General features: G+C 40.5%; 1 protein-coding gene across 1 annotated transcript; it reads right to left on the bottom strand.

Moving 5' to 3' along the window:
• Positions 1-13,282: 13,282 nt before the first annotated feature.
• LOC104081383 (unconventional myosin-X-like) lies at positions 13,283-45,503 on the bottom strand (the record flags this gene model as incomplete). The annotated part of the gene is given in 23 exon segments (XM_009584116.1): positions 13,283-13,831; positions 14,115-14,306; positions 14,706-15,158; positions 17,670-17,790; positions 18,717-18,853; positions 19,451-19,658; positions 21,261-21,558; positions 23,320-23,443; positions 24,693-24,850; positions 26,003-26,197; positions 26,651-26,793; positions 29,242-29,297; positions 30,082-30,175; positions 33,558-33,653; positions 35,950-36,193; positions 37,457-37,580; positions 38,862-39,158; positions 39,161-39,742; positions 40,174-40,213; positions 40,506-40,715; positions 41,726-41,832; positions 45,106-45,220; positions 45,379-45,503. Coding segments are annotated over 23 exon segments (4,230 nt in total), but the record flags the coding sequence as incomplete, so codon positions are not given.
• Positions 45,504-55,968: the final 10,465 nt, after the last annotated feature.

The following is a 55,968-nucleotide window of genomic DNA, read 5'->3' as shown; positions in this document are numbered from 1 at the left end:
TGGAAGTCTCCGCCACCTTGTCCTGCCATCCACACTGCTTGGTGTCCGGTCAGCCCCGGGCGCAAGGTGGCGGCTTGACACAATCTTCACGGTGATGGTGCGCATCACAGCTAATGGGGTTACGGGGGAGCTGAATTCTGGAGAGCATGCCTGGTGAGAAACCTCACTCGAGCGCCTCTTGCTGAAGAGAAACAGCCAAAAACTGGAATCAAACAACACGTCTCTCAATGTAAACTGCGTAAAATTAAATAATTTTTATTGCAAGAGCAAAGTCACCAAAATAGAAGAAGGATTTTGGGTTGGGAGTTGACATCTAGCCTAATTGAGTACCCCCTGCTAGCTTTTTTTTTTTTTTTTCCGAGGAAAAGGAGTTGTACTCGCTTCAAGGTCAACATGCCTTTTTTTCTCTGAGGTAAAAGAAGACAAAATAAGATCACAAAAGTAACTAAGTTGCACCGTTAACTGTGGGTTGCAGATCTGCTGTGTATTTTGACCCGATGACCTTGGGAAGGAGTTACGTTACTTCTCTGACTCCACATTCCAGTAGATGAATTGTACCCGAGAGGAAGCGTACAGAACGTTATTCTACATAAGCAATTAAAATTTTTCAAAAGGACCTTTTAGTTTTATGCTAATTTGTTACTACTATGCTCGCACCTCTAAGAACCTAGGGCCAGGAGACCTGCTTGAATAATTAGCCCAGCTAAAAAGCGATTGATTAGGTGTTGTCTATGAAGGTCTCAGAGAGCAAAAGGAGGGAGATGGGCTCCTCTAGTAACCCGAAACACATGGCTGGAAAAGAAAAGCTCTGGGAAGTAGTTGCAGCAAGCCTGGAGAAACACCTTGTTGTTTTGCATCAGTTTTATGCTGATGGATAAAACTTTGCCCTAAGAAGACTTGTTCACAACAGGGTATCCTTCCCACGCTGGGAAACGGGCAGCTGCCTCACACATGTGCCAGCAGCTGCTTACAGTGACCGAGCTCTCCTCCTGGTGTCGCTTGAGCATCTGATGCCTTTCCAGGGTGCGTGCAGTGGTTGCCTGCAGATGCTGATTCCCTCTTTTTGGGAGAGGGAGCGGATGGAATCTTATCAGTCTGTGGGAGTAAAAATAGGGTCTTCTCACAAGGAAAAAGAGGTGGGGAGAGGCGCACAAGGAGGAGAGTTTCTCCTGTACTTACCCTTTTTTCAGGCCATTGTAGGATGCTGTGTTGCCTATGCCAAGCTGCTGTTCTAGTGAACACTGTCCATAACTTGCCAAAACCATCCCCAGCTTAGCCAGCAGCAGCCGGCTTTCCCTTGCCAGCATTCAGTTATTTCAGTAACGTGGGCTGTCCTATCCAGCATCTAAGTCTAGCTAACTCCAAGCAGTTACTAGATAAGCCTGGAAAGAAGTTAGGTGTTCCTTACGCACTTTTAAAGTGACCATGGGATGGTTAGTCCCAGAAAGCACACTGGGATTAAAATGTTTAAATTTGGGTTTAACCAATATTAGGTCTTGATTTGTACTGAGCTTGTGCAATGTGGATAATGGCAATATAATCCTATGGCCCTAAGGATTAAAACCATGGCAGGTTTTAGGCCATCCACCCTTACCGATACTCCACTTTTTTTTTAAACATTGGGGTATGATTGTATGTGTCCCCCCCCGCAGTGTATACTCTATACTATACTCCCTTCAGTCACAGGAGTTCAAGAATCCTCTCTCTCCTCAGAAAAGGAGGGATGGAATCCGTGAGCAGAGGATGAGGTGGGGTGTCCGTGGGCAGGGTAGACTATAGATATGGGAACTGTTTCCGACTTTAAACTTGCATCCATTCTAGATTACTGGCCTCTGCTTTCCTGACCTATACCATGAATAGAAATTAGTGAAAAGTTCTTCCAGAATAGGTTTGTAATTTAGCTAATGGAAAAGATGTTTCACATATTCTTGGGCACCAGCTCTTCTTTTTCACTGTTGATAGTTATTGGGCTGGGTTTATATGAATGAGCTTACTGAAAGCATTCTGGTATAGACATCAGTGTGAGAGAAGAGGTGGAACGTTCATTCCCAGCCATTGAAAGTTTAGATGTCTTTTTCAGAAAAAAAATAGTAGTAAATATGATCTCTGGCTTTGATCTTTCTGTACTTTGATATTTTGCCTGCCAGGGTTTAAAAGGTTTGTGTGCAGTTTGTGAATTTGAGCTGGGAAAAACTAAGACTAGCACCCCGTGCACAGTTGCTCGCACATTACAGCGTGAGCTGTAATGCACAGAATTAGGTTAGGGACTGCAGTTCTGGTGTCAGGGACTACAGTGTAAATGATGGATGAAAACTGAGGAGAAAGCTTTCTAAATGGTTGTATCAAAGAAGCTTATAAATATCAAAGCATTCCTATGCTTCTGAAGTATGTTTGAAAATGCTGATGGCAGCATAGAGTAACATTGTTGAATTCGTTTGAGGATTCCAGCTCAAAATGGTATGATTTTTCTTCTTTTTTTTTTAAATGTCTTTCATTTGCTTCATTTCATCACAGAATAAGTTACTGTGCTGGTTTTGGCTGGGATAGAGTTAATTTTCTTCATAGTAGCTAGTATGGGGCTATGTTTTGCGTTTGTGCTGAAAACAGTGTTGATAACACAGGGATGTTTTAGTTAATGCTGAGCAGTGCTTACACAGAGTCAAGGCCTTTTCTGCTTCTCACCCCACCCCAACAGTGAGTAGGCTGGGGGTGCACAAGAAGTTGGGACAGCTGACCCAGCTGACCAATGGGGTATTCCATACCATATGACGTCATGCTCAGCATATAAGGCTGGGGGAAGAAGAAGGAAGGGGGGGACGTTTGGAGTGATGGCGTTTGTCTTCCCAAGTAACCGCTACGTGTGATGGAGCCCTGTTTTCCTGGAGATGGCTGAACACCTGCCTGCCGATGGGAAGTAGTGAATGAATTCCTTGTTTTGCTTTGCTTGCGTGCGTGGCTTTTGCTTTACCTGTTAAACTGTCTTTATCTCAACCCCTGAGTTTTCTCACTTATACCCTTCTGATTCTCTCCCCCATCCCACCGGGGGGGAGGGAGTGAGCGGCTGTGTGGGGCTTAGTTGCCGGCTGGGGTTAAACCACGACAGTTAGTTTGGAAGGAACATCTGGAACACGTTTGGTCTGACCTTTCTCCCCACATACACACTCACTCAAAGCACCTTGGTAGTTGGATATGACAGGTTGCTCCATGTCCTGCCCAGCTGAGTTGTGAACGTCTCTGAGGACTCGAGATTCTACAGCACACTATGGGCAACCTGTTGCAACGTTTGACCATGTTCATTGTAAAGAATATTTTCTTATTATCTATTAAAAATTTCTTGTTCTGCAAGTTTTGCCCATTTCCTCTAATTTGTTTGGTCTGCACCTCGCAGGGGAGGACTCTGGCCCTGTCTGCTCTATAACCACACATTAGGTGCTTAGCAAGTGGATCCCATTAACCTTCCATCCTCCAGAGTGAGCGAACCCAGCTCTCTCAGCCTCTCCTTCTACATCAGGTGCTGTACGCCACTGACCTTCCGGGGGCCCTCTGGACTCCTTCCAGTATGTCAGCGTGTATCTTGTATTGGGTGGGCCAAAACTGGACAAAGTATTCCATATGTGGTCTCACAAATGGTAGAAGGGGAAGAATTACTTCCCTTGTCCTGCTAATGACCCATAGTTAGTGTATGATTACTGACTCTGTGTCTCCAGTCATGCCCATGGCACTTCCTAACTTGTCTCTGCTTTGAGGCTGAAGAGTCGCCTCTGTGACTTTGATCGTCATCATCCTTGTTCCCCTTCCCTGAAGCTTTTCCAATTCTAAGATAACCTTCTTGTGCAGTTCTGGTCACATCATTGCTGTGTTCGAAGCGGGAGTAGGTCATGGATTTAAATAGTTTCATAACAATGCTCTGTGGTTTGCTTTATGCCTTTTGTAATTATTTCTAATGTCTGCTTTCCTTTTTTTTTTCCTTTTCTGTTTTTTTTTTCTTCCTAACTGGTGAAAAACATTGAATTGGTAATTTCCTGGAACCATTAAAACGTCACAATTTTGTCCCTTAGTGATAATGATCAGTTCAGTGCTTGCTGTTGTACAGTTAAATCTGGGATTGAGTTTCCCCCCTCCACCTCACCTGCCTCACTTTATCTACTTGGAATTTATTCTAATATTTTACTGGACAGCTATTCAATTTCCTAAAGTCATGCAGTTCTTTAGTCTGCCCTTGTTCTCATTTTCCTGAATAACTTGATGTCATCACTAAACTTTGAGCTTGCTGTTTGTCCTTTTTCCAGTTCACTATTGAATAGTTGAAGAGCACAGAGCTCCTGCAGAACTTCAGTGGTGGTTTCCTTCCTTGGTTGAGAATGGACCATTTGCTCTTATTGTCTGTTCCCTATCTTCTAGCCAGTTATTTCTCCACATCAGGACTTCCCTTCTTATGTGGCTACATAGCTTCCTTAAAAACCTTAGGTGGTGAATTTTGCCGAAAGCCTTTTGAAGATCCAGGTAAACCAAATTGCCCTCATTCAGAGGTCATTGAGCCTGTCAAAGAACTTCAGCAAATTTCTTGGGCAGAGCTTTATTTTACAGAACCTGTGCTGCTTCTCCCCAGTAGATCATATCTCTCCAGGTGTGCACTGATTGTATTCTTTATTATAATATTTACTAATTAACATTTAAAGTCTTTAGTTGCCTAGATCCCTCAAACTCTTTAAAGACTGGTGTCATATATGACATACATACCATGCACCTTTCTTTAATCCTGTTTCTGCTTGAAGCTTCATGCGTGCTTTTGTTTACTTTCTCACAGGTCTCTTTACCAAACTGTGCTCTCTTCTGTAGTTACTGTTTAAGTGTAGAATAACTTTCCAATTAATAATTGGCAAACAGTTTTCTCCTTTGATGCACACCCTCTTAGCCTTTCAGCATCCAAAAGGTCTCTATTGTGGAGCATTGTTGAAACTACATCCCAAACTGTTTATTCTTTTATTTAATTGTAATATGTCATAAACTTAAACTATGGAGCAGGAACGTGTTAAGTGTTGTCCTATGTTATGCAAAATGCAGTTAGGACTGTGACATACCTTTTAAAGTATTTTACATACAAGTTTGTGTATCAGTTAAAATGGCAGGCACTAACAGTCCTATTCTACTTCCGTCCCCTGCCACATGCTTCAAAAACAGAGCATTCCAGTTTTTGGGCTTCAGTACAGCCATGTGGGTTGTTGCAACTAGATAACTAACTAATTGTAGTTCAAGGAAATGCAGGGAAATTCAGAGGCGTAATTGCCAGTCTGAGGGAACATCAATCCAGAAACACTCTATTTTAGAGGCTGCCCTCTGCTGTTTCTCTCAGCCATCAGCCTTGCTTCTTGCTTTTTTTTTTTCACATTCTTGATGTAAACATAGGATAGCAAAATGAGCATATTTTTAAGTTTTGTGTGTCAAATCTAGCAAAGTACATCTCGTCCCAAATTATGTTTTACAAAAAGAACTTTAGTCACTAAGGTCTTGTTTGGTACTGTATGAGGGTCGTGTGTTGTTTTTTCTTACTGTCTCTTTATTTTTACTTCTCATGTGTTCATAAATTTGTGTTTTCCTGTTTTTTATCTAAAAAGGAAGGACAATTTATGGGACAACTTAATTAAAAAAAAGAAAAACTAACACCTTGTCATCAGCAGGATGATGCTGGTTAGAATGCTTGCACTGCCTCTGCTGGCTTTTTAAAGTTACACTAATCTGGAAAACAGCACTGGCCGAGAGTGAAGAGACCTGCGTTCTCCTTCAGTGCTCCCACTGTCCGCTGCATGAGAGGGGGAAAATTGCTTGTATCTTCCTGACCTATTCTTTGTCTTCTCTGTTTGACTGAAGTCTTTACAGATGGGGGTGTTTGTACAGTGCCTAAGCAGGGTGCAATCTCAAACAGAATTCCCAGGTACTTTCCCAATATAAATAATGAAAAAAACATGAGCACTTGTAATTTACTAATCAAAACTGTGGTTGATATATAAAACAAATCTTAAGAAAGGTCTGTGCTTGCAAAAGCTTATAAGTGACCTTAAAATTAAATACTTAGTTGCCTGAGGTTATGAGACTGCTTAGCATATACATAATTATGCTGGATTGTGGTAGACAGTATTAGTTGGTAGGACAAAATTAAAACTTGGTGCTTTTAACACTGGGTCTGCAAAGATGTATATTTAGAGGAAAAATACATTAATGAGCACAGCATGCTAATCAAAATTAAAGTTTCCCAATTCGGACTTTCCAAAATGCTCATATGCTACACTGAAATGTTTATATATTGGGAAGCTGGAACTCATGAGACCTATTAGTCTAATGAGCTAAAACTACCAGGTGGTACAAGATGAAAAAATGTAACAAAGAGTGACAAAATTATAGGAATGTTGATGCTGCTTCTTATCCAGAAATGTTAATCTTTGGGGTTTTTTTTCCCTCTCTGCTAGGTTATGCTTCTTCTTAATGCCTGTGAACTCAAAGCTTTAAGAGTAGAACCCAACAATGAAGTAATGTATGGAAGAATCATACTTATTGTTCTGTTTTAGTTTTTCTGTAATACAGATCATGATCAGGATGCCCTGATACCCCTGCATCAGATATACCTTTTTGTATGGTTAATGTATGTGAGAACAGTAGTAAATGTTCCGTTGTCAAATGCAGTGTTGTTCTATTCTGAATCCAGGTTTTATAGAATTGAGCTAGTTTAACAATATAAATTTCTAATTTTTGAGTTGTGTGTGTGGCATTAGATGGATAATAAAGACAGATTAGCTTTAAATTAGAAAGGACGATACCACTGATATAACTGCTTAGGGCGTGAGACAAAGGAATTTGCAGAAGAAAATATATGTTTACAGGGTCAACAGCTATGGTCAAAGCCGGTTAAGAAACCACATAAAACAAGTGGTTTTAGTCCAGAAACCTTATTGTACGGCAGTCTCATAAAATATTTATACAACAATTTATAGGTGTTCAAGAGCAAGCTATGTTGCTGTTCTTGTCTGTTTAATCGTGCCATGTGGAAGATCAGTAAGAATAATTGATTTTCATGAATCTAATTTTGGACCTAATTATTGTAATCTCTTAGCATTATCTGTTTGAATATATGTGACAGAGAGTCAATAATGACATTATAGGTTTAGCTCCACTCTTTGGTCAACTCCGCCTGAGAGCAGGCCAAGCAGGCCAGTAACCTTTCTGAATCTAGCAATTCTTTAGAGTTTATGAAACAGGTAAGCTCATACGGGAGTTGTCATTGACAAGGAAGAATCAAAATCACTGGGAATCAGGAAACTTGTACATTAGTCTTTTGGCTTTATTTGTAGTGAGAGTGATTTAAGCACAAACATTAGTATTGTGGTAAAACTATACAATGCTTTAAGTATTGTGGAGAGGAAAGTAATTTGATGCATTTGATTATTACTTTGACTTCTGTGTCTTCATGGACTGACTTTTTAGATGCACACTCTGTGGGTGATCTGCTCTATCGAGAGATGATGTCTGATGCTGTGCTTTGTTTTAAATCTGAAGTTCAAGATCTCAAAGTGGGAAGAAGTGTGGGACACCCAAAACTGGGAGCAGTTGAGAATGGAGAGAAGAGTACGTTTGCTGCCCAGGTAGCCAGAACTGCACCCCCAGCTGCTGCCAGGGAAAGTGCTACAGATTGTGGCCTGTACCGCTAAGGCCGCGTGAGGGCAGTGGATGTACCGGTGTGCTCCGGCGAGGGATAGTAGCAAACAGGTAATTTCACTTGAGGGTAAAAGGTAGAAATTCCTGGTGGCAATCTGTGGAGAGGACACTTGGGTGTAATGTTGGGTTTAGTAAACCGATAAGCTCCTAGGGAGGAGAAGGCTAAGGTAATGCCTAGCTAGAGAATACTGGATTGTGGCACTGTACCTGGAAGACTGACTGTGGTAGCATGGGTGGGGAAATTTTCTCTCAGAAAGGGCATAGAAGAAAAAAGTTAGGGAAATGTCCTTCAGAATGCAAACCAGATACAGTCCCCCTTATATGGAATTTCCCAAAGTGCACTCAAGATTCTTCCTTAAAACTGAGTAAAGAGATCTTGAAGATGGGATTTCAAAATAAAATTACTTTTGGCACCTACCATTGTTTAATTCTGACACAGTCAAATGAGAGCATGTTTGTGATCTTATCGTTGGCCAGTTAGTAAATATCAGGACTGTGATTCAGGTGTGCCAAGGAGATACGTGTGTGTATGTGACTAGCAGCAAAGGAAAAATAAATTCTTATGGGACAAAAAGGAAGCGATCTAAAAAGTTTGAGAATTGCTGTTTTAAGATATAGAAGATAGCAATTTTTACAAAAAATGGGTGGGAAGGTGGTAAAAAGGGGATTTTTTTTTTTTTTTAATACAAATCACTAAAGTTAATATTTGTGTTACCAGGGATGGGCTGGAGATCCTTTTAAATGTTTTCATTAGTGGCATGATTGTCAGAACAGTGTTTTGATGTGGATGGAGCAAAACTAGGTAGGATAATCATAAAGGAAGGACTGGATGCTTTTATGGATAGGAGTAAGAGAAATGAGATGTAACAACGGAGAATGAAAAATCTCATACTTGGGAACTACTTTCAAAAATTAGTTGAAGTCTTGTCAGTTGATTAAATTTGGCCCTTTGTCCCCTCCTTTCATCTTTATCAGTCTGGAATTCCCATGCAGAATTAAAGGGATATCACTATGAACAGGACTAGTGAGATTGTGAGATATGGGTGAAGTACTTTCAGTAGATGACAGTATTAGTACTGTTGTTACAAAGCAACAGTAAGGTGTTTAGAACACTGTACCATTCCCACCTCCTTTGTTTTTAAAGAACGTAAACTGTAATAAATGCTGAAAGATGCTATGAGGCTGATAAGGGAGAATGGAAAACTTGCTTTTGAGAAAAGTTTATTTAAAAAAAAAAGTTTTAGTTCGAGTAGTCTTGCAAAATGAAGGCTGGAAGATGATGCAACTACTCCTTACAAAATGTATTGGGAGGGAGAAGTGAGTAAAAATATATGCATGGAAGAAAAATTATTAAAATCAAACGACTGTGCTGGAACAGGAACAAATAATTTGGTCGTGAATCAACTTTAGACAAGATATTTTGGAAAAATGTTTACAGAGAAGTTCAGGAACAGCCTTCTGAACAGGGTAATGTGGGCAAGTAAGCAGAACTAAACAAAGCAGCCCTCTCCTCCCCCCATGTATCAATAAAAAGGAGTGACTGTTCAGTTAGAAACCTGGAACTTTGGCCTTTGATGTTTCAGTCTTTGCTTTGTGTCCCCTTTCTCCAGCCCCTCTGATGCTTAATGTATTTTTCACTTTATGACTGCCCAAAGCTAGAGTTGGATGGGGCTGTTGGCATGTCTGAGAAGCAGCCTGAGTAAGCCATTGCCCTAATCACACATCTGGTGGTAGACAGCAAGAATGATGAGAGGACTCCATCTTCCTTCCCCTACCCCAGCCTGTTGTGTTTTGATAAAGACCAGGTAAAATCATACTACAGATGGAACCACTCTCCTTATAGTTCACTTCTTTGGATTGCTGCTGCCCTCTTCTGCTTGCTTCCCATGACTGTTGTAGCATGTGTAGTTTTTGATGGGTTGCACCAAAGGCCTTGTGTCTGTTGTGGTGTGTTGTGGGAGATATCCTCAGTGGATTCCTTCAAGATTAAACTTTATTAGATGTCTGCTTGTGATGTGAGTTTAACTTAACATTAATAACTCTGTAGTTTGAAAGAAATAGGGGTAGATGGAAAGTCCCACCAACCAATTGCAAATGGTCCACAATCTCACCCACCTTGCAGCCGTCTGCGCGCGTGCGCGTGTGTGTACATAAGTACGGTTGTGCCACAGCATATCTGGTAGCTGTATTCCTGTATCTGATGGAGTGAAATGCCGCGGGTTTCTAGGGCTGGGCTCCATGCACCATTAGTTATATTCAGGACAGTGCTGTCGTATTGGGTTGGTACTCTTCTGTATTTACTTCAAAGAGCTGTAAATGATCTGGAGTGCATGTGCTGTGAGAAATAGTCTGTCAGCATTGAAGAAGCTGCCACTGTTCTGCCCGAGTTGCCTTAGAATGGACTTAGGCCAGCATGGCTTGCAGTGCTGTAGCATGTCTGTGTTAGGTGTTTGTGCTGGTGCAAACCTGTGTGTACCTGTTACAGCTGTATGCCTCAGAAATGTGGGGCTTGAAACCTAGGTTTCTGATGCAACACTTCTTGGGTGAAGCAATTTCCTGTGCATAACTTGTGTAATTAAGTTTATTAAGAATTCTGGCACCCTGACAAATGGCTGTATGTGTATTATGAGGCACAGGGAAAGTGCTAGACTGAAGCCTGAGGACATCGTTGGAATTGAGGCATGGCCAGCTTTAAGGCGTGCTAAGATGATGATACACAATTTTATTTCCGTTGCAGCTGCCACTCTGTTCCTTGGTCAGACTGTGCAGTTTCTGCCCAGCCTGTGCTCTCGCAGCATGTCCAGCCCGGGACATGGGTCCCGGGCCTTTTCTCGCCATGGCTGTATTCGATCAGGCGCAGTCAGTGGGCGCGGGAAGCCGCTGTGCCCACCCCAGAGGATTTTCGTCAGGGTCAGTGTAACTGCCCAGGAGTGGCAGATCTCCGCAGGTGCCCCGGAGCGGAGCGAGCAGCAGCGCCGCGATGGGGGCTGGTGTCCGGCAGGCAGGGACGGGCAGCGGGCGGCTCCACAACCGTCAGGTGTTGGGGCTGTGTCAGCCGAGCAGCCCGGTGGTGGGGCAGGAATGACTGCTCTTCATTCTCTCAGAAAATACATGATAGTTTCAAGTCCTGAAGACCACACCCTTCTCTCTAGAGGGACTGGACAAGGCATGGTGCTTCTCCTAGAACCCTTTAACTTCTAATACTCAGTTCTTAGTGATTTCTGATGCACTCAACCTACAGAGTGTAGCAGTTGCCATACAGTGGCTTGTGCAGAAGTACAGATCTACTCTTTCTTTTGTAAGCAGTGGTAAGCTTCTACAATGTTTGTTCTTTTGAAAACATAAACCTTTACTTCAAAACAAGAATAAAAGTAAAAATGTGTTGTGATTTGTGATGGAAGTTCCTCTCCCCTCTTGATACACTCAACTGCTACTGTAACAGAAGAGATCATAGGCAGGAGAGAATTTCTGGCTCTAGCAATTTCATGTATTCTTGGAATAAACTTTTACGGAAGCAAAATAATTTTCAAGAATAGATCATCTCCTCAATCAATTTTAAAATATTTTATAATTTAAGGAAGACTGTTCTCACTTTCTATTATGCAGTATTTATTTTGATAAACTGTGTGTTCTTTCTTTTGAGTATCAACAATTATGAAAGCTTTTATTTGCCTCAACAATAGTTACTGAGTATGATTTGCATGGCAGGCTGGTAGAATTGGCATGAATGAAGAGAAGCTCTTAGATGTACTCTTAGTGACAGGCACTTCTGTGTATTGACTAAGAGCAAACTCATGGCTGATAGCATCCAGAAGTCAGTCAGGAGGTAAATTAATTGGGACTGGAGAATTGGTGTCAGCTTCTCAAGACTGACCCTGAACAAGACTGTCACCTTGTATATTCCTGTTTTTTTGACCAATTAATGATGACCATGTGGCAGGAACTTATCTGAGCACATTTACAAACAGCACCTAGATGAAACTGAACCTTCTTGCTGTGCTGGCTGAAATGTATAAATTGTGTCATTCCAAGGATGCCTTGCTAAGAGCAGCTAAGTTCTTTCTAAACAACTTGCATATGGAAAAAATCAGAAACGTTGCAGATACTCTGTGTGCGTATAGCTGTACATACTGGAGTTACAGTTCTCTCATTTTTCTTGCCTTCCTTAGATAAGTTCACCTTTGCTGGGAGGGTGGGGACACGAAATTAGAAGCGTTATTTAGCAAGTTTTTAGGGACTGAGGGGCAGTGTCACAGATGGAGTGACTAAAAGTTGGAGGATTTCTCATAGCAAGCTTTGTAGTCTATAAAGGCCATGTACTCTTACGAGGGCAGAGCATGCTCCATTACCATGCTGTGGCTGGCTAGTAAAAACAAGCTGTCTTACAACAGGGCTACACAAATAGCAAAAGCTTTACTTGCACATTCCTTGTGGAGTGGAATTGCTCAGCAGTCCTTCCCCTCTATCCTGGTGGTGTGACTGACACATATCACATGATCAAGGAGGTAGTTGTGATCACAGATGGAAACTTGCCCCATTACAACACAAAGCACGTGCACCTTTCCAAGCAAAAGCATATGTATAGCCTACACTGTGTTCCTGGCTTGGCTCCTGAGAAGACAGAAGAAATTAGGGCTTTGCTGCAACTCCAACTCAGTATGAAGTGGAAACAGAGCGCATCACATATACTTTCTTTATTGCTGGCCTTTTGTTTTGTTTTGTTTTTAGTAAGTAGGCATGATTCCTTAAAGGCTGAGGTTTTTAATAACAGTAAGGTTTTTCAGGTTTCTTTCTTTTGCTGAGGACAAAAAGATACCTTTGATCAAAGTTTTGCCTTATATTACAGTATTTCTGTACAAAAATAAAAGTCCAAAATCAGCTTATTATTAGCTGATATTCCCCAATTTATTTACAGGGTACTGTCAAGAACCTTCATCAGGCAACCAGGTAAAAAAAAAGAACTCTATATTAAAGCAGTTGCATTGTATAACTTTGCGTTCTCTAGTCAACTCTGAAGGGCTCTGACCTTTGGCAGTCAGTCTGGGTTGGAGAGTCCAGCCAGAATTATAAAAGAGTGATGTCTTTAAAAGAAAAATTTAATATTAAAAACTTAAGCTGAATTATGGAGTATTGAACTGATAACTGTATTTCCATATTAGGGTAGTCTATAAATATTCTCAGCTACATCTCTCTCTATAATACAGCAGATACAGAATGCAGACTTCTGCTACTTATATGGTAATACATATTTGCAATAGTAAAATCAATGTATGAAAATTTTGGAATTTACTTGTTAATAAAACTGCTTATAAAGTAACCATACAATTGTAACAACTATAACTCTGAACTATTAAAATGTACAGAAAGACTGTTTACACCATTGCACATACTTATTCCCTTTGCTTCAAAAGACTTGTGAAATACAGAATAAAATTAGTCAAATTTTACTGACAGCTCAAATACGCATGCACAATGTGCACATCCATGGAAGGAAGGGGAAACAAAATGTTGGCATCCATGAGGAAGGCTGCCAGCAGCTCTCCAAAAAAATATACCTTGCTCTTCTTCCCTCCCTCTTCCCACATGTATACAGGCCAGTAGATTAGTGCAGAATGGATGAATATAACTTTGTTTTCAGTGTTCTGGAAGGAGAAAAAAAATCTTTTTGATTTTTATCGGCAATTTTAGGTCAATACAAGTTGGGTTTAATATTGTAAGGCACTTATTACTGCTTGTATTGCAGTGGATCAAGTCTTAAGGCATTTGTTACATCAACTGAAGATAATAATGCTTTGGAAAGTTTTGAACAAGCCAGCAGTTCTAGTATGTGACTATTTCAGCTGATTTTCCCCTCCCCACCCTGTGGTCTTTCTAAAACAATGTTTGAAGATATTTTCCATGGAAACTCTGATTCTTTGTTAGCTTGTCAACAGATGTGATCAGTGTCATCAGGTCATTTTGAGGCCAAGCAGCGATATGTTCTGTTTAGAGCACAGTAGAACTGGTTTTGTTTTCACCTGGAGCTGCCCTGACTTCCATGGCTACTCACTGATCGAGAGGTGCTGTAGCGTTTTTTCACGATCATACTGATGTAAGCTTTCATCAGCTTTGCAATGTCAACCACCTGCCAAAAGAGTATAAAGATCGAAGTTCTTAGTAAGGTAACAGTATGCGAATGAATTTCTTTCGATGCTAACAATATAAAACTGTCGAGCTTTCAACAAAACTCTTCTGTGGTTAAACGAATAAAAGTACTCAGCACTTCTATCGATCTCACTATGACTTCCCTTTAGCTTTACGGGGATCTTGAATAAATCTGTAACATTTGCAGCAATTACTTAAATTACTAAGTAGCCTGGCTATCAGAACAGGAAGACCACAATAACAAAATTCCTTCTTGCTCTTACCTCACTAGTTTCAAAAAGCAATTCTCTCTCATCCACCACGATCTTGTAGGTGTTGGCAAGCGGCGCACCAAATGACAAGATATGTTCATACTGAAACACCTCCAGAGGCCTTCCTTCCCCACGCTTGTAGACAGAAACTGCATCAGCGCTGACTCCAAGCCACAACTCCTGTGGGAATCCCCCTTCTTTACACTAGAGGAAAAAATGTAGATTAGCTGCAAAGGGAATAGCGGGAGCCACACAACACTTACTGTTGAGGTTCTTGTCTGTAACCATTTTTTAAAAAGTGCATATTGCTTGTCCCTCTTTGAACGTAGCCTTTTACACTTCTCCTAAACTTGTTTGCAACCCATCAGGCTAGCATTTTGTCCCTCTGTATTTTAGCATTCTGTCCCTCTATTTTATGGTTAACTAGTGGATTTAAATGCCTACAGTGCTTACTAATGGGAATATGCTTTTAATATCAAACACTTTATTACATCAGCTGTCTGAGCATTGTGATACCATTATTTATCGTTTCCCTACTCTATAATGAAACCACCATCTATACAGTATAAACCTTAGTTTGAGTGTTCAGGAGGTCGTACTCACCTCTACGTCAAAGAGTGTTGAGCCATAGCCAGGCCATTCCTTAATCAAAGCCATATACTTCGCCATAGCCTGCTCCTGATTCATCCTCTGGAGTTTTTTCCATTTGTCAATAATACTAGTCCTCGAAGCTGAGATTTCCTCTTTGACCCACATGTCTAACATCTGATCCTCCTCAACCTTCTGTTTGCTGACAGAGCCACTGCGAAAACTCCTCCGCAATGTTCCTTCAAGAAAGCTGGCTCTTTTCTTCTCAGCCTTCTCTGCTGCAGTAAATGTTTTGGTAGACTGTGTAATCCGGGACTTCAGCTTTTGCAAGGGATAGACTTCCTCCATTTCTGGTACGGTGGTATGCAGACTGTAATCTCCCTGAAGGTACTGAAGACGCAAAGCTGCAAGGACCTGGAGGGTTTCTTCAGGAGCAGGATAATGTCCTCTAATCACTGCTTCATGAGCCTATCGGGGGGAAAAAGATAGCTTTTTATGTACAAACCAGTCTTTGAAAGGACTAAGAGAGAAATGGGAAGTAGATTTACTGCCAGGCAAACCCAGGATCTGAAATAAATGATCCATTAAATAAATCGAATGTGGTAAATCTCTTGGCAAATTTGTTAAACTGGGTAAGACAGGGTTTACCAGAACAACTGCAAGGCAACTGAGGAACTTGCTAAACGGGAATTACTATTACTAGTATGGCTCTTAGTGAACTCACATATATAAAAGCAACCGAATTACTAAAAAGGAAAATGAAGTGTAAAGGGAAGAAAATCAAGATCGAAACACCTGACTGGGAGGAAGCCATCTATGTTCAAGGGCATTAGGAAGAAATGGATATCTGTTTTTGCTTACTGCTATCAATAATCTGGCTGTGAAAACTGATGTTTCCAGTCAAACAAGCAAAGCCCTAGGACAGCTTTGTAATAAACCCCACTGAGGGAAAACAGTAACTCTTCAATGGATCCCAGATAAAGTTAGTAAAATGTTTATATGATACAGTGGTCTGTAGCATCAGGGATGAGATTCTGAACCAAGAAGACTCTTTCAAATCCTAACTCTTTGCACACCCATTCAAACCTTTGGAAATGTGCAGCAGTTAGGATTCGTTTTTTTCATATGTCACCAGTACAGGAAACAAACACGCCTCATGTCTGGAAGTGCAGGAATTGCAAGCAGTTTAGTAAACACACAGAGAGAATTCACATCTAAGTAAGTGCTAGTTCATTTAGGTGTACGCTTAGGAAGGAGACAAAATGTGCCTTTAAACGTGCAAGATGTACACATGCAGAAGAAAGAGCTGTCTTGTGGAAATGGAAGGACACTATTTTAATGAGAAAGAAGAACTAAAAGATTTTCTTCAGCGCCTTATGAATTAAAGGATTCAGACTTTAAAATAATGGAGGTTACAGAACTAAAACTGATCACAAAAGAGAACTTTCTTAATTGGCTGAAAAAAGTCAATGACCAACATCAAAAGCAGACAATTAGGAAAAAAGAACAGAACTGATGTTAGAATGTAGTAAGTCACCTCTTTAAGGTATTGCTGTAATATTAATTGTAGGGATTGAATGTGCCATGCTTTATAACTGAAATACTAATGGTCTTGTCAAGACATAAAATGCTTGGCTAAACACCAGTCAGCACAGAATGCTGCATGGAAACAATCTGCTTCAGTGAATGTGCTTGTTTTAGTTGTTAGACGGAAAACTGTCTAAATCTGCCTCTTAAACCAGTAATGTAATGTAAATATCTGATGCAGAGCTCTCATGGATTTTCTTCTTACTGTTTAAACTTCATCCCAAAGCAGAGGCATTAACTGGCTGACTTCTCTATATGTAAAACCAGACAGACAGTCAGAATGGCAACGTTTCTAAGCCCAACCAAGGCAATCTATTGCCCAGATCCTTCAGCCAGCAGTAAGCAGTTCTGGACTGAGCTACAGTAGTAGGCTCTGGAGGGAGACTTTTGGTAGACTCACGATGTAATACGGTGCCTTAAAACCTAAACTGTGAACAAGGAAGAAATACTCTATTACAGCGAAGATGTTTCTGATTCTGTGGAAGGGGAAAAAGCTTCATACATATGAAAATTGAAATATGTCAGTTCTTGATCACATCAGGCTTGCTTACCAACAGAACATCAGTGTCTTGGCATTGCAAATAGCCTTACACAGAAATCTTTATCTGTCTCTGGTGCCCACTTGAAAGAAGCTGTCCACTGGAAGAATTTTTAGCCATTTTCAATATAGTAGAAAAGGAGAAGGTCAATCAACAATAATAAATGCCATCAGTGAGAGTTTCTGAGCAACTACAGGACTTCATAGACTACAAATCCAACTGCTGACGCATTAAATTTTCATTATAAATCAATTTCACTTATTTTATGTTTTGCAATATGGCCTCCTTCTGAGCTCAGCACATTCATTAAGTGGATTTCTGCTCATCATAGCTGTCTTACCGTAACTGCTGTGACTGGACTGATTTGTTTTACTATGGTGCCTATGAAATACCAATCAGTTTTTGAAAAGAGAAAAAGCTATTGTTCGATTAGTTCTGTACAGTTGCCAACATGGGTCTCTAATAATTAATTTGCTTGCCAATTACACATTTTTCACTTTATTTCTTGCACTTTCTTAAGAAAATGGTTTCATAAGAGCAAAATTAAAAGCAAGCATTATCCTTTTCTTTTTTATCCAGCTTAGACCCAGTTATCCAATTTTTTATCACTATATATAAAGCAATTCACAAGTAATGCAGAAGTAAGAAAAGTCATAACACTAGGTAAATCAGATGTGCTTCACTTATGTCAGGATAAGCCTATTTTGACCACTGAACTGCTTTCTTTGCTTGATGCTTGAGTAGTAGTACATTTAGTTAAACAGAAGCATAATCAAAACTCTCTGTGCTGCCTAGATCTCTTGCTTTTTTCCTCCTCTTCAAAGTGCCTCAAAATGGAACCTTTGTCCTTTACCTGCTCAAACATAAAGGCAAATTCCACACTATCTTTTGGGACGTTTTCTGTGTCCAGGAAGCAGTAGAGCTTGAAGTAGAACTTCCAGTGCATCTCTCCAGCTTCAGCAGTGGCAGCAAGCCTGCACGGGTGTGTGAAGAGGGAGAGAAGATCAGATCTGTGAAATCAAACTGCTTTCTAAGTTGACACCTGAAGAATCTAAGCAAGGCATCAGCTGAATTTTGCTTTGTTACACCTGCTATTAATCTGGTATTGTTGACAGGAGCTAATTGTTTTCAGTAGTATACCTGACTGATGTAATTTGGAGATAATATATATAGAGATATAGAGAGGGTGTGTGTGTGTGTATTTAAAGCCTACAGCAACATCAAGGACTTAAAAATGTTGAATCAGTTCTCAGTCAACTGTTTCTAAGCCAAATTCTCTTAATAAACTTCTATTTGTGGCTCAGTCAGGTGTTGATAAAAGCAACATTATTAAGTCCTGTTATAAAATGTAACTTTAGACATTCCTTTTTTTCCCCCCATTATTATGTGGATAAATGAGGCTGATTGCCATGTATGTAACATAAGGATGACAAACAGGTATTTAGGCTTGTATTACCTTTTCTTACTACAGTGCTATGGGTGGTTTCAATTCTACTGGTAAGAAAAATGTTGTGAGCTGCACTGTGGTGACTTCCACGTGAAGTTAGGCAACGGGAAGTCAGAATGGCAATGACTGCCTGGAGTTCAGTTCTCCTAGTACTGGGGCAGCCACAATGCTAGTAATGGTGGAAAAATTTGTAATAGTGGAAAAGAAAATGTGGAAATAGTGATGAGAAATATTACTCTACTGGTGTCAAGACAGAGGAAAACCAAACACAAGTGAATAGGTGGCTCATTAAAAAAAATAAAGATGCTTTTGTTCCTGAAATGGCCATGTGTGTAATTCAGCTGCGTCATCACAAACAAGCAAGAGAAAGAGAAAATTCAGCATTATTGACGTTGGAAATTTATTTAATTGCTACTTATTAGAGTGGTGAGAGAGAAGGAGAGGTGCACTCACTTTTCAAATTTTGCCAAGACATCAGCCACAATGGTTCTGCTTTCAATTGCTTTATCAGTAGTTCCATTGTATTCAAACAAAGCAAACATATTTCTGCTATCCTCCATGGCCAAGCCACGAATTAACTTTTCAACCACCTAATGAAAAACAGCACGTGAAAAAGCCATAGCATGGAAAAGCAGCACCACAGAGTGCACCACAGAGTGAAAATTCAGAGCTAGGTTTTACATTAGACTAAAAATGTTGCTAACATATTCTCAACAGCAGTATTAATTGTTGTCCAATTCTGCTTTACTTTTTATAGTAAATAATGCTGATTCTTTTAGAATATGTGTGTGCTATCACCTGGCCAGATATAGCCCCTGTATTTCAGCAACTCAGCAAGAGTCTTCCAGCTTTAGGAAGCAACTTGGTTCTCAAAACCACCAATATCTACTGAAGTTATTCCAATAATGGCTCTACTGAATTGCTTAGTCTTTCCTGTAATTTTTCCTGTAAGAGGGAACTATAGTTGGGTAATCCTCTAAAGCGTGAAGACAGTTTTTATAGCAGGGATTTCTTCAGAATACGCTGTGGGGTTGAGGGACAGCTCTGTAAACCTTCCCTCCCCTGAAAGGAGAGACCAGCAGAGAAACCCCCAGCGCTTCCAAAGCTTAACGCTACTACTGGCTGGAACTGGCATGTAAAGGGACACACTGATTTTGTACCAAAGCCGTTCTGTCACCACTTCTCACCTCTCCAGCTGTAGTGTGTGAGTTGATTGTAATCTTACAGGAGCCCCCACCATGGCAATAAACTGTGGATGTCATTTCCTGCCTGCCGATCAGAGCTTCTATTTCATCTCGCGATGGCACAAACTCTCTGCATTTGGTTTTCTTCAGCGATTCGTAAGTAAAAAGCGCATACTTCTCCATTTCAGTTCCTGGAAACTGGTCACGAACCCTGTGAGATAAATATTATCACTTTAAGCTGCCAGTCCGTGAAATAGAAAGTTGACTTGTTTGAGAATGGATTTTTTTCCTGGAAGTGCTTATGTATCCAGTATTTAATTGACACACTCAAAGGTTTATCTTCACTGTCAAGGAAAGTGTACCAACTTGTGATTTACTGTGGGACAACTTATTTGCATTCATCATTTTGTTCTACAAACCTAATGGAAAGCGAAAAATTAACTACCTTCATAGCAGTAACTACCAGAACCTTGTAACGACTTGGATTTGACAGCAAGATAACTATAAAAATCTTCTTGTAATCAACTCCCCTTTTTGTCAGTAACAGACAAAACTGCACCAAGGTACCTCAGAAAAAAGCAATAAAACATATTTTTGACTGCTTAGTTTTGTGGTAGTGTCACTTGGGATACTTGATTTCTATTCCTGATTTTCTTAAAGATTCTATCTAGACCTTACTGTTCAGCAGTTAGTATTAAGAGTATTCACTAACAACTTTAATGAACTCAACCCTTAATTATTGAAAAGTGTTGAATTCAGGTAGCTTTCAGCACAGTGTTTCTATAATATTTCCAGTGATAAAATACCAGCTTCTTAGAGCTACTAAGGTTTAATTTATGTGAAGTACAGTGATTCATGATCTACAAGGCATAAAAAGATTACTGCAGGATTACAGCAATACTGTAAGATGACTATGCATCTGTAATACTGAAACCAACCTATAAATGTTGTTATCAGCTGCAATTTTTTTAACTGGGAGACCAGTTTATGAACTGAGTTAAATTAAGAAAGTGAATTAATGTTGGATTTTTTCATTTTAACGGTTATATGAAGTGATTCATGTGTTTCACTAATCTTACTTTGGTTGAAAGGTATATCTTCATTAGAAGCATTTTACAAATATTTATAAAATAATTACATTTAACAAAGGGATTTACAAAGTCCATGCTCTAGCACAAACACAGGCATGACTTTTAAATTATTGAGAACAGTTTGTTGTTAGTAGACTAACTTTCCTAATGACACGCTCTTTGCATTCTTCTGCTGTACCACAACAAGAGGAACTCTACATTCTGGTTAATGCTGAACTGTCAAAAAGGATTTGTTTCTTTTTTAACGGTCACTAATGTCTTAAAATTAGATTTGCAAACAGACGTTTCTATCTCAAATACATCTTTAAACTTTCTAATGTTTTTTTATGTGCATGACCTCACAAAACTAAGGTAAGCAAGATGAAGAATTTTTAGCGGGTTGGACAGTTGAGAATGGGACCTGGGGTACTGGCTGCAAATCATTTAAGCAACTTTATACAATTACAGAAAGCCCCCGCATTGGTCAATGTTAACAAATTATGCACTCAGTTTAGCGGGATTTTGCTTGATTCTTCAAATGAGGATAATCCCGCCTAGATCAACCCATACATGCTTTTCGTACAACATTTTTTTTAGAGTCATTGTTTGGCATCACCAGTTCACAAAGCGAACTCGTCTTCAAGTCTCACTTAAAAATGTTTAAACTCTGTTACAAGTTGTGGGGAAGAAAACAGCGAGTGAAGAAACTTCTTTTCTTGCTGTAGTAGTTCAAAGCTTCTCACCTTTTGAGATGGAACTTAAGATATTTGAGGATGCTGCGACTCGGCAGAAATGTGCAACTCATGCAGGTGAGTATTTGCCAACTATACAGGTTCCCCACGCTCCCAGGGTTAGGCACTTTATTGGTCTGCTTGATGAGCTGACAGTAGAGCTCATCTCGAAGAGGTCGTAAATCATGTCCTGTTTGGAGGATACCTTGGATTATAGGGATGGGATCAGACATGGACTCCAGCTGCTGTAAAGAATTAAATATCTTGATGGCTTCATCCTGAAGAGTTGTGTAGCCTTTGTCTTGCAGCACTACAAAAGAAAAATATGGAGAAAGGTGCTTAGACTGAGATATGAAAGAGAAAGCACTCAGGCTTAACATAGGAATTGCTTAATGTTATTCTGTGACCCTTATTATGCAGGATATTACAATGGATTTTTTTGCAAACTCATTTTATGAACTATTTTGCTATTGAGATTTGATCCAAATTTAATGAAATCCTATTTTAAATTTTCTGACAGCATAAATTAAAATGCGTATCTTGCTTGATCAGAGTTTTTTTGATGGAGAATCTTCCTTTCAGAGCAATCCACACTGCTGAGGCGTCCACCAATTTTCGCTGTCACCAGAAAGTGAAAATCTAATCAGATCATAAATGAGGTAAAGCATGACTGCATTATGGAAAGTGACAAAGATACAGGGCATCACTTCTGTCTACAGCAGTAGCATTTCAATTAAACACGAACAATACTACTGAACTAAATCATTGCCATGAAACTGCAACTTGCTTTTTGAGTGCTGGAAAAGGTGGTGATAGTTTTTGTACTACAGGTTATTCAGCGTGGGCTAACAACTTTCACAATCTACTTAAAAGCACCATGCAGTTCTTGGGTTCAAGAGATGGAAGAGATTGCTCTGATGTCTGAATCAGTTAGGCCTACTAACCATCAAAGCACAAAACAGTACGGATATATGTTATGAATATAAAGTTTCTAACCTGACATTATACCATTACAGAAAATAACTAGAACTCAACTGCAAATCAAGGCAATAACTGAGCATCTGTGGAGCTACATTTGCTATGGGAAGACTTTGGCAAGACTTCTACTTCAGAGGGAGCAAGCCATTCCTGTCCAGGGAATAGAAAGCAACCATGCTGCACTCCTGCATGGGACAAACCAGCTCAAGTGCCAAGAAGATCAGAACTGTGCCTTGCCACTGTACAGGAGGAGGAGGAAGGGGAAGAGAAGGGAAAGGTTTCTCCTCGGATTTTCCTTTTCCTTGTCATTTGAACAGAAGGATATCACTTGAGTTATCAGGAAGTCTTACCTGAAATACCTTAGCTTTTCATAAACTGTGACCTCCCACCCTCCTTCCAAGGATGAAACTTCTGATCTGAGTCACATCTTGTTTAACATGCAGTTGCAAAATAAGATAAGCAAATCCATTTAAGGACACCAAATTCACAACCATCAATAGCTCCGAACCATTAATTCAAAACAGACTTAAGTTAGTGATTGAGCCAAGGATATTAAAAGACATGATTATACCTGTTTCAGGAGTAAATGACCCATTACTTTTTAGAATAATGTCCACTCAAATCTTGTTTCACAGAAATAATGCTTCCCATCACAACTGATGAAACTTACACTTGTTAATTGGAAGTTGTGGCTGCTGCAGCTCCCCTCATGAGGTAGGACACAACAGTAATTTGAGAAGGAGAATATGATTCAAGGAGACTAAATGAATTGGGTTTAGTTGCTTATTTCAGTGCAAGGTTTTTCAAACCTGGTGGTCTTAACTGCGCTGGTGAGGGCAAAGAACTTGTATTACAGCAGCAATAGCAACCTTCCCTTCTGTAACACCCGTACAGGAGCACCACAAGCCCATGGTTCTATGCTAGACAAACTGCTATTCTCTACGTCCCAAAAGAGAACAGGGAAATGTATCTACTTGTATTATAAAAATATATTTTGTCTACCATTACTTCACTATAGCCCATTGACTAAAAACTCCCATCCTCTGGTTTAGTCTTTCATAAGAAAAAGTGTTTCTATGACTGAAAAACTTACGGTTTAGATTGATGTCCCCATACGGCAATGGCAATAATGGCGAGTGCAACGGATGATGAGTGTAACGGAGAATAGGGTTTCTCTTATAAATCTGTTCAACCACATCAGCATTCAGGCAGTTTTCCTATTGGGGTAAGAAAAAAGCAGGATTTGGGGTCCAGCATTAACAGTAATGCAATGCTTTGTGCCTTTAGGTTGGATGTGAAAAAATTAGTCATCAGTGTTACCAACACTATTTGGTGCTAAATGCAGTTGTGGGTACTGTGGCTCCCATGGCACTCTGCAGGCTATGAATGCTCAGTATCTGCTAACCTCAGGCCTTGCATAAGCTTACTTTATCTGTGCAGTGAAAAACAAACCACAGCAGAGCTGCAGGATACAAAAATGAAGTTTCATGCAATTTTTTGAAGCATGTTTTCATTTTACAATCATTTTTACTCCAGTATTTCGTAACTGGAATTAAGACATCTGTATTCAGTTTTATTTAAAAATATTTCTCCAACATAACTAATTGGCCTTTTCAGTTAGAATCTACAGGAGCTACCGTAACAGTCCAGAAAAACTGCTGCTGTAAACCTGATGCACCTACTCTCACATCTAAATACTGTTCTTTCTTAGGTCAAGCTTGACAGATGCGTCGCCACTGTCTTCTATTAATCCTGAACTTCGACATATTTCTACTGCTCTGAAGACCAGCCTTCATAGTCTTCCTTACTTCATAGGAATTTAGGACTTGATGCTTTTTTTTCTTTTTTTTTTTTGATTTTTCTGAGAATCATCATCCTCTCTCCTGAAAGCAGATTAGCAAAATCTCCAGAAATACATTCTCTGGCTATGCATGCAATGGCTCCCACAGGACCATAAAGCAGTAAGCATTAATTGAATATGTTTCTCATCACGCACAGACATGAGATGTTTAGCCTGTGCTATTACAGAACAAGAAATGAAGCATAATGAAAAAAATCACAAGATCTGTCTAGTCCACGTCCTGGTGTGCTGCTCACTGTGGGCATAGCCAAACAGGTCTGCTAACTCATGAACCTGCACATTGCGCTCTACTGCCTGGTATAGCAATGTCTGTCAAGTTACACAAACCAGTAAAACCTGTTACTGTTTTCATGGAAAAAAGTTACCCCTCTTGCCCTCCAAGTTGCACTTCATACTTTGCTTTTTTACTGTTTAGACAGAAATTCCTTTATCAGGTCAGTGAATACATTCAAGTTCCACAATTTCAGTCCATGTCACTGTGTGATTAAAACCCTGCATTTTCTGCTTTATTACCCCATCTGGCAAAGCCAATATAAAAAAGAGACTGATTTCAAATATTTCAGCAACCATTCTTTCCCACCCAACGCCCTCCTGACTGCGCCTACCTTAATATCCTGAATAAGCTGCTGAGTTGGAGTATCAATTGGCGCTTTTGTGTCAATCACATTCTGGATGGCACTTGACCAGCGGGTCGCCTCATTAAGCAATTTTGTATAGAGACGGTAACAATGTTTGCGTCCGTATACAGTTACATTCCAATAACCTAGCACAACAGTAAAAATTAATTAACAGTAAAAATGAATCATAGAAGCTGTATCTATAAAAATACCCCAACTCCTATCTGAAAACAGCTGTAGTCCCATCAGACCCTGAGTGCTGCACTCTGGATCATGCTGGCAGTTCTTCAGGAACTAAGAAGTTGTGTGAGTAATTAAGTATCATAATACAGATACTATGGTATTAAAGGAGACTCTCTCCTTTAAAAAAGCCTAGGAGTAATCTCAGAGCATAGCCACCATCATGCAGCCTCCCATTTTATCCAGTAATCTTAGTAAAAGTGACCATAAGACAACACTATGGAATACTGTTAACTACTTGTGGCTTGTGGGCCCTATTTCTCCAGTCCTGTCTGTAACAGGAAAATCTGACGCAGCCTTGCTTTGTATGTGAGAGTCTTTCATCACCTGTGGCACACATACAAACAGGTATAAAGCTCTTCCATAAAAAAGTCATTAATTTTACACCAATGGAGTGGCAACTATGACAGGAAGAGCATTTCAGTTCAAATTCTCTCTCTGCATCATTGTATAGGCTTTTTATAAAGCAGATTCAATTAAAGAAAATCTATTTAATCTCCCACTAGCGAAAGCCTCTTTGAAGTGTCAGTGACCCCAATGAGATTATATAGGGCTGTCAACAGTCGCTTCTCATTTGCAAACGGCCAATTCCAAGTTGAAAACCAGTTTTGAAAATGCACAGGGGAGCTGACTCAGCTGTAGTATGTAGGTTAGCACAAACTGGACTCTTACTCTAGATCTCCCTACACTTGCTCCACCAATGTCAGTCCTCATAGTTCCTCAGCACATAAAATAATGTATGAGGAGAGTGCTACCATATGTCTTTCCCCAGGTCTTTGATGTGTAAGCATAAGCGTTCACACTAACTTAGCAGCAGTGTGAGTCTACAATAACTTGAACGTCGGTGAGAACAAGATTTACTCCTGTACACATTATTACCTTTGTTTTTTGCCCAGAAATTCCCTGTAAAATGCCTCAGTGACTTAGAAACTCAATTTGTTCATCAAACTGCAAACATAATAATCCATTTAAAATATTCTTATGCACTGTTTGTTGCATTACTAGGTAGTAGGACAGAAGGCAACTGAAAGCATATTTGAACAAGAGCAAACAATTACCTGACTCTTTGAAGATTTTTTCATCAGGTGGGACCACAGAGCAGAGGCTGTTCAGGACCAGCGTACCCAATTTCAAAGCGTTTTTCTCCGAACTCTTGTAGTAGTCCAAAGAATTGTGTGTCAAAACAAACCAACGCTTCTTTAGTTTCAATGAAGACATCTTTGGGTTGTTCTTTACTTCCTTGTGTAGCCATCCTGTTAAAGACACAATTTGAATCACACTTTTTTTTTTTTAAACAGAGTTGGACAAAATCAGGTTGTTAAACGTTAGTTGTATACTTTCAACAACAGCAAAAATATGATGTGAATTGTTTAGCCCACTTATTAAACAACTTTGAGCAAAATTCTCAAACAATAAAATGACGAAGATATAATAAAATTAATATGCAAACTTTTCAACTTTGGTGTTTACCTAGAAAAATTCTTTTGTCAACTTACAAAAATGCTTTTGTCATCATTACACTGTTTTCTTACATGGCATAGCAGGAATATAATTACACTGTATTAATGTGTGAGTAAACTGTACAAAGATGAGGCTCCAACACTGCCACGCAATGCTAGCATATTACCCAGATTGTATTGTGGGAACAATCGCTTCGAAGCTTAATGGATGTTAATTACTTTGTTACTGCTCCACTCTGTTCTTACCCCTCACAATGAATTCTTGTCCCTCCACTCTAGTGTCCCCCTTCGACCTTTGGAGCAGGGTTATCCAGTGATGCATCTCTTCAGGAGTGTCAGCATTACAGTGAAGAACACGATTAGCGGTGATGATCACAAATGAATTGGGTCTATGAAAATAAATGAAGATTGAAAAAGCCTTTACAATCAACATATGTACTGTTTACCTCACTCACCGTAACCATAAACACTGTCCATTGTTTGCATTTTCTATTCAGAAAAATACTGTCCACCTCTAAAGCATTTATTTCAACACCGCTAAACCTAAAAAAAATAAGCATTTGAAAAGACTCAATTATGTTGGATTCACACCAAAGTGCTAGGGCTCTGAATGGTGGGAAAGTTTATATTAAATTGCAACTTGTCCTATCTCAAAATAAATCTATGGTGAGAAAAATCTCCAATCTTTAATCAGCTTTGGATGTGAATCAGAACTCTGTTTCAGGGTCAGATCTATTTAGAGTGTCTGCTTCAGTAGTTACATTAGCTAAAACCAACTACAACTTACAAAGGTCTACAGTGAAGCAGCATGTGAACACAGATTCTTTTATTTTTAATGCAGTGCAACCCAATTCGCAGAGAGTACAATCTATTTTTAATGAGAGACTGGCTTTTACCCAATCCTACACCAGGATTCACTGAAGCATGAAGAACTAGCCCAAGTGAACTGTGCTGATGGCTCTCTGGATTAGAGAGGCAGGTTTTTCAGCCTACAAACACTTGCTTTAACCCTTTACCATTAATTTTTTCATCCTGGAACACACACAGTTTTTAAGAACTGTATCAGATGTAGAAAATGGCAATGATGCAGTCTGGGCCACCCCATGCACGAGAAGCTCATGGGCGGCCTTCCTTTTACAGTTCTTGCAAGAAGGTAACTGGGTAGAAATTAGAACAAATCAAAAAATTGTTTATGGGGATGGAGAGTTCACCCAAATATGATACCATTCTCCAAAAACAGTGTGTGCCATATAAAAGCTAGATGGATGGCAGGATAAAGAAGAAAGTAAATGAAATGATTACGAGAAAAAATTAGAAAACTGTGTGAAGGAAGGTTACAGTAAATCAAGTAACATGAGAAGTGTGTAAGTTACCTTAAAAGTTATCTGGGAGTTACCTACAGCTAGTGCTCACCAGTGCCATAGAAGGGGCTAAGGGAGTGATCAGAATCCAACGTTTTGGTCAGTCTCACTGTGGTGCTGAAGTGCTACGTTATTCAGGAAGAGTGGTGGATGAGGAAAGAAGCGTGAAAGGGCATGTGAACTGAACAGAAGAATTTTGTTGACCGTGTTTTAAAATGTGTGAAGAGGAGGCAGCTTTAGATTGAGCTACATGAAGCACACTCTAGAAAACTGGATAATGTGATATACAGGACAGAAGCTATAGATGAGTTGTAGCAAGAGAACAGAAAAAGGAGAGCGCTAAGGTATAAACTAAGGTAGATCAAGCTATCAAACAGTAGCCGACCTTCCAGGCTCCCCTCTCCTCCTCCCCAGTTTAGGAAAATAACAGAAGTCCCGTTCCTGGGATTCCTTCTGAATACAGATTCAAAGAGCTCTCTGCTCAGCTTCCCTCTTTTGAGCTTGCAATATGTTCAGATGTGTCAAAATAAAAATAATCTATTGCCTGTATTAGTCAAATTTGTTTCCTAATTGAAAAACATTCTATCATTGATTTAGACTCAGAGAACTAAAAAAAAGAAATTACAAGAAAAAAAGTTTGTGTGAAAAATGCTTGCAGGAGAAATGCCTTTCTAACTTGAAATTTTGAAAGCTCTGCACATTTGTGTTGTATTGTTTAGGAAACCTGGGCTTATAATCACAGTTACTTGTGGTATCAGTGTCTTGGCGGGCCAAGGACAAACCAGTAACTTAAACTCAGCTGTTTCACACATGTGCAATGAGGAGACTGGAATGAACTCCTACAGCACAAATAATACCTCACAGCCAGTAACATTATAACCAGAGTCACAGCCTGAACCCAGGTTACTTTTTATCCCCCAAAAGACTATTATTTGTTCAAGAACTAAGAATATCCTGATGGTTATTTTTTATGCTGCATTGTGTTCTTTGTTATAAGACATTTTTATTCCGGGAAATAATTCTCATCCCTGTAGAATACAACATTCTTGCATGAGAAGCTGAACAGAAAAATGTTAAAATTAATTTTTCTGCCTACTATATTGCTAAAGGACTCAAAAATAAGCTGCTGTTTTTCAGGAGCATTACTTGTATAAATGAAAGAAATATTTAATCTTTTAATATTTAAACTTTTAATATTTAAACTTTTAATATTTAAACTTTTGGATCACTTCAGTAGCTGAACAGTTCATCTATGAAGCAGCGACAGGGAAGTTAGTGAAGCCCCCACAAAAATCACTGCCATTCCTATTCCGTGTTTTAACATGTGGTGTTTAGTACTATGAAAAGGGAGGCAGTAATGAATCACTTCAATGCATGGTTGGTCAGTAGAATATAAAGACTAAAGTATAAAGCATCCGATTTTGGCTAGAGAAAGGAGAAAAAGAAAGAAAGTCACCAGGCATGGTTCTGACTTACCTATCTGGATTGTCAGCAGCACAGACAGAATCAATTAGTCCTACATCGAGTGTACCCTATAAACAAATATCCAAGCAGAAGAGGAGGAAGACATTTACTATTACGTTACTCACACTACTCTTCTCAGAGACAGGTGAAAGGAGCAGTAGCTTTGATTAAGCAAAATGAACCGCAGATTTGGGCAACAGTTTCTCATAACCATTAAAACTGCTGAGGGGAAAACTAAGAGACTCAGATAAATAGATCCAGTAAAAGATTATCTCTAGTTAAGCTGGAGGCAGCTCAAAAACTGCTCTTATTTTTCTATGCTTCTAAACCTGCTTGAATTTTTCACCTAAAAGTGCCATCCCAATATAAATGGCATCCTCTCAGAACAAACTTCTGAAGCCATTAAGCAGAAGTTTTTACTTTCCGTTGCTTGATATTAGGTTCCAAATTTATCCCAATTATTCCCAGTGTATGTTGTACAGAATGATAAATGCAGGACCAGAGAAATCTCAGATTTTCTACTCTTGGGTTTTTAATTTACTCATTAACTGTATCTTTGCAAAACTTCAAACTCAAGTATACACTGTGGTGTGATAGGGAACCGGACCAGAAAAACACACCCCCAAAACCAAGACTCATTTTTCATCAAGGTGAATGATGGGAGAGGAACCAGAAATCAGACTCTCCTCTTGTATAGCTACAGGGTCAAGGACATGGAGCCTCTAGCCAGTGTCACAGCTACCACCATGTTTAAGGAAACCTAGGTTGTGACTCTCAGAAGCTGTGGCCACCACAGTGCTCCTTGTTTTCTAAAAATACTTGCTTTGAAAAGTTCTTCAGATTTAGACTTACCACAGCATTCTGTGGATTTGCCTGCTCATCATGCATCTCTCGGATCTCTTGCTCTGTGGATGCATGGACTTGACTCAGTACACTAAACCACTGGCTGTGGAGAGGAAGACAGCAGTGTCAGTAAAATGTTGCTTCTGCAAAAGCCTTTTGTCACCTTTGTTCTGCAGAGACCTAGCAGGTTCTGCAGGTTTTTGAAATGATTTCAGATTTTGTCAACATGCATAAAAGCAGCAAGGCTTACGTCAGTTCAAGTAATGCTGGGTACAAACAACCCCTCCAGATCTCCCATCCAAGCTCATGTCATACCCTTCTTCCTAAAGACAAATACCTTGTACAAAAAGTGGCATCTCTGAAAACTGGCAGTAAGCACACTGAAACATCTGAGTGCTTAGAGAGTATTTATAACACATTCCACACATTTCATCTGGAAAAAAATACGTTACTAGCCACACACAGCACCTTTAACGGGAAACCCAACCTTCAGATTATAAATTCTGGTGCACTGATAGCATGACTGGTAATAGTTTCTTACAATGATACTTCTGCAAAGACCACCCAAGTCCATCAAGTCCTCTGTAGAAGCACAACTGAGAGGGGAAAAAGAATAAAAACCCCAAGCAAATACCTCTACATTTTTTGTTCTCTATGGAGCATTGGAAAATCCAGCTGCTGGAAGGACCAGTGAAGTTGAACCAGAGCCAATTTGTGCCACTCCAGTAGCCTTGTATATATCCTCAACAGGAAAACGAGCAGAGAGGTTTCCAGTACTTTGGCCCCTAGTGCTGAGCAGTGATTGCAGAAGGATTGAATTCCAACCACACCTTCTGCTTCTGGGAAACCTCTACCCTCCTGGCACTTGTATATGATAAAGCTCAACTGCTCTAAGCAATCCCACTGAAATCTGAGGGCAGAGCTTGGCCTGTTCGGCAGGTTCCTGAATACCATTCTTTGAGACATGAATTTGCCATTCTAATGAAAACCACCTGGGGCCAAGTTTTCAAAGGGCTCAAAAGCCCAGCCTTTAAAACAGACTCCTCGCTTTTCTGCAGAGGCTTCTCCACCACCACCAGGTTGAGGAAAGAAATGCAAAACTATTCGCTTTAAATATAAAGCTACCTTTTCTGCAAGTGCTTATAGTCACAGAATTTATGCCCATGACACTGAAGTGCTGCCTCCTTAACTCCAGCATTCAGAAGTCAACTGTTCCCCATGATGTTCCAGATATCTGGAAACCGAACTGCCAAAATAGCTTGAGAAAACCTGTGTAATCTGTCAAACAGTACCATCGCTGCCGTATCCTAAATCTTTTCTAACAGCTTATGCTTTCATTAGAAACAATGCAAGATAGGAAGAAAAATGAAGATTTAGAGTGCCTGACAATAAAGAAGATGAGAACATATTTAGTTCTGATTCTTTCGTTAAGACTCAGATACCCACAGAGAGGTTGTGCTTAACACTTACTTTGCTGGATGTAAGACAAGGTCACTGAAAACCCCTCAAAACGAGGGAAACGTCATCTACAGAGGAGGAACCATCAGCTGAAGAAAACTAAACCTCATCTACCAAAAGATTCCCACATTAAATTCAGCTTCCCTTTCTGGGCTCAGGAATTGCAAATGTATTTAAATGTCAATCTTCTATTTAAAAACAAAAAAAGATTTCATAGCACTGTATGCACAGTTAGTAATAATTTATTATTGGATTTTAAAGAACAATTCAGAGTTTTCAGAATTTCATGTAATCTTTGTGTAAACAATCAAAAAGAAATTAATCATGGCACTTTGCAAAAGACAAAGGCAGATTTTACTCTCCTTTTGCTTTCTTCCCTCTCAGGGCCTCCTTTGGTTTTCAGCTGAGTCCTAGAACCCAGGAATAGAGAAAAAGACAGACTAGGGGTTTGAAGGGAATAAACCCTCAGCAATGGCTGCCACTGAAGCATTCCTTCTTTCCTCAAATACACTTCCATGATCAAAATAGTAATTCCTCTTTTGGGAGCGCTGTCGGGTTTCTCTTGCTTCTTCCCGTCATTTGAACAAAAAGAAACCTCAGATCATGATCTAGCCCACGTACAAAATACTTTTTTCAATAGCAGATCCAGAACCCACGCCGTCCAATAATTTTGTACTTCACTTTTAACAATGCCAAACATTAACGAGGCTTTGACAAGCCCATCTGCAAAACCTTACACATCTCCCTCATTAAAGTTTTCTGGGATGACTGAGAAAAAAGAAACATGAAATTCACTGGTAGGAGGTATTTAATCTGGATGGTGTGTTATGTGTACTATACACAACAATAGCGTATAGTGTCTCCTCCTCCACACTTAACAAAAAAAGAGAGAGATGCATGACAACAGACAAGTCTTTATGCTGGTAATTTCTTATTGGTCCCTAGGGCATGTACACAGGTCTAATAGAAGAGACTGTAGCTAAGCCTTCATTTTAAAATATACTCACATCACACAAGGATCTTAACAATGAGTACTGGAAAGCTCATACTTATTTCAAGGGTAATTTTAAGGATGCCTAAAAAATGAAGAATGATTCTGCATTGTAAGCATTGCTAAATTTATACTCAGAGTCCTGTGATACAGGAAGGTATTACACCTATAAAAAGAACAGAATACGAAGCAACTTTCAAGGCTTCAGAGCAAAACGAGCTCAAGTGATGTTGACATAGGCATCCTGTATTCTGGCTTTGGGGCAGCAAAGCAGCGGGTAATAAGGTTTGATTACTAAGTTCACTTTATTTAAATACTTGATTTTTATGGGCAAGCATATTATTATCTCACAAGAACTGGTGTGTGTGTGTTTCCATTTTTTTTTTAAAAAGATGCGCTACAAGTGATCTGACAAGTCAAGCTTGCTCCTCACCTACCAGCCTTCCCCTACAGTTTGATATGGATCCTTTAGCCAGAACAAAAACGAGACCCTTTTCAAATTAGCAGAAAGGGAAACGCTCTGTTGCACGCTCTTCTTATTCACGAACACACTTTCACCCTAAAATCCAGTGACCACATGAGAACTTTTATCTGAAAAAATTTTAGGCTCTGCTTAGGCAAACAGATCCCAATCTTAAAGAACAGTACCCTATTTCAGGCAGATTACAGGGTCTTAAATATTGATTTAATCTATGCAGCTAAACACAGCAGGGTAATGCACAAGACAAGCATCAATGGCTGATGACTGCCTCCCTACAGACATACTGTTTCAGAAAGTTGCTAGTGATAAATGGGTAACAGCCAAGTTCTAGGCAAATTTTCATTGGCAGTCTGACTCTTCCCAGTAATGTTCTGCTACAAGATTTTCTTCTCAGCAGGCCTTTCAAAAAAATGTTAAATGCAACGTGTTTAACACAGCCTGAATATTTTGTGACAGCGGGCAAATAAATTAATGACAAGCACAAGTCAGAATGGCAAAGAGGTTAAAAAGGGAAAAAAAAGAAAAGAAAAGAAAACAGCCTGATGATTTTCATACCTTGCATCCTCAGGAGACTCAGCAATTAAGTGGTAGGTCCTATCACCCATTATTAGATCAATACCGTTTTCTTTGCCTGTATTATCAACAATCTCTCTGAAAAGAGGAAAACACCAAGATAGAGCATTAGAGATTGTCAACATCTTGAAAATTCTGTTCTGCTGAGAGGCTCACAAACTACTGATACTTAAAGTAACAGCAGTTAGCCTTAATCGGATTCATTTGCAAGACTCACAGTGAGATTCATCAGACAGTATTAATTCACCAAACGATAGTTGTTGTGTTTTCTGCCTATACAGCACAAATATTCAAACTACTACGAATATATACCAAGTTGAGCATTCTGTTATTTTTTTAACAAGAACTAAAGAAAAAGCATTATCAAACCTCAAGAGAGGCAAGGATAACTGATTTGAGAAATGGATGTATTTCTGAACTGATTGCATACGCAAGTAATTTTTGGAGTGGTAAAAAGAAAGCTCTTGAAGATTAAAAACAAAAAGCAAACAAAACCTGGATTAGTGGTTCTGTGTGGTTGTGAGTCAGCATAAAGACAATTCCAAACATGACTTCCAGAAAAAGCTGAGCACTCATCTGCTGAAAAGTTACATCTTTCTAATTTGTAGTTTGGACATTTAAGTATCGATACATCAAACAATCATGAACCATAAAGCACAAGATTTTTAAGAAGTAATTTAAGTATTACATCAGGTTTTCCTGAAGCTTAAGAAATCAACTTGATTTCCTTTTTGCTGTTTTACTGTATTTGTCTGAAGCTTATTATTTCCTTAACTAGCTATACTTCCTTATCAGCTATACTCACAAATCTCTATCCTATAAACAATACATGCGAGCTCTGCTTATCAGACTCATGAGGACAATTTATCTGCTAATAACACAAAAAGCTGGAATTCTGTACTGTTTTCTGTAATTTGGCTTCCTTCCCTCCCAAGAACAGTGTCCAACAGAATACCACCCTGTTCTGTCTTTTAAGTGAATCAGCCTAAGATTTATTTAATTCAAATGGGGTCCCTAATACGGAATGGTGAAATTTTTAAGTCGCATGATATGTTAGGAGTGCACTCAGTGAATATTAAAGTTACCTAGAAAAGCTATTGCTTATTTCTCAGGACATACAGCTCTTTAAATACAAGTACCGTTTCTTTCAGCTATTTTATACACAAATAGTCATTGACTGAACCTACAGTTCAAGTTAGGTTCAACAACCTTTACCTGACAATTTTAAAGGTACGTTCAGCAAAGAACTTCTATAAGGCACAGTCAATGAAACAATGTAGTGACAACAAAAAAAAGAAGGTTTAAACATGTTAGAAAAATATGCTAAATAAATGCTATGGTACATGAGAGTCAAATTCACTTTCAACAAAAAAAATTGTGGTGGGAATATCAGTCTCTATTCAGAGATTTACTTGACAGCCAGCAGCCCATTGGCTTTACAAGAGCAAGTCAGGAAGCTCACTGAAACTATTTACTTTGTCCTGCTTGAAATCAGGCTCAAGCCAGGACTTCCAAAGAAACGATTAATCTAAGCTTTCAATTTAGTTTAAGTACTCTGTTGAATTAACAAAATAAAATGGATAGTTGCAGATTACAAGGAGCAGAGCGGAATCAAGTGTTACAGCCATTTCTATTTTTCTCTACCTTGGAAAAAGCTTAGGTATACTTTTATACAGAAATGAGACTACCAATGTTAGCACACTCTAATTTTTAAATTAGATAATCCATAAGTTCATAAAGCATACTGACTGTTTTTGAAGAAAAAATACCATCCCTTAGAAAACTTTTTCGATGCATGCTTCAGGAAGCATAGAATTTTAAGGTGTAAGGAACTTTAGTTAGCAAGACGTAAGTTATTAAGTTAGGTTTAGTAATTCTATTCTTTTTAAATGAATATACACATTTTAAAGACTTTTCTACCACTACCACAATTATTTCAAAATGAAAAAAATCGTAAATGCATACAGAAGATACAGCTTTGACCCATGCTAACTTATATATATTCAGGGCCTTAATTAATTCCACCCTCTCCATTCTAGGTTTGCCTGCAGCTATGGACTTGGCAACATGCCCCGAATTGCCTTGGGAATCATTATAGGCTAAGTAGAGCCTCTAGTCTGGGAGAAAGCATAGATGGGTTCATTATAGCAGCAGTCTTCTGAAGTATTTGGCACTGGCTTAGCTCTGGAGCACTCCGTAGACTTAAGAGAGAGCCAAGTAAGGACAACGCTTGCTTTCAATAACTTCCATCACACACACTCTCATGCTTGCATTCACATAATTTGAAGGCAGGGCACTCAACATCTTCCCAGATTAAGCCCCAAGAAGTATTTAGGAGGAACTATGGCTTGCATATAAACACACATAAACCTACTTGGCTGTTCGGACATCAATGGCACCCTTTAGCTTTTCTTCACTGTCATTTTCAAAGTACATCAGCCTGGACTGTCTGAGAACAAACCATCGTTTCTTCCAGTTCCTTCTGGAAAGTGTAGATGATCCACCCCCCTTTTTGTGAAGCCAACCCTGCTTAAGTGCTTCCTGCTTGGAACGAAACCACAGGAAGGTCTCATCTTTCAGGACACACCAGCGTCGCTTCCATGTGTTTATTAAGCCACCTGGCAAGAGAGACAGATGTGGGTTTATACGTAGTTAAGACAAACAATTATATTATAAAACAGAAGCTGTGATCAAACCAACGCTGGAAGATGCTGACCAACAATGCTGTACTTAAACAGAGTCTGCTGTAAGCCATGAAACCAAAGATCTCATTTTTGCATATCCTTAAGGCCATCAATATTGTTGGCAATCTAAAGACCCTTAAATTATAAATTATAATAAATCTCTATATAACAAAAACATATATAATAAATAATAAATTATTTAAAAGTCTTATTGCGTATGAGAATCAGATCTTTAACACTGTTTTCAATGTATCTCAATGATAATCTAAGAAAAGTTTAGCTCTTTCCTCTCTCCAGGTTATTAGGAAGTAACTCAAAACCACAAAACCTGGAAAAGCTATACTTAGAGTAGGAAATATACCAGTTTGAGCTCAGTCATACCAAAGTGTGGCTATACTGTCTAAACTTCTTGTGAGTTTTGTTACGGTAAACAATACACCTTGCACTGTAGTTACATGACAGTCATAAAAGCCTTAACCAAACCAATATACTCCTGTCATTCCACAAAAACTTATTGCTAACTATGTCAGAAAGTAAAAGCCATGCTAGTGATGACTGCATTATTTTTCACACAAACATAGCTGTGCGCACATTCACTGTTCCTATTCCAGGAAAATAAGTTATGCTACTGTGATGGGTATCATACAAGGATTCATCTAGATTATAATTTAATGTCAATCATCAGAAGATGAAACCAAGAATCTTAACCAGAGAACTCCTGTGTATATTCTTTCAGAGTCTCTCATGCCCCTTTGCTACACATGTCCTTCTTTGTGCCTTTTGGATCCAAAATGAAAGTCGACTGAGGTCAGTAAAACTGGTTTGCAATGTAGAATGCTGTCTGTGATACGAGGTTTTGGGAGCAGGAATCAGCTTTCCTCAAAATTTGGTACAATTTGACTTTGTGAGTTATTCTGCTACATTAATACTGGATATTCCATTGTTTACGAGCCAGCAAAGATGTAAAATGAAACAGAGGCAGCCCAAAATGTTAATGTTCATTTGCAGAGGGGAAAAACACTGCTAGATGTAAGCCACTGCAAGTAACTTAATTTGAGAGCAGCTCAAATTAAGTTACTTTTCCATCACCCTTTGAAAAATAAGAAAATAACTTAACTCTACAGGAATTGGAGTGCAAGGTATAACAAACATTTCTGGTTATTTTGTGTATTTAGCGAATTCTGATTCACCCAGTACCTTTCATGTACAGAAAGCTGTGAAAGTAGGGCAGGCTGACACAGCTATATACTGAATCCCTCCGGTAGGAAAGTTCATCATCTGTATCAAACCTGGAGTCAAAATCTTCTTCACTGTCTTCAAACTACACAAGAAAGGAAATAAAGGTGAAGTGATCTCTCAGGAAAGAGTTCAGATAAAATTGGTTTAGAAGTCTCAGCTAAAACATTTTATGATGTATTGGAAGAACATGATTCCTCGCTGGTTTCCGTCCAGCTAACAAAGGAAGGAGTACATCGTAGTAAGTTGCAGCTTGAACTGTTTGATTACACACTAGCCCTAATGTCACGTAACAGATCTATGAAACAGCTTTGTAGCTGCTCAGGAAAGTTATCGCTTTGCAAGAGCATGGCCAAGGTACGCTACCTTGTGCTACCTCCCTCCACCATTGAAGTGCTGTGGGTAACTGTTTAGAGAAGTCTTGGAAAAGAAACACACTCCACAAGCTGTGGTATTAACTTTCCTCCACCCTCATGCCAAATAACCAGAATCTCTGTTCTGTTTCTGACACACACCCAGAATCGTGCAATAGGAAGGAGTCCTCAACAGAGACAGCTAAAAGCATTCTCCCTTTAGGCAAGAACTGTCAACTTATCCCAACAACTGTGGTGGCTCTTTGACTGGTTTCCATTACCTCAACTGTAATAGATAGCGTTAACATTTTCCTTCCAAAGAAGTCAGTGTTGCTGAAATACTTTTTCACTTTCCCAGCCACACAGTCTCACAGAAGTATTCTGTAAGTGGTCAAGGAAATAATTTTCTTCCAAAAATATTTGTCAGAGTGAAGCCCACAGTATACTCAGCAAACAGCACTGAAAAAGAGCTCTTCAGTATGAGTGTCTGTCTCGCTAATTCTAATATTTGCCATCATGTGAAATTTACTCTCCAAGTCATCTCAAAATACACCTGGCATTTCAGGGACTTCTGCAAGCAGCTTACTCCATACTGTTGCAACTTGCATGCATAACTGAATCTGTTTTTTCTGAAATCAATTCCCCACCATGCTATCTAGTGCCCCCCCTTGAAACATACACACAGAGAAGAATTTTGCTTATGAATTGCATCCAAGGCCATGCACTGAGCTCCTCACCAAATAACGTGCAGTTTTGCATTAAAACAGACAAAACCATATTCTTGCATAAGCCTAGGACTGCAAGCAGCATCTGAGCTGCCTCTAACTCTAATGCACTCACCCCAGTGGCATCTAGATGGCAACAGACAACTATGTCCATCTGCAGTCTAAGCAACTCAAACTACACAACACAGACATTTGTAAGAACAAATGACTCTACAGAGGCTGCAGTGTGGAAAAAAAAAATCAGAAAGCACATATCAATTATTAGGTGATAAAAACAATGATACTTACAGAAGACTGAGCTCCTTCAGAGCTAAATCGGTACGCTCCAGAGCTATTGTATGTTCCCACTGAGCACCGGTAGTCCGGTGACCACTGGCTACTGTGCGAATTAGAGAAGGTCACACTGCTACCAGAAGTAATAGCACCATCTTCATAATCGTCTTGGTCGTAATCATAGTCTCCATCGGGAGAAATAAGTTCCACAGAATTTGGGGGTCTACACGATACATTTTCTGGCATGCAGTATGTGGATTCACCACTTGAAGAGTTGTGGAGACTGACTGTATCATGGGTAGGAGGTATAGAATTGTTGGCACCACAGTATCATTCATATAGGGATCCTCTTCTGAGGAATCATCGCTTGTTCTGATGCCACTGGTCCTTTGATCAGAATGGCCATGCTCACTTGGGTTGGGCGAATCCTTAAATGCATCATCATCAGCTTCAAAGCCCTCATCTACCTCCTCCTCAGGATATGGCTGGCTGAAGTTAAAATTGGGCTTTTCACTGCAGGCGTTTCCAGTCTGTTCAGTCAGCTCAGCAGGATACCCGTTGCCCACAGAGAGAGACCTCTCAATGTTTCGGACACATTCATCAATCTCATCAAAGTTCAGAGATTCCAGGAACTCCTGGGCTGCTCGACATGCTTCATCCTCGAGCCGCCGGAGTTCCTCGTCTCGAAGCTGCTGCAGCCTCTGTAATGAAGCCTCTGTCAAGGACAGCTCCTGCTGCTTCTTCACGCGCTGCAGGTCTTCAATTTCTTTTTCCAGACGCAAGATTTCTTCCACCTGCCTGCTTTCTTTCTGCTTCTCCACCTCGTGTTTCAGCTCTGCCTCCTTCTGGGCTTTCTGAATGGCGGCCAGTTCCTGCTTCTTTCTTTCTTCTTCAGCCTGCATTCAAAATAAAATAAAGAAAATTAAACTAAACTAAACTAAAGCCCCCCAGTGCTAGATTCCTTTTTAAAATTTATTTATTTCTAAAGCACTATGCTCCCACCATGCTGTTCATTTAAAAAGACCCTTATCCCTACATCAGAAAGAAAAAGGAAAGAAAAAGAAAAAAGAAAACACGATTACATTTGCTCATAGATACTGGAAAGCTCATGTATGTACAGAAAGTTCAATCTTTGCCAGAAATTAAATGAAGCATGAGGTGAAAGAAATTTCCACGCAAACAATTGTATCAAGTTTCTTTTGGCTTTATCTGCCAACTCCTGTAATAAGTTTAGTTTAAATGCCACAGATGCCTTTTATTTTTTTAATGGCTGGGTTGAGATACTCAAATAAACAGGATGGCTGAAAGCATTAAGAATACCATTTACCTGCTGGGCAAGACGCTCTGCTTCTTGCCTTTGCCTTTCCCTAAAAGTGAAGGAAGAAAAGAAGTTAGTAAATCAAGCTCAACATAAGCTCATCACATACCTTTGCTAGGGCAATGGCTCAACTTACAGAGATCATCTGCCACATGGAAAAGACAGCCAAAATAAGGTCACCAAGGATATGTTTGAGAGTATGAAACTACCATGATAGCTACATGCATTTTTTAGCAAAAGAAGCAAAGGTTTCCAAAATCACTTGATCAAGAAACAAAGGCTATTCAGAGCAAAAACTAATATGACACAGACAGGAGAGTGATGTAAACAGCATACTGCACCTTTCTTCCTCCTCTTTTCTTCTTTCCTCCTCTTGTCTCCGCTTCTCCTCTAGTCGCTCCCTGTAAACACGTCGAGCAAGCTGGCCTCGCCACTGCTTCTGAAGGATTATGGCTGCTTTCTTCAGGCACAGGAACTTTTTCCTACCGCAGAATGCTCTGTAGTTCTTCTGTATCACAACCACATAGTAGAGAACTTTTCTATACCGCTTTCTGGGAGGAAAAAAAAAAGAAGCAAATTTCTAAGGAAACAAGGAACTAACAAGCAGTCATGAGAGGTCTTGCCATGGTGACCTGCAATAATGAGCCCATGGTAGTAAAACAATTTACTATTTCTAGCTCAGTGATTGTTTCCCCATCCTCTTTCACATTCTCCTCCCTAGGAGAGGAAAGAGATTCTCTCATTTCTGTGACAGTGCTGTCTGTGTCTTCATTAAGGAAATGCATTACTTGTCTTACATGTTCTTATGCCCCTGACAAGGAGATGCTAAAAGGACAGCCCTGCGTGTGTGCACACATGTGGAGAAAGAATATACATAAATAGTCATCCCACATCTCTGAAAAGAAAGATCATGAACAGCAGGATAGCTCTGTCATTAAGAAAGGAATATAGTTTTTAAGTAACATACTGGTCAGAATGTAAGGACAGGACTAATATACACATGAAGAGAAAGTACCTCATCATGCAAACAAGTTTCCTTAAACTGTCCTCAACTCATTTGTAGAAAAAGCAGAGAAATAATGGGATGAGCAACTCCACCTAATACATAATGCATGAAGCCAGGTAAACAAGTGAAACATTAATCAGTTACCTAATGTCATGGTTCTTTAAAAACCAAACTGATTAGTTTTATTTGCCTTCTCTTTTCTTACCATGACAAAGAAAGATAAAGCTGAATCTCAGCTGGTAACTCGGGGCAGTCCCACTAGGTGCCATCCAGCTAGGGTTCCTACCATGGATCTAATACCATGATACAGTGATATGGATACTGGCTGATCTCCAAACTTCCATACTGTCCTGTTCATTATATTAAAACAATTCAAACTCGATTTTGTTTTATTCATGGGTCTGGCAAAGATACCAGCTGGTATCTTCAAAAGCCACTTACAGGATTTGGATGCCTGGTCCCTAAGAAAAGAATTGTGCCAGAAAGATTAACTCCATGACACCCCAATCATTTATTCCAAAGCTTAATTATTAACATTCTCATCTAGTCACTTACCGGGCTGCATAACCTAAGATGTGCGCTCGGATAATCATTGCTGCCTTGGTGACTTCCACCTCTCGCTGTTTCTCCAACTTGTGTTCCAAGGACTCCCGGAGAAACACCTACACAAGAAAACTTCTGACTTAACAACTTGTGGAGAGCATCATATATAAAGGACAGCCAGGGCGCTGCTGATGTCAGGCTGAGCAGCAAGCCTCAGCTTTGAATTCAGAGACGAGCATACCGTTTCCTCAACAGAAAAGAAAAAACCAAAATGTATTCCTCTTAAAAGAAAATACCTGCAGACGATCCTCTAACTTTGGTTTTCAGTGGGAAGAGCCTGATTACAGTAAAGAAAATTTCAATTAGGAGCAGGGTTTTTCCAAAAGCAACATAATTACTGGATTCATTACAGCCTTTCCCACAAAAGAGTAACACAGGCCAAAGAAGTTGTAGGACTTAGCATGAACTTCCTGATTTGAGGGGCAGAAATACCACCCCGATAATTTAGCTGTTTTCAGAAACATCAAGTGCCGCAAGCCCTTACAAGCCTCATTGCTTCAAATGACATTGCTATAAGCCTGCAGAAGTAAGCAGAAATGAGAGTGGTTTCATATTCGGGTTGGCTCGACTGTGTTTTCCTGTCGTTACACGGGGAGACGGCTGCTGGGGCCAGACAGCCCACCACAGCCGTCCGCCCTCCTGCAGACAGACCGCTCCCCAGGCTGTCATCCGAGCACTAACCTGGATCATTCGCCCGGGCTGCCTAGTGCCTTAGCACACGGCATTGACATATACTGAGCTAACCCAGCTTATTTTGCCTTAAATGAACGAAACTGCTTCTCCAGCCTAGCAGAGGCATGGGGGATGCAGCTTCCCTCTTCCACCTGCCTTGACGTCTGCTCTTTACTGCACACTCACAAAGCGGTGAGCTCTCTGCTGCCAGCGCTTCTTCCAGGTCTTCTCAACTTTTCCTTTTTGAAGGCTAAGTCTGCTGGTATCAGCCATAGGTGGCAACAGCCTGCCATGCTGCTGGCTAAGACATGAGCAGCTGGAAATAGCCAGTTCAGTGACACTCTCATTATCTGGGATGAGAGCCAGGCTGCACACCACAACATGGCGATGAGGAAAGTGCATTGGATAGTGTGGGCTCTGCTAAGGGAAGAGGGCTGCAAAGACATCTAAAAGCAGAATGCTTCCTTGAAGTGTTTCGGGTTTTTTCTTGCTGTGAAGAAAAAAAAAAAGAAAAAAAAAGAAAAATACAGACTTTTGGGAGAGCTCAAGTAGAAAAAAGGTAGTTTTTTTCCTCTGTGTTTAGGGGAAAAACAGCCCATCATCAAAGCCAAAGCAGCAGCACTCCTGAGGAGAGGCACAGTTGTGAGTTTTGAATGTAGCTAGAAAGGGACTACGTTTTACCACAAATTACCCAACAGTGAGGAACATAAAGTGTCCCACAGAAAGTCCCAAAGTTCCAGTATCCAAGTTGCACTGGGCAGCGCTTTCTACACAAAGCTTTTACTCATGGAAAAAGCCTTTTCTTTCACCCAGTGGGCAAATTTTTTAATTTGCTCTACACACGCTGCCTTTAAAAAGATACCGAAATTCTGCTTCAGAACAGCATTCAGCTACTTCCTGAACAAAAATGGATGTTAAACACATGTTAAGCCCAGAGTATTGCTTCTTCCTGAGCAGCTGCACTGCAGCTTGAGATGTAAAAGACAAGAAAAATTCACACTGAAGCTAAATCATTGCAGTGTTGTTATTACCCCTTTTAAATAACATGGGCAGGACAGTGCCCCATCCCGTGTTCAGTCTGAAACCAATGCCCTCTTGTTCTCTTCTACAGTAAGTTGTTTATGAACACTCTTTACAAATGTGCAGGCAGCTCCTCGGGGGGATGAGCCCAGGCCCCAGTAAGGGAAGTTACAACAGAGCTCTGGCTCCTGACAAGGTCCTGGTTAAAACAATTCCGGGTTCTCACAAATATATGTCCCTAAGATGCCAAAGCACTGTCCGGGGTCTGTGCATAAATACTGCTAATATGCTACAACTGAAAGTATAATGGGAAGCACAGCCTAGCTCTGTGGGTGAACGTTATCATTGCATTATTTGTAAGCCATCGTCTACAAAAATGGGATGAAAGATGACTTCAATTGCCATAGGAATATTTCAGATTCTCTCTCTCACAATAACTGTAAAACAATTAAATCAACTTTCCTAATAGCACCTCTGAGACTCCTTAAGCGTGCAGAGGAATGGAGGAAATCCTTCAAAATTATGTAGTTGCGTGGAGAAGAGGGTGAGGAGGAAGGGCGTTTCACACAAAAATCAATTTACAAAATACTTTTGCTACCTTATGGTAATGAGAAAGCTTTTTCACAATTGACAGGAAAACTGCAAGTGTAACACATAATTCAACAAACTTTATTCTGGACCTGTTTTTCATTCTCTCTCTCCTACAGACGCCCTGGGAGCGCCAACAGGAGTTACCCAGAGAAAAAAAAAAGAGAAAGCCATCTGCGGAGGCCTGGGGGATGATCCTTGGCAGTGATGGCCTGATGTTTGTAATCCACTCTCTAGTCCTTTGCACCAGATGTTTTTAATATTTAGGAAATCTCAGATCCTGCAATGAGGAATCTTCTCCTGAGTACACGATACCTTCACATTATTTGTTAAGTCCAAGAGCACAAATTTGCAAGAAGAAGGGAAGCTCTGCACACAGCTGTTGTCCAAATCAAACTTGTAAAACGAGCACGCAAAACCACCCAGATTGTTTTGTTTCTCAAATTAAAATTCCATTCTTTTAATTAAAATAATTTGAAATTTTTTTGGAAGGAAAAAAGTTGTGGGCAAAGTTCAGGTTGTTTGGTAGGACACCTATCGAGGTCTAATGTAGCTCTGAAAAAGACTCTCAGACTAGGATGGCAAACACACTTAGAGCTCAACTCTGCTACACGAACACTGGCTAAAATTCCTCCCCCTGATTTCAGCCACTGGGCAGGTATCACGCAGGTGGGTTTACTAGTATAAGTGGAGCTCCCTGCAGAACAAAAGCATAACCTCACATGCTTGACACTTCTAAAAATGGTACCAGCTACCACGTTTTAAGTTCTGATCCTCACCAGCGCCATCACTTGTGAGAAGTGGCAGAAAATTCAAGTGGACTCTTTCTCCATGAGTGAAATCACCAGTCAGTGTCTAAGTGCCTTAGACAGCAAATTCCTCAGTACAACCATTAATTGTTGCTATAAGGGTTTCAAGAGCACCAACAGGCATGCGCAGCTTCTTTTAAGGCCAAAAGTAATTACCATTACAACTACCTCTCTGCAGCTGTGTAGTCTAAATCCTGTCCCCTCAGCAGCAGTCCCACAATACGCACAGTCAGATTTTTTTACCTTATTTTTTCCAAGCTGCCATTCAGTGCTTGTGTTGTCATACAGACGAAGTAGGATGGCACATTTCTCATTTATATCGTCGGGCAGAGTTAAGTTTCTCATGAGGACTTTATACCTGGCAACCAAAAAGTATTTATTACTTCATTTAAGAGACAAGTTCTATTTTTGCCATATGCTTTTTTTGTTATTAGATTTTCATTTTATTCCTCAACATGGGAACGTTGATTTGGTACCCGTGACTCACATCTGAAGTGCACAAGTCAGTGTGTTTACCTTTTATAAAAGTCTTGAAAGGGCCTCCGGACCGGGAAGCCAGCCCTCCGAATCCTGACTGTTTCCAACATCCCAGAATAGCGCAGCTGGTTAAGCACCACCGTCTGATCAAACTGGTCTGGCATCTAAAACCAGCAGGTTCAAAACAAGGATTTTAATAGCAGTGGTTAGAGATGTCAGGGGAAATAAACAAAGGGCAAATTATATGAATTTGAAATGCACAAAGGCTAAAAACTAGCTACACAGTATTTTAAAGGACATCAGCAGCACAGAACATAAAAATATATCTACATGATGGAAATGAGAGGGTAATTACACAATGTAATTTCCTTAGACACAACATTTACAGCCATTTAATCCAATCGGCTATCTTTTTCCATTTCTTATATATTCACAGGCCATTGCTGTGCAGAAGAAACCACAGAAAGAAGCACAGGCAGCTAACAGGTCAACAGCTACAAGTGTGATTATTTTGTTTCTTTAGCAACGGAATTTACAGTCCCTGTAGATGATTCCAAATGTTGAAAATACACAAACACAGTAGTGTGACACAATTTCAGAAAAAACAAAACCAGAAGGTCAGAAAAGATTTAATTTTTAGTGTAGTAACACTTCATCTACTGTGGACAGGGACAGAAATTTGCCAACGGTATCTCAAATCTTAAATAAGCTGTATTTCAATGAATTTGTATTTGCTGCTATTCTGAATAGCAGGAATATTTTCATCTGTAAACAGGAAAAAAAAATCTGCTTATCTGAAATAAGTTTCCCTTAATTTGCATGCAGTTCTTTCAGCATCATTTTTTATTTAGAAAACAGATAACCCCAGCTACTCAGTCATGAAAACCTGCAAATACTGATCAGCATGTTCCTGCCTCTGGGAGCCTCGGGAATCATCTCGTCCCATCTCAGAGTCCCCCAAGTCACCTGTGCTTTCACCGCGCTTTGAGGTAAACCAGCCACAGCCACACAAAACTACTCAAGACAGTTGATAGAGAAGTTGTAGATGCCCCATCCCTGGAAACATTCAAGGTAGTACTAATCACTGCCTTGCAAAATGCCGGCAACCCTGATACTGAAATAACACCACATGTAAATACACCATTTAATTAATCAGCCCAAAAGTCCACTTCAACACACCAGTTGACCATCCTGCACAGTCATTTGAAGAGCTGGAGTACTGTGCTTAGTATTTTGCAAGAAGTAGTTTGGAAGGTGAGATCTCATAGATAAAGTCAATGGTTTATAGAAAATCTGAAGTTCTTCAGCTGACAGAAATGACAGCAAGATCAAGCCCTGAGCAACTGTAAATCAGAGGACTCTCTTGATGTTTGTAACTGGCTTTAATCATGCCTCTTGTTCAACTTAGCAAACAAATGACTCCCCAGAATTTTAACTTCTCCAAAGTAATTTCAGGAAAGCACAGAATCAAAAGTTAATTAAAAATATCTAGTCTAAACTTTTCCATCGGTGCCTTTATGCATAAAACAAAACAATGGGTGCCAGTGATAACTCAGATTCATTAAGTAGGTAGCTTCAAGGGTATTGATATATTAGCTTCTACCTCCCTCCTTTAAAAGGCAAAATGTCTAAACCAAAATGTTGCTATTCTTCCTTTCATTAATTTCTTTTCTGGAGCAGAGGTGGGAGACTTCTCTGTAGGTGCAGCAGCCCTTCTGCACCGAGCTGTCAAAGAGCCGCACGGGCAAACGCTTCCCTGGCACTCACCGTTCCTCCGACAGCAAAAGACCTTCCAACCCCTTCCTTTGGTACTGGGGCTAAAATCCATACGGAAAAAACACCACAGCCCGGCCCTTCCTCCACGGTCAATAGCATTGAACAAAAATGAAAACAATTTGCGTTTCAAAAAGTGGCTGGTCACCATGGTGAGCCCTGCCCTGCCTGCGGTCATTAGCGCTGTCTGCCAGTAGGACCTGATCCAGGCTGAGCAGGCAGATGGGGGCTACGGAGAAATTCAGCCACCACCAGCAGCTGCTTTTGCCTTCCCTCTGAGACGGGTGCTTTGCGTCCCAGGGAGACTCAGGAGCTACATCCACTCTGTGCCACTCCGGACGCTGTTACATTAATGGCTTTGTTACAAATGTGACTTAACATTTTATTTCCATACCTGCACGTATAAAAAACTAATGTTCCGGGGGGAAAAATGCCTTTGCGAGTGATGCAAACTCCCTCTTTTTTCTCAACGATGTGTTTCACTTGGATTTTGCCACCACTAGTAAAATACACCACAAGCAAAATCTTTGTATTTTACTGAACACACAGTACTGGTATTGCCAACAGTGTTTTCCATACATGCCCACCCTATGGCAGTCAAGTGTGTTAGGGAACTAGCGTTGCAAAGCTGCCCTTCGAATGTCCGTGCAGACATCTGCCTGCCTGTTTCTGTGCAGGTGGCTGATGATGCCGACAGGGAAGGGAGGGAATGAACACAGATGCACACACAAATCCAAGGAAAAACATATTCACTTTTTGCCTCGTGTAACCCAAGGCTGATGCGTGCCACAAGCGGACACAGGTCAATACATCTTTTTTCTTTAACACTACACCTGCTTTTAGTCCTTTTACCCCACCCATACTCATTGGCTCAAAAGGTGACGTTCCTCGCAAGACTTGCGAACAAAACTATTTTTGGTGCGCTGAGGTGGGGAGGCAGATGCATGGATGGGAGTGGGGATACACCAAGGCCAGGCAAAATCTGGACGGCTCTCTCACAAGGCAGCCTCTCAGTTTGCAAGGGAGGACCTCCTGCTTTGAGAGCCAGATGGCTGCTGCACCACCTAATCCTTTTATTGCCAGCCCCAGGCACTTAAAAAGTCAAAAGTCAGCCACAAGGCTGGCTTGAAAGCTCATGTTACTTTTCAAAAAAACTTTCTCTTTCCATCTCGGTTTTGAGTTGCAGAGGAAGAAGCAACATTTTCATGACCTTTTTCCAGCAACTACAGAAGTTAGAAACAGCCCTGCTCTGCCACCAGAAGCGGATTGTCACACAGTCACCTAACTTCAGAAGGCTGCATTTTAAAGAAAAGCATGAAACGCTGCAAGAGATGTTAACACGGTATCACAGCAGGGCAACACAAAGACCATCGCAACTTTAATTACATAAGCATACTCCTTCACTTTACATTACTCGTTATTTTTAATTACTCACAGACACATGAGGCTATTAAATTGGAGGGTCAAATCCTGCCCTGGCATATCACTGGAATTACATCTTCAACAAGTCTGGCTGCTTTGAGTAAACCGGGGGTGGTGGTAAGAGATGTGCTGGACTCCTATTTTACACTTTGAATACAGAGTACCAGAAGATACTCGCCATCACCTGGGGGTTTTTGACTGAGCCATCACAGCAATTCTCCAGTCCTCACCAATGAGGAGAGTTGAAGCCAGTCAGAGAGGCAGCCAAAATCCTAAACGCTAAAATGCACCCATGGTTTTCCCGTGTCCAACAAAAACAACCAGAAGAAATAACAAACGCAGTGCACAACACCACAGCATCCAGCCTCCACCTTATGACTTGGCGATACTCTGCCCCTCAGGTAGTTTTACTCTGGATGAAGAGGATTTCAGCCTCAATCGTATAAACACTTGCAGACAGGGCTAACCGTAAGCATAACTTCCAGTCAGCAGGACTCCTCATACTTAAAAAATCAATTGCACGTGCATTTATTGAATCAGAGTGCAAGTACTGTATGCACCCCACTATTAAACTGCAGACACTTCTAAGACAGAGAATGATGACCATCTCCATTTGAACGATGCTCAGTGCAGCACTAAGGAGTTAAACTTGCAATAGTATAAAATCTCCATGCAAAGGGTTACCTATGCAGCTGATGCTCAGTCTTGTATCTTTACTGGTGCGCCTTCAGACTTCGTGTGGTAAGCAAGCTAACTTTCAGATGTATACCAAAGTAATACAGGGCAGGACTTATCTCTGGGGTCTGCCAGATTTTTACCAGTGTTGCTGTAAAAACCGGACTTGTTTCACAAATGAACACTTGGGAAGAAATAGTATTCTGTAGGAAAATTTCAGATAGACAACAGAACCATAACTGATTTTAAAACAATATGTCTTCCGAAGTAAAAATTCGAATTGCTAAGACTCCTGCAAAGTAAGATCAAATTTATAAAAGAGAAGGCAACAGAAAAGGAAGCCAACTGATAGCTTCCAAAATTGTCTGAGAGAAGCAATCAACTTCAAATCAACTCAATTTTCAATAGGTATTTTATCAAGGAATGGCAGCACTAAACCACTCTGACACGCAAAGTCACCAGACAACGGCTAGACTTACGTGGGTCACAGCCACGTTAGGGCACTGAGCAACTTCAATGTGACATTAACAGCTACAAGTCAGGTCTGTTCTACTTGATAAAGGTGGTTTTTGTGGTGCACTCTTTCATAGCACAACTTGTAATTTATCATTTCCCGAATCCAAAAGTCTCCACTGAATTTGCGCCAGACGGCACCAAAGCCACGGCTGGAGTCTCTGGCTCCTTAAGCTGCTAAATGCTTGCTCTGATCTGTTGCGAGCCTCCTAAAGGGCAAAGCTTCTGCCTGAAATCACAATTAGAAGCAGCCATTAGGACAGACATCTAACACCTACGCATAATTTTCGTGATAAAATAGTTCCTTAGATTACAGTCTGACTGCGGCTCGAAAAAACACCATCCCTTTCCCCTGGACAGCACCCTTAGTGGAGACCCCAAGCATCCAAATAACACACACAGAGAACACAATATTTCTTTGTTCTGCGCATCATTTGCTCCGTTCAAACACAGAGGATACCTGACTTCCCCCCGCGGAAATCCTTCTTCCTCCCTGAACTACTGGCTGCCTCAGAAGAGTACAGGCACAATAATGACAGATTACAGCAGCCTCACGCATTTTATGTAGGCAGGAGGAACTTCACAGTGAGATTGGGAGCGGGGGGCAGGGGAGAGAAAGAAAAAAAAAACCCCAGTCCCTTGTTTCTAGATTTCTCGGTGAGAACTTCAGTAGGACTATGTCAGCTTTGCTACTGTGTCTTAAAAGTGTTGATTTTCCTGGCTTAGGAAAGTGTTTTGTGAAAGACAGGTACAGAGAAAGAAAAGATGAAAAACAGGTAAGAGGATGTGAAAAAGTAATTTTTTATTTAAAAACCAGTAACTTTTCTCGATGTCTTAATATTTTACATCTGCTCTTTTACTCCTAAAATGAAGTCTTGGCAATTTTACTCTGGAGAAAAGCAGCAGAAATCAAAAAGAGGTGAGTCTTCTCCTGCTTTAGAGTGGATTTTGAACTTGTTTTCACATCCTAACATGTACAGATATTTCTTCAGAAATAGGAGGACTTATTAAGCCAGATCTTTCTGAAACAGTCCCCCTCCCCGATCTCAGTTACCAGCTCCACAAGTCAAAACCAATGCTGGGCTTTCCTCCCAGACAAATTTGAAAAGTGTGAATAAATTAACTTCTAATACGTAATCTAGCTGAACTGATATGAAAATTTCTGCATGCCCATTGTTTGCCTTTTTTAAATCACATTACTCTCAGCGATTCTTATCCATACGTACTGCTCGGCAGCCTTTACTCGTGTGGAGGATTCAAGCCAGTAACCTGAAAGAAGTGAAAGGGAAACGCCCGCACGTGCAATAGGAAAATGCACTGTAAAGCCAGGACGGGCCGGGCGAGGGCAACCGCCCTGTCAAATCCAGATACTTCAACTGCGGTGCCATGTTGGTCACCCTCCTACTTCCAACAAACCATTTCACCCCCTGCTCTTCTAGCCATCATTTTTTCAGTCGCTTGCACGGGAAGCATCGGCTTGATGGCATCGGCTTATTCAACAGTTTCAACCTCAGAATTGCTGTGCTTCCAGCACAGGGAGCATGAAAACCTGTGCGTGTCCTGTTCAAGGACCTGGAGCTTCAGGACCCGCTGACTAAGAGCATGCGTATTTCAAGGAAAGAAACCCTCTACGGTCTTCTCCAGCATGCAGCTAGCTGTAACTGGAACAGGTTCAGGTTAAAACATAGACAAGTTTGGTGCCTGCTTTGTTTTTGAAGACACTCCCTTACTGTCCCAGAGTATTTGTGTCCACACAGACAAACACCATAAGAGTATAAGAGAAGAAAAACAAAGAACATGCCACAGCTAAAAAGTTTATTTGGTATTTCCACTGTATGGCACTGGCAAGTGAAGGAGTATCAGGATAAACCTGACATAACAGTAAGTGTTTTGCATGTCCGAAGTTCTCCTGGCCTTTATCCACACACCCACCCCAAAACCCCATAAAAAGCCTTTAAAAATTACTAACACTGCTGGTGGTAACTTGCTAGAAAAAGAGCATGGGTATATTGCAACAACACCTGTGCCTCAAAAAATTCTGCTGCAAACTCCAGGCCGGATTTCACTGCAAACTCAGTAATGATATGCTGGCTCTTTTATACAATCTCTACAGGCCTGAACATGAAAGTACTGCATTTACCAACAGCAAGCGTTTACACGATTAGCTGATCTTCTCTTCAACTCCAACTACTGCATCTGACCTGCGTGACTCATCTTCCAGCCCTGAGTATTTCAGATAAGAGACAGACTTCAGAATTAGCCACTCTCATGCCACAGGTTAGAGTTGCCTGTGCTAAAAATAATACCGTATAGAAGGAACACTGTAATTTTAGAGTTTTTCCACTGTACCAAAACAGTCAAAGGAGGAGACTCAAAAAACAAATATGAAAATGCTTTTGTATTTATATTCAACCTGTCATACAGCTTACTTTACAAGCAAGGACATCTCAAGGGTATTTTTAAGACAACAACCTTGAAGCAGTACATTACCACACTGACCATTTGCACTAGTGTTTAAAGATTTCCACTAGGTAAGGACACTTAGGTCCATCTACAAAGCTGCTGTAGTCATACTTCAGCTCCTGCTTGTCTGTATATAATAAAGATAAGAGCTGGAACTAGCTTCATTGTTGGAGAAAAGATGCTCAAATGATTCTGACCGTCGTGCTGCAATTTCATGCTTTCATCAACAAGGATGATTTCATCAATAAACTCACAATCCTGCAGCTATTTAATCTACTTTTTATTAGTAATTGCCACTGTACTGCATTTCAGAATAATCTTTTTGTTTGGTTTGTATGGACTAAATGCTACCCCTGAGTAAACACAGAACAGCCTCTTTACAAACCTTCTTTTCTAAAGGTATACAGAATTTCTTCTAAAGAAAGACAGAATTTGTCTGCCTCTCTCATATAAGTCCAGAGGAACGCAACCTCCTCAAAATGACAGTGTAACTTCTTACACACTGGTTAAAACTTCATGGAATAGGAATGGATTGTTAAAGGCTTGAACACTGGACATATTTAAGTTTTCTAAGTGCATGTTTAGAGCTATCTATGTGACTGCCTAAGTTTTCAGCTGAAGTGAGCCCTTGTTGCTTGAATACATTATTCAGGGAGTCCATTGAAATGCAGAGTAAGTCTCACGGGCTGTTGGTCCCAGAACAGCAACTGCAGGACCAGCCATGTGAGACAGACAATTAAGAGCATTTGGGAAAAGAGGGATTTAAGGTTTGAAGCCGCTCTGGCAGGGTCTCAGCGCGCTGACAGAAGGTGTGACTCGCAGCATGGACCCCAGCTGGAACTTTTCATGGACCCTCCTCCTCCACCTGCGAGTAATCTGTTGCCATTTCATCTGAGGTCATCCTCGCTAAAGCCTCCAGTCCTGCAGACTAAACCCCAATCTGGCCTCATTCTCCCCACATTGTGACTGGTCAGCAGGCTTCTCCTGAAGAAAATCAATCAGGCTGCCTGCTAGCCACAGACATACCATGAAGAAACATGCTGTGAGGTACTAATTGCAAGGACAGCTGTCCTTCCTTACCGACCCCATGTCAAGACAGCCAACACCAACGTCACCGCTGTTCATTACAACCGTCAAAAAAACAACTGCATGCACCGCTCCATGTCTGTTGAGGCTGCATACAGACCAACTGCAGATGGTGAAACCCTGACCCTCCATGTCAGCGATGACATCAAATAACTTACATGGACTGAGACCCCACCCTTATTTTTCTTTTCTTTTGTGTTTTTTTTTTAATTTTTGCACTGTACTTTCACTCCTCCATGCCAGACTTTTCATCTACACCTTGCACGTTTTTTTGTTATTTGACAGTTTATTAGCAGGCTGGGCATGTAAGTCCATTTCTATACTTAAAAGCAGTAAACCATGTTTTAGGATGGTTCCTCTAACAGGATTTCTTCAGATAATGGTGTTTAGTATCAAGCATTTATTCCTGAAAGATAGGAAGTTTCATCAGGGGATAGAAAATTAGGATGAAAATACTTGAGAGAATCTGTTTAAGATGGATTTCATCTTGCATGGCCAAAGTCTGATATAGCTGTAAAACCTTTTCTTGTAACAATCCGTCTAAGAACCTAATCCTGTGTAATACCTAGTGTAGTGTTACTAAAAGTAATCTCACACTTGAACATGTGAAACCCTCCATGTAGCTAGTTCTCACTGAAATGCTGACACAGTATCACTTCAGCACTACATCCTGAAATAGTATTGTGGATAACTTTGATCCACATTATCACAACTCTCCTTGCCTCCCCTGGTGACACAAAACTGAGCAACCTTTTTTCAGACTGCAGCGCCATATGGGGAGAGAGAGGATACAGGGATATTGCCTCCTCTTCTCTATAGCAGGTAAGTAGAAAGAAGGAGGTGGAAGAACCTCATTTCCAACCACAAGAGCTGGCGATGCACGGGTGGAGGGAGCTAACGTCGCACTCCACAGAGGGGCAAGAGACATCACCTCCTGGAGCACAAGGAGAGCAGGAGAGGACTCTAAATCCAAATCGCACTTTATCCTCTGCTTCAGTCCTGGGCACCCACCTGCTGCTTCTCTAGATCTGGTCACACCCTATGCCTGAATGCCATTTACGTCTTGACACTCCTCTATTTTGGGGCATTACTTTAAAGAGAATGCGAAAAATTCTCTGATACTTCAGAAGTCCGTTTAGTGATTTGTGGGCTAACCTACGCTCCTCAGCTATGCGGCGGCTACTGAAATGCATCCAATTTTGGAGCACAATCCAGGAGACCGCTACACTGGAAACCATTTAGATAAGAGCCATGAGAATAAAGATCTGCATTAAAAAAAACCAGTAAGGGACTTCAATAAAAGCCTTTAGGAGCTCATCAATGAGAAAGCTGAGGGGCCTTTATAGTAATCTGTGAGTAGCTATACCAAGAGCATACATTCAACAACAATTTCTAATATACAGCAGATAAAGACATAAAAAGCATGAAAATCAAAGCAAGACATATCCAAACCAAGGCACACCTTTTTCTCACCAAGTGTATTCATTGGAAGAGCTTACCCATGGTGGTGGGACCATCTGGTGGGCCACCAGACACTTCAAAGAAAACACGGGATGTCCTCCTCCTTCCAGCAGGCGTTAATGGTTTCCTTAGTTTGCCACGCAACCGGTTAGACTAAAAGATCTAACTAGTCCCCTTTCAGCACTCCAGTTGTGGAAAAAATACTACTTTTATTTATTTGAAGAAGCTTAGTGCTGACTTCTGTAACCTTTGGTACTGGGACTCCCAAAGACCGACTCTGCACCAGAGAGAGGAACAAGACACACAGCTCCTGGCCTGCAGCGCACGCTGCAATCCAGAACCGCGCTTCCCACATGCAAGCTTTGCCTTGGCAGGAAGCAAGTTCATTACTTATGCAAGTATTTGGCGGTCCAGCGAGGGAAGTTTGGCTGAGATTTTACTGTGGCTGACAGTCTGCGAAGACACAGGCTGCAGCGCTATGGACTAGCTTAGATTAAGTCATTACAAAGCCTTCACACATTCACCGCGAAATAATAGAAGACTCCTCCACATTATCAGCTCCAATTGTTAAAAATGGGGAAAGCCCTGCAACAATCATGAATCACACCTCTGCAAACTATAAGGTTTAAAATAATAAAAAAGTTTCAGTGTCTTTAATTGATTTAAGTGTGGAGCGTACGCGTTTGTTGTATGGCCATGAGGGTCAGCAACTTCCTAGCTAAAAGTCAAAATCAGATTCAAGCAATGTTAAAAAGTTAGCACTTGATCGCACCCCTTTTTCAATAGTGAGGCCACAAGCCGTTTCTCCTTCTCCAGCGCGTTTCGCCCCTGCACGCGGTTCATTCCCTCAGTGGCCCATAAAAGACGCCTACAAGGCCGAAGTAACATGCAGACTTGCTGCTCGGTGCTTTCTCAAGCAAGGCAATGTTTCAGTACAATTCCTACACCGAAAAAAATATATGGTTTTATAAAATTATCTCCTAAGGAGCCCTTTCTCCTCTCCTTTCTGTACTGAGCCTTTTGTTTGAAAGCCATAATGGGAAATCAGCCAGGCTTAAATCACAGCCAATATCTGATATGTGTAAATGAGGAACGCCACAAAATATTCAGCCGAACAGCTTTGGGTTGCTAGGACACCGGAGGTCGGGCAGCACTGAAAGGGCAGATTATTCCCACCCCGGCGCAGGCACAGGGCTCCATTCACAGCAGGGCTGCTGCCTCGGGGCTGCTGCCTGC

Source organism: Fulmarus glacialis, unplaced genomic scaffold (genome assembly GCF_000690835.1).
Source record: "Fulmarus glacialis isolate BGI_N327 unplaced genomic scaffold, ASM69083v1 scaffold10798, whole genome shotgun sequence".
NCBI classification, from domain to species: Eukaryota; Metazoa; Chordata; class Aves; order Procellariiformes; family Procellariidae; genus Fulmarus; species Fulmarus glacialis.
Note: the sequence above shows the minus strand (reverse complement) of the source record. Positions and strands in the feature narration are given on the sequence as shown.